The sequence below is a fragment of the Gavia stellata genome, unplaced genomic scaffold, assembly GCF_030936135.1.
Source record: "Gavia stellata isolate bGavSte3 unplaced genomic scaffold, bGavSte3.hap2 HAP2_SCAFFOLD_34, whole genome shotgun sequence".
In the NCBI taxonomy this organism is placed as follows: domain Eukaryota; kingdom Metazoa; phylum Chordata; class Aves; order Gaviiformes; family Gaviidae; genus Gavia; species Gavia stellata.
This window is the reverse complement of record NW_026776320.1, coordinates 4,923,744-4,995,832: the sequence shown is the minus strand read 5'-3', so window position 1 is coordinate 4,995,832 and position 72,089 is coordinate 4,923,744. Positions and strand designations below refer to the sequence as shown.

Here is a 72,089-nt window from a genome sequence, read left to right as displayed (position 1 = left end):
ACTGATTTCTACAGGACTGTTTCAGTTCAAAAGCAAAAACCACAACAAGAGACTAAATTAAGGCAGAAAAATCTTCCTCTACCATTCTGCTACCTAGCACAATCTGGCATCACTCCGAATATCCCTGCTGCAGTGGCATATGAAGCGATACCAATCAGCTCTCAGAAAAGCTCAGGTTGCGTCCCGTTCCGTTAAGATGAAGCAATAGTGACATTTGCTGAAGTGCTGACAAAAGGGGCATTCAAATGTTTTACACTAATGTTTCTTTTGCATAGTCATCTAGAAACTATATCCGTAAGTGAAACAGCGTAAGTTTTTCTTTTCCTGAATATCACTAAAACTGTTTCTATATACGTCAGCTATGCAGAATACGAGTTGAAATAAGTGAATATCAATGATTATTTTAAGAATAGTTAATGTTGTCATAGTACACATGCTTACAGTTTATTTCAGAGCGTGTCTTTTCTCCTCTCCCATTTCTACTTGTCAAATGAATCCTCTGAGGCACTAGCAGAGGCTAGAAGTGAACAATAAAATACTTCAATTCCAAAATATATTCACTTTAAAGCCAGTATTGTGTACCTGGGTTTTAGCAGGTTTCTTTAGCATAATAGCAACAAAGACAGACAGAAATCAAGCGGAAGCTAAAAATAAAGATTGCATGTACTTTTTAGTACATGAAAGTTAGAATTATTTGGAGACATTTTATCTGTAGAGTGTCTTTAACTTCAAGACAAGGGTTTTTAAAACACTGGATTTGAGCAAGTAAAGACAATGCTGGCCGGCATTTGTCTTTGCTCAGATAACATTTCCTTTTTGGCCTCTCAGTTTAACGGTATTGATAGTTGGAAAGTCTTCACTAACATACAGTTAAGTATGAAGACAGGATGCAGTAACAGAATATCTGTTTTCTCTTGTTTATGAAACACTTCAGTCCTGCACCGCTTATCACCTTCCATAAGCGTGCTGTTTCTTCCCAGCTGTTAAAGCAGAAAGTCAGAAACTTTGTCTCTGACAAAACCGTAGGTGAAATGGAGTTTCAGAGTATTCCAAGATAGAAAATAGAATCTGCAAGAAACACATACCAAACTGCTTGACAAAAACAACTACAGGATCGTTCTCTCCTTCTCATAAGAAAGCAAATGAGGAACAAAAGAACAAGTTCTGCAGAGGTAGAACACGATTTTTATGAATGCTTGCTTTGCAGATGAATGGAAACATAATTCCACAAAGAAACAGAAAGCAGAATGCACGCCAGAACTCGGGACTGGAGAAGCAGTCCACACATACTGCTGCAAAATTGTTGAAGGACAACCGCAAACAAAATTTTGAAGTGTTTTCATCTCTTTCTCTTTGAGTGTCTCTCCCCCAAATATAATAAGTTTTGCTAAGGGCCTGTACGTGTGACAGAGCAGCACAACCAAAAGTAAAAGCAACCCTTGAGCCTGTTCCCAGATCACAAAACATTCTGTGGCTCAAGAAATCATAAGCATTTAGTTTTGTCGGCAAACGAAAACTTAATCTGAGTCTGTGATTAAAATGTATTCCCACCTCAGGATCATCGTCATCAAAATCACGGTAAGTGGAATGCTCAGAATTATTCATTTTATCCAAAAGTTCAATAGCAAGACTTGGATTTAATGGCTGGGTAACAAAAAGGATGCTGAAAGACAGAAGGAAAAACACAGATTAAAATTCCAACCACTCATATTAAGCATATTTTAATTTTAGAACTTAAAAAAAATCCCATACATAAATTTATACCTGTAGTAACTTTTCAGCTGTCGGTCCTTTTTTAGGATTTTTTCCTAAGTACCATTTTCACAGAATGATGGAAACTATTGGACCTGCAAAAGGAAGTGGTAAACATGAGAATCAATTGCCCAGTGAACTACATGATCATTATCTACTGAAACAGAAAAGTACTTGCCATTTCATTTTGTCCTTTAATTCAGGAGGCTGGAAGTTGCTTTCCATCATTAGCAGAAGCGCTCTAAAAAATCCAACAGTATTTCTGTGGGTTACATGGCAGTACATATCTGACATGAATTTTGAATACATTGTTTAGTTGGCAGGAAGAAGTCCATCCGTTTAAGAGATGCTACCAGGACAACATGATGCATTTATGCAGCAAAAGGAGTTGTCACAATTTCTATCACGTACATCCAGAACACTTACAACCCACTACCCTTGCAGTACCCCCAAACACCACAAGCACCCATGTAGCCACTACTCCAGGTGGATGATTTGGGGAGCTGTACTTACACACCGCGCTTTAACCCCTTGCTAACCTCACTGGATGTAGGTCAAACATTGGATGGAGACTGAAGCTCAGCAAGCTCTATAGCAGTTATTCCAGATGCCCACAGATCACAGAGGTGGTTATAGCCACCTTTTCTTCCTACTGCAGCAACTTCTGGCACCATCCTAAAGGGTAAAAGACATTTTTAGATAAAATTCTCGCCCCAAATCAAACATTCTTCTGTACGCAGCAGTTTACTACTCTTTTTCCTAAAGCTCTCAACCTGTAACCTCACAGCATATACACTTACAGATGTGGATATAGACACATGCGTGCACGTGTGCGCGTGTGTGTGTAAAAAGTTACGTAATGTATCCATGAAGTTCTCCTCAATCACATTCTAGTAACTAACAGGCAGTTTCCAAAACAGCTATTTAGGCTGTGGGACAACAGGAGGAAAATGTGTGCTCTAGGTTTGTCCACGCTAGCAACACCCACCTCTGCTGGCATCTACACCTCTGGCATGAAGGGCAGAATGGTTTGCCTTGCTGTGCCACCAAAGACCAATTTCTTCACACTGTTTCAAAGGTGGCAGCAGAGCCAAAGGGGCTTTGTTCTGGTCTGCGGCTGATAGTTTATTTTGGTCCCAAATAAACCACATCCGATGTCAGCGATGGGTAGTGTGCCAATGTAGACAAGGGCTTAGGAAGAGCTACATCCTTTAAAGCCTGCCTGTAACATCGGGAAGTTTGGGGATGGCGGAGGTGGTTAAGGGGTAATAGAGTTATTCACAAGCTTGCAAATTATTACTCAAAACATAGTTGGAAGGCTGACAACTCACGTCCTTACCAGTCCATTCTCCCCCCACCTTGGTTAAGTAACATGTTTCAGTTTGAATATACAGACTGTGCATTACTGGCATTATCAGAATCATTTCAAGCACAGTGTTTTGTATTTTTATGAAGGTGGTTTCTAAAGTAGATGTGAAATAACATCTTTACATGTGTTCTCTAGTTCTTTGTAACACCAGGCGTGCAGAAACATCACGGGCGTGGCCGCTGCCGCTGCGGGCCTGGCCGCCCCGGCGCCGCGCCCCTGGTGCCCGGGGGGAGCCTGGGGACGCGGCCGCCGGGTCGGGGTTTGTCGTCCCCTCCGCTGTTGCGCCCTGTGCTGCGGGGGGGCGGGGGGGGCGGTGGATTGGGGGGTGTTTGCCCCGCGCGGTGTGCGCCGGCAGCCTCGTCCCTGCCCGGCTGGGAGCGGCACCGGCGGCAGCCCGAGGTGCTGGGGCGGCGGGCAGGGCTGGCCCCTAGATCTTCAGACGGGGCTCGGTGCTGGCGGGGGAACCGCATAAATAAAGTCGGTCTGGTCTGGCGGCGGGCTGGACGGTGAAAACCCACCCGAGAGGGGACGAGCGGGCGCTGGGCATCCGGTGTCCGCGCCCGCCACTTGATGCTTCGCTGGGTTTCGGTTGCCGTTGGCTCTCCCGGCAGATACTCCGGCCTCGGAGCGCAGTGCCAGATGGCTGTGGGGTCATTAAATTACTGAAGAGCTGCACAGATCCACGGGCGGCTCTTTGTGCAGGAAATAAATAAACAAACAGATAATGTTCCGGACTGGAACTATTAGCCTAACGAAGTCAAGGCAGTTCCAGTGCCTAAATGTGGATTACACGGCGGGAAAGCCTGTTGTTTAACCAGTCTGACACTTAATTTCTTTTTTCTCCCTCCCCCACCCCCCCTTCTTGAAAAGCGAGCGAGCGAGCTGAGTTAAACATATGGATTCCTATTGTTAAGAAGTATGGTTGCTTTTGTTTCACTAGGTCCTTGAGTGGAATTAAGACTACTCCCCTCCTCTCCTTTCCTCCCCTGCAAGGCAGACATGACCTAAAGATGAACCGAGTTTGCCTAGTGGCGGTGTTCATTTCAGTTGAAAGGAATGTTGTCAGTGCTTTCATAAATGTTAATTGAGATTTGTTTGCAGCGTTAACCAGCGGAATGCCTCAAACCAGCTAGAATGTGCGATTCTAGAATAGAACGATTATTCTAGAGAGCTGGGCTTTTGTGACATACAGACATACAGCTGTGCAGTAAGTCTTGCTGGCTCACGTTTTCTGCACTTACACTTGGTTTTCCCTCTTTCTGTCATGAAGGTTACCATTAAGGGTATCGAAAGAGAGCTCATCTGCCCAGCATGCAAGGAATTATTTACCCATCCACTGATCCTTCCTTGCCAGCACAATGTCTGTCACAAATGTGTGAAAGAAATACTCTCTGCATTTGAAGACTCTTTTGCTGATGGAGGCTCTGAATCCTCTAATCAGAGTAGCCCTCAAATTCAAAGCTCTTCTTCCAGCATGGACAGGATTAGTAGATCAGGTACGTATCGGAATTTTTGCGTGTTTTCCTTATTTTATGTGTTCGACTGACTTGAGCCGAATTGCGTCTGCATTGGTAAAATGTCTTCCCGGTACTCCTGATGCAGTTAAAGAGATGACTTAGGGATAGTGCGAGTCTTGTTCATTCTGTGGCGAGAACAATGGGAATATTTTTAAGGACAGTGCACTCTATTTCATATATAATAGATCAGTCTTTGTGGCGTCCTGTAAATCTTTGTAACCATTGTATTTGTTTATTCCTGTATTTCAGTTACATTGAGATGCAGTAGCATCACGTTCAATAGCGTCGCTGTTGAGGTGTAGATTTCAGCAGTTTTATTGCCTGTCAGTGGTACTGTTGAGGTGGTTCTCTCAGGTTTCGGCCAGCCTAAATTGAGTAGTTCGACTTCCTTCTGAGCCTCTGCAGACTTTGCAAATGATGGTTTTGTCCTACCCAATTCATTACGCTTACAATAAATCATTTTCCATAGATGATGGTTATTGCACGGTTGCAGAATTGGGAGACAGATGACTGTAAGAAGACTGCGCTAACCGCCTCTTCCAGTGTGGTCTGCTCTGGAAGCTTTAAGGAGCACTCCTCATGCTCTTTGTGATGTCACACTAGAAAGATTCTTACAGCTGTTGTGTAATCCACAGATGAGTTGTTCTTTTACACAGATACATCGAAAGTACTTCTTGAAAGAAACCTCATCTTGGCTTTTAGGCTTCCTTCTGACGTAACTGTCCACTTTAAAACCGCAGTCCGCAGTGATCTGGAAGAGTCGCCCACAAGACAAACCCTAAAGCTGTGTCTTGTATTTCGTATGTTACTAACGTTCATCATCCCCTTCCCAGTTTTCAAAGCTCAAATATTTTATTTCACCCACTTCTTTTAAACAACTCTTGAGTTGTTAGTACTGGTACTCTTTCAGGATCAGTTTGATAAGCAAATGCTGTGTTTGCTGTAGCTTGGCAGGTTGAGGCTTGCATCATTTGAGGGAATCCCCAAACGAAATAGCTAGTTGTCTTCATTACAGTCCTGTTTTCTGGATATGGGGTGCACAGCCCCACAATCACTGTTTAGCTCTGCATACATTTCAGCTGCTTTCTCAGCTCTCTCTACCTGCAGCGTTATGTGAAGTTTGAATGAAGAGAGCCCACTGGTGACTGCCATCTCCCAAATCCAAGTCTAGTCCCTTTTTTCCTCAGTAAGCATGATGTTCTGTCACGGCATTGTATGCATGGACTGAAGCGGTCACCGGTTTCCGCTGCAGCTGTCCACTACGTGGTTTTACAACGTGGACATCAGGGCACCAGGTTGGGTGCCTAAGGAGTGGTGGGCGCACCGTGGGTGACCTGACCTCCTTGTGAGAACTGTGGCTTGCCAAGTGTGGCAGTATCAGACAGGCTGTGCGTGGGGACCAGGCCCCCCATGCTGCTTTCAGCAGTGTAAGTAAGGAGGTAATCCTTAATCTTCCGTGGAAAGCTGCCCTCCAGCTTGCTCTCTGTCGGGCAGTAGAAATAGTGATCTAGCATGATGGGGTGCGCAGGCAGTGCTGTGGCACCGTCCACGCTGTGCACAGAGGAGGCAGAGCTCCCTTGGGAACCTGACATTTAGATGCTACTAGATGTCACCCATACTGTTCTGTTAATGCAGTCTAGCTGTTCTGCTCAGAACCTACAGAAAAGCATGAGACCAGCTGAGTTTGAGACTGACATTTATTCATGCTCTGGTTGTGGCTTCTTAGCTGATAGTGATGCATAACTACCATGGGGTACATTTTGAAGATTTTTAAAGGAACTAGTTTCTTACAGGAGTGTTGGTTTGTTTTTTTAAAGAGACTGGAAAGGGCGTGAGAGGTAGGGAGGTTTTGGATTGTTGGGTGAAGCACCCACAGAAGAGTGACACAAGGCAAGTGTCTTTTGGATAGCATCAAAGGACACTTCAAAAAGAAATGAAGCATCAACATTTCTGATGGGAAGATCCTCACTAAATACAGATGGGACCAAATTTCACTTTCTGAAGAAGAACCAATTTCAACACTAAGAATTCAGCTTGAAGTCATACCTCTATTTACAAATTAGTTATACCAACATGCAGTCATCTCAAGGGGATCTTAAAACCATGCTCCAGCTCGAGAGAATGGTTTTTTATTTCTTTGTAAGGGGAGGCTGAGAGGATACATGTTAAGCCTAAACACTGGCTTAACCTGCTTCAGTAATACATAAAGGACTAATTTTGACAGTTGTGCCCTGTGGGTTCATGAGTGAGACATGGGGATGCACTCTCTGTTTGATAGCCTCAAGAATGTTACCCTGTAAATAGTTTTTGGGTCTGTGTGAGCCATCCCCTGGAACAGGCTCCAAAGAATCCCTAGGCTTGCGACTTGACTTGAGCCTTGGATCACTTTATTTTGGAGAAGAGGGGAAATTTGTGCATAGCTGTTTCGTAGGAGGGCAGCTTCTCTACTGTCCCCTTTTGAAATGAAAAGAGATAAGCTGTACCCTTGTGTAACCATGCAGATCTGTGGTTCCCCAGTTCAAGGTAGAGGAATCTCTCAGACATAACCGTCTCAGCATCCCCTTTGGTGTGCGGGGCTTACTTAGCAGCCCTCCTTTATCAAGGCCGTTCAGCAAGGGCCAAGTCAGCCTCTACGTATTTTGACTGAATGATTTGGCTGAGATTTCGTACTGGTGATATCTAGTTCTCTTGTTTTCCTCTTTAGATTTGTATGATGCCTCTTGGGGTAAGCCAGATAAGTTTGACTCGGCCAAAGCAAACTTCAGGGAGCTCCAAGTTGGCTATATTTGTCTGGGAATAACCAGTCTCACTCTGGGAATAGACATCTTACACTTCAGCGTGTTATGAAGCTGTTGCTCTCTATGTGGGCAGCCAGTTAGCCTAAAACCAACTGGTTTCCGGAAGGTTTTGTGTTTAGTCTTTTGAAAGGCTGCGGCTTGAGTGCATGCAAAACTAGACGAAGAAGATAGGATTGGAATAGCTAAATTAACCTTACCGTAGAATTAAGTTTGAGAGTAGTAGTTTGTAATGCCCCCTGAACTCAGACATTACACTACCTTGTCATGGCAAATGTATTCTCTTTGGCTTGGCAGAGTGCATATGAATTGGTATTGTACTGGTTTGGATGATGTGCTACGATAGTTTGAAATTGGTTCATAAATTCCTGTGCTTCTCCCTTTAAAATCTAAACCTCTTCTGTTTACACTCCTCCTAAATCAGGATTTGGTGTCTACACAGGCAGAAAACGTAATTCACTGACTCCTAGATCGAGTCTGTTTCCTTGTCCGGGTTGCCAGCGGGATACTGATCTCGGAGAACGTGGCATCAATGGCTTATTTCGCAACTTTACTTTGGAAACCATTGTGGAAAGATACAGACAGGCAGCCAGGGCAGCCGTTGCTATTATGTGCGATTTCTGCAAACCTCCACCTCAAGAGGCCACAAAGAGCTGCATGGACTGCAGGGCAAGCTATTGCAACGAATGTTTCAAAATACACCATCCTTGGGGAACTGTGAAAGCCCAACATAAACATGTAGGACCAACCACCAACTTCGGACCCAAGGTAAGTATCCCGTATCTTACAGAATTTGGGTTGCAGCATTTGCATATAGCTTCAGACATATCTGTGCAATGGTAATTGCTTTTTGGGACCGTTGTTCCTTTTTTGACTATTGCTGTTATTCATTGAGTGAACCATAAGCTTTTGTTCTTGCTGACAGCATGACTGCAGTTTTGAACATGTCTGCCTGCACAGATGATTCTCCTGAAAGTTTCCTTCCCTCCTCGCACCTCCCCCCGAATCCAGCAGTCAATGACAATGGGATAGCTTATTGCATATTCTGCTGAATGACAGTCTTATGTACCAAGGTGCTAGCGAGACTGGTGCCTTTGGGCTTTTCACCATAGACTAAGATAACATTTGGGGCTTGAGAGTTGGTTTCAGAGATGGTTTGCAATTTTAGCTTAGTGTGTCCATATTTATGCTACTCACTTCTATTTTTGAGCCCTTTCCTGTCCTTTCTTGTATGTGTGTGCGTGTGTTAAAAGATGATGCTTTTAAAGCTTGACTGTTGGCACTGATGTCGTGTTCTCCTCCTTGACATGACACTGAAAAGCTTTCTCAAGAGCTTCTCTTTGGTAACATGGAGTAGATGGACCCAAATGTCTTTCAGTGCTCTGGAACGAGGCAAAGCATTTCTTTTTTTTTAAAACACACATGCACACATGTGCACAAGCACACCCACCCACACCCACCCACCCCCTTTTAGACGGTTTTATCTGTTGCTTGAGCTTGGAGTTGAGCAGCACTTTTTTTGCCTCTTCGAGCAGTTACTTCAACGTGTTCAATTTTTGAAAGATTACTTTTAGCAAACACCAGCTTTTTCGCAATGCTGTTTAAGCTGGTACTGGAATTAACGCTCAGCATGAACAACTTGTAATTGGAGTCAGACAGAAAAAATGAAACACTGGAGCCTTTTCTCTTTAAAATGACTGTGACTGGTGGTGTGGCTGCATTTCATCTGTTGCTCCAAGAGCAATGGCTATGTGGCTGATCAGAGTCTAGCTTAAATTTAAATCATTACAGTATTATGTCAACTCCTGCCTTAAGACAGTTCGTAGTTGTTTCAAGAGATGCTGGCATGGACACAGTTAAATTTGACAGCGTGGCTGTGTTATATATTGCATTCACAGCTCTGAACAGGAGTGTAGGGAGCTTGAGGCACGCAAACAACTTCAGGGATTAGCAAAATGGTTGATTGCAGTATGGAGGCTACATGATGTGTACACAGACATCGCTACAGGTTTACTCACTGTGAACCTCGTGAAACTGTGTGTGTTCATCTGCTGGCTTTCACTGGCATAGACAAATATAAAAGGTGGAAGATAAACTGAATATAAAAAATCCACTGATGAAATCAGATGCTGCTGTGGGGTGATTTAGTGTTTTGATGGTTTGTTGGCCACCTCAGTTTTTGGAAGTACACCTGCATTCTCTCTGCTCTCTTTTTTTTTCAGATTGTGATGTGTCCAGAACATGAAATGGAGAGGGTAAACATGTACTGTGAAATCTGCAGAAGGCCTGTTTGTCATCTTTGTAAACTGGGTGGATGTCATGCAAACCATAGAGTAACAACCATGAGAACTGCCTACAAAACCCTTAAGGTAAAAGTAAATATTGTTGGACCTGGCCTTAAGAAGGGGAAAAGTACTGAGCTTCTGGTGTAAGGGCAAACTCCCTGTGGCAGGAAGCCAGGATGTGTGTTTAGAGGACACTGAACCAGTCATGAGGCATGCTGTTGTGCAACATCTGTTAATATAGATATTAGTGTGACATAGCGCACTTCTGAGAAACTGTATTTTCTATGAGGCGTGAAACATAACCTCTTAAAAGTCCTTCCACCTTGTTTTAGCCAACTAAAGTATAGCAGTACTGACCAATGCAAAAGGTTTAAGCAGTTTATACTTTACAATCTAGCTTTTTTCAGGTAAGTGTCCTTGTGGCTTGGATTAGCTGATACTTCAGAAGCACTCCTGAAAAATTTGCATTGGAAGTATCTGTTGGGACCTTGTATGTTTCTGAAGTTGCATAGCTGTTAATTCGCAGTACAACAGGGAAGACTTGCAAACATTGCTTTGTTGTTAAAGAATGATTGCTTCTACCTCCTCTTCTTCCTTCTCTTCCTCTCTTGCTCACAAGAAAAAAAAAAAGGGGGGGGCGGGGGGTGGGGGAAGACCAGACCAGCCTGCCTTGTGCTCTTTGGCCTCCTTGCCTGTTTGCAAGGCTTTTCCTGTACAGCTGTTAACTCTTGCAAGTCAGGAAATGCAGAGACACTCATAAGTTCATGCTTTGAACCACTCATTCTTCTAGCAAATCTTACTACAAATGAGTTAATAACTAACGTGGCTTTTCTGTAAGTTTTAATAACGTCCTGAAGCCTCATGTTCCTAGCCTAAGAGAAGGTGGCACTTGTGGCTGGGGAAGACTGAGCCAGCTGAGGCTGTTACCTCTTGTCCTTAGAGGCTGTTACCTCTTGTCCTTAGAGGCTGTGCCCCCAGTCCTGCCCACATCAGTGGCCTGATGTCCCTGTGCAGTCATTGCGGGTCACTGAGCAATTCTCCGCAGGGTTGCTGCTCATAACTGGTGGCAGGCTGTTGTCCTCGCAACTAGATAAAGCGAGTGCTAGCTGGATGACCTGCCTGTGCTGGTTGTCGGTTTGGGTGGGATACCCTTCTTCTGCTAGCTCGCTGTTTTGTTTTAACAGGAGAAGCTTTCAAAAGATATTGAGTACCTCATCAGTAAGGAGAGCCAGGTGAAAGCTCACATCACACAGCTGGATCTGCTGCTGAAAGAAACAGAGGTAAGAGTGTCTTCCGTGTTGGCTGGGGATAGCCCTTGCAGGGACACAGCAGAGACTCAAACTGTTTTCACTGAAGTGTTTCAAATCCTTTGGCTTTTTTCAGTTAGCCAGTAAAACAATTTCTGAACAGTTTGTGTTAGTCCTGAATCACAAATGGTAAGACCTAATCCTGACAGTGTTGGAAATATGGGCAACATACAGAGGGAAGTTAAGTTTTGGGTGCTGCTGTAAATTTAATTGAAAGAAAGCTTGTTTGATACCTTAATCAAAGAGAGGTGGGTTAGACTTACAGCTCTTGTGTATTAACGGTGCTTCACAATTTACACTGGCTGTTTGCCGCCTTGAGGATGTTGCAATAAAGTCAGAATGAAGAGTCAAATCTCCCTGCAGAAGAGTCAGAGCTGGGAGCTCACGTACAAGCTGAAAAACACAATGGCAGAAATTGCAGGAGCTCCTGGCCCTGCCTGTATCTTGATAAAGATTGTCTCTGTGCTTTGTAGTTCCTTTTATCCAGGGCACTAGTTAGAGGTGACCCTACCGTTCTGAGGGCATATGTGAGAAGCTGGGCTGGACCCCCATCTCAGTGTGGTTGGGGAAGGTGGAGGAGCACCTAGCTCTTGGGCATGAAGACTTCAGAAACTGACCTGTTTCTACAGTGCTTTTCCATGAGCTGTTTAGACACATGCTATGCGTAACTCAAGACATAATCAGAGGAATACTTTCCTGCTCTTCGTTCTCTGTGTTGATCCAGTAAACGCTCACTAGCTTGGGTGCAGTGCTGATCACATTTTCAGTGCTGATGGGCATAACAAAGCTCATTAGTCTTGTCTGTCAAATGGATGACTAGATTGCTGTGATACCTTGAACAACTTGAGGTATGTTTCTGTACACAGCCACAGTGCTGTGGAATCTGTCTAAAATGTCTTTTGTTCCCTCCTAGTGCAACAGTGAACGAGCTAAAGAAGAAGCATCTCAGAGCTTTGAGAAATTATCTCATGTCCTAGAAGAGAAGAAGTCCGCAGCTCTTAGGGCAATTGAAACTTCTAAGAATTTAAGGCTGGAAAAATTGCAAACGCAAGCAGAGGAATATCAAGGGCTCCTGGAAAATAATGGGCTTGTAGGATATGCTCAAGAGGTGCTTAAAGAAACTGATCCATCTTGTTTTGTTCAAACAGCAAAACAGCTTCATGACAGGTATCTTCATTATCTTCTGTTTGAAGTACAGATACTGTTCCAGGATGTCTGGTCAGTCATATTCTTTTGACACCTGCTAGCAAAGTACTGAATGCAGTACCTTGTATTGCAAAGGCTCAGAGATGGTCCCAGTACCGTTCAGTAGAAATTGCTACATTACAGTGTGCGTTAAGAAACAGCAGTCAGGAGGGGCTCTGTCCTGTGACAACACGTGGCCTTGTTCAGTAGGACTGCACTGGAAGGGTAGCCCATTCAGCTCACTGACACATTCCTTTGCTCAGAGATTGTATCGGGTATTTGCAAGTTAATCTAACAGGTCTCTTCTGGCTTTAAAGTCTTTGATCTTAATAGCTGTTCTCCATTAGCGCTTCACATCTGTTTTGTTCTTTGAACATAATGCCCCAAATTGTTAAAATGCTCTACCAGCTGAACGATTACCTCTTCATTATCTTTACACTGATACCTTTACACTGCTGTACAAAAGCCCTTAAATTTTGCATTTGAATTCTGTCTAGAGAGACAGAAATTTCTGGGAGACATCAGTAAGTACATGAAAACAGCACTTTTTATAAAGCAAAACCTAGCATTTTTAGTTTAAGGAATGCACACATGTGAATTCCCTTTTCTCTGTTCTGCCATCCCTTTGCTTCTGTGCTTTCAGAATCCAAAAAGCTACTGAATCTCTGAAGAGCTTCAGGCCAGCAGCTGAAACTACTTTTGAAGACTTTGTGGTGGACATAGCTAAGCAAGAAGAGATCCTTGGTGACTTGTCCTTCCATTCCAATGGTAAATTGCGAGAGCATCAGGTCTTTCTCAAGTTACGACTTGAAGGGCTTCTCTGGAAAGAGGCAAAACTTATGCAGGGCTGCAGCTGCAGAACTCAGTCTTGTGACTTGCATTGTCCCTTCTGTCTCTGTGATCCACAAGGCATTACCTGGCAGCAATGCTAGCTTCAGCTTTGAAAAAGAAGCTAAGATGCCGTTGCATTCAGTACCAGTTTACATTGGCTTCCAAAACATTGTAGTTAAGGAATACTAGGTCTTCCTAGAAGCTTTTTGTTAACATGACAGAAAAGAATAGGCTTTTAGATGCTTTTTTAGCTGCCAGCAAAAATAAACAATACAACTTTCGAAGTAAAAACAGAAAGTAAGGGATTTATGTAAGTGCATGAATGGAACCATCCTCATCTGTACTCTTTAACTGATTGAGTCAGATTTCTGCCCCCACCCCCACCCCCCCCAAGTGCTATAGCCACTCAACAAAGGGCTTGTATGGTTAATTCTAAAACAACATATATCTGAATTTGAGGGTTTTTTTCTCCTGAATCTCTGGCATTCCAGGTCTAGAAATACCAGAAATCAATGAAGAGCAGAGCAGAATGTACAACAAAGCTCTGATCAGCTGGGAATGCCCTGGGAAGACAGACTCAGCTGATATCTATGTTCTTGAGTATCGTAAGCTTAATAGAGAAGAGGAGAGTGCGACGTGGCAGGAGATCAAAGTTTGCAGCAAGAGCAAAGTAATATCTGATCTTGATGATGACAGCTCCTATGCCTTTAGAGTTCGAGGATATAAAGGGTCCATCTGTAGCCCTTGGAGCCGAGAAGTTATTTTGCGTACGCCTCCAGCTCCAGGTATTGGGTTTTCTTCTGTCCACAAGGTGTTGAATCTGTGTCTGTCGGTGTTAAGAGCTGTAGGTGGTTTCCAGTAGTTCCCAGACTTCTACTCTACTGTTACCGGTTGCGTAAATGTTTAGAAGCACTGTTAACAAACAGGTTAAGAAGGTGGCATGGTGAGACCGTTTTAGCTTGCATGACGTTCCCGGTAGCCTTTAAAAGTGAGAAATTCTGATGCCAGCATGACTTAAAATGTAGTTTATAAGCACAGAAGGCCAAATACTTAACTAAGAGGAAATTTTTTTGGATACTGTTTTTCAGTTTTCAGTTTTCTTTTTGATGACAAATGTGGGTACAACAGTGAACATCTCCTGCTGAACCCAGGAAGAACCTCTGTGGAAAGCAGGGCTGGATTTCCTCTACTGCTGGGATCTGAGCGCATGCAGGTCGGATGCTACACAACCCTGGATTACATCATTGGCGACACCGGGATTGCCAAAGGGAAGCACGTCTGGGCTTTTCGTGTGGAAGCCTATTCATACCTGGTGAAAGTGGGAGTTGTTTCTAGCAACCAGATACAGAAATTGTTCCATAATACCCATGATGTGACCAGCCCAAGGTAAATTGCAGACTCTTGCTCAATACATGTTTTATATAAGGAGATGGCTTTTTAAAAAATAAGTTAAGAGTGAGTCTGGTCGCAATTAGTACACAAGGTGAACCTAACTAGTGGAAAGTATCTTGAAGGATATGCTGTAAGCAGGTTGTCCTGTTCATCCCCTGCTATTAGCAGAAAGGTGTTGTAATTATCCAGAGTCCTATTTTCATTCTTTTTGGGAAAGAAATGAGGTTCCTATAGATGTCAAGATGTGCCAGTTAAAGCAAGAAGGTAAAAAAAAAGCATCACTTGCAAGATTGAAGCAATGTTTAATTGTCAATAGTAAGACTCTGCCTTAATTTCCTTAGCATACTAGGTTTGGCAGCCATTCAGAGGTACAATGTTCACTGTGTGTATCTGTGTATCTTTGCTGTAGCTTGCGTCACGGTGGATTCCAAGTCACTGGCTTATCCCAGGCTATACACTTGCATATGGTACTGGAGTGCTACTGTTCCCAAGCCAAAGTACAGTGGACAAACCAATAAAAAGATTTCAGCTCTGAAGTATGGTTGTAGTAAGCCTGGATGTGTCTAGGAACTGCAGGCTGGGAAGCTATCTCCTGAGGACTCTTAACTTTTTCAGGAATGTAAAAAATGTATCAGCTTCCTCCTGTGTAACATACTGAAAGTGTAAGAACGCCTGTGTCTTGAGCTGCTTAAAGCCAGACGGAGGCTTTTTGCAAAGTGAGAAATTAGATCCTGATTTCCTGATTTCTTTTTCCTTATCCACACAAATACCTGGAAAACTTTGGCTGACACAAATCCAATCTCCCCCCAGACATCCCAAAAATGCAAACCTAGCTAGGGATTGTCGGCACAGAAGAATGTGTGCTTCTCCAGTGTGTCTTCATCTGGTGACAGAAGTAGGGGGCAAAAGCATGTAGACTGAACAAATCTGGCCACAAACTTTCCCCAGTAACCAGCTGGGAAACAGGGGCTCATGGAAACCTCCAGACAGAGCACTTTAAAAAAAACCAAACCACCAAACCAAAAACTTAAACCACTACTTTTTGTGTTGTGAATTTTAAAGACAACGTAATACAGCAGTGGTGAGGAAAACTCATAGGACAACAGTCATGTTAAATGTATTTACTCGTGTCATTTAACATTATGTAAATGAAGTTAAACATACCTTGTCTGTAATCATTAGTCATAGTCGCTAAATTACTTTTCAAGTTAACTAATTTGCTATACCTGTAGGTTCATTAATGATTACCTAGCATGAGTACATTTAGATACATCCGCTCCTTAGTAAAGCCTTCTGTGGTCTTGTCCTCGTTAGTGTTTAGCTGTTATTTATTGTCTGAAGTGGCCCAAGTGAGTGTTCTCCACCTACTAAATGCGTCTTCCCTCCTGGCTTAGGTATATTTTTACCCCACAAGGTTTTGCAGGTGACCATGTGGTGTTTCTTGTCTTACAAAAATGTTTTCTCCAGTTCACATCACTGATCCCCCTTCAGAATTTGACAAAAGCAAATGGTTGTTTTTCTGTTCTAGGTACGAGCAAGACAGTGGTCATGACAGTGGGAGTGAAGATGCCTTCTTTGACTCACCACAGCCTTTCACACTGGTCACTTTAGGCATGAAGAAGTTCTTTATCCCCACAACACCTGCTGCCCCCAAGGATCCAGCGAGCAGAATCCTTCCCCTGCCATCGTGCTTGGGCATCTGCCTCGACTGTGACAAAGGCAAGGTGGGGTTCTACGACGCAGGCCGTATGAAATGCCTTTATGAGTGCGAGGTGGACTGCTCTGGCATAATGTACCCAGCATTTGCCTTAATGGGTGGTGCAGCAGTTCATCTTGAGGAACCTGTCACAGCAAAGTACGGGGAGTACCACGACGACATCTAGTGCAGTGATCTCTTCCCATTGCTGTTCTGAGGTGGAAGACGAGAGAGAGCAGAAGAATTCTACCTTAGTTTTCACTCCTGATTAATTACATTCTGTCCACATGTTGCTTACAAGCCTCTGGGTCATGCTTTTTTTAAACAAACGGTTCAGACACGTCCCACACTAGTGGGAAATGTTCTTCCAGGAACTCTCCTGCCTTTCTTGTGATCTGTGCAATGCTTTTCTCCACAGACTTTCTTCCCAGGGGGAAGCAGGGAAGAAGTTTGACTAGCAACCAAAATTACTCTTCGGGGGTAGAAATCTACCTTTTGTGTAACGTAAATCCTTACATAGTCAGTTTTGCATTTAATGAAATCAAAGCTGACAGCGTGTGATTGCCATTCTCCTTTCAAGAAATCTGCCTGAATGCCTCTGAGGGGTCAAATGCTTTCCAATTAACCCCTGAGCACCAGGGGTTGGGCCCTTCAGCACGAAATAACATTTGCAAAAATACAGTATAAAGCAGGGAGAAATCAGAACTGCAGCTGAACGTTTAGGTTTTATTTGGAAAGAGGAGGGTGAACTAGAATCTGATTGCATGTCATATACCTTTAATGTGACTGTAAGCTAAAACTCTGACACCTGGTGTCGTGTAGTTGGTGGCATAATGGTAAGTTTCTTGACTCTTCCAGGCTTTTACTATAGGCTATATAAAAATATATAAAGTGCAATTCTACCTTAAACATCAGACTTACTTTAGAGTCCAAAATCAGAAGTGTTTGCATGTGTGAGTAATTGTACCTGGTATTTAGGCAAAAGCATGAGAGTTACTGACATGAGTAATAATATGTGAACTTTTAAAAAAAAATCAGGTATTTCTTTTAATACTTGTTTCTATAAGTTAATTTTTGGATCTAGTAGCAGCTTGGTTTTTTAGTAAGAATGTTAAAAATGCACTGATTAAGTTCTGAGACCCGATTTCTGCCTTAAAGGATGTCTCACCTCAAATTTCTGTTCCTCTCCTTTTAAAAACTGTATCACATAGTAGTTTTGCGTAGAATCATAGAACCACAGAATGGTTTGGTTTGGAAGGGACCTGTAAAGATCATCTAGTCCAATCCCCCTGCCATGGGCAGGGACATCTTTCGCTAGATCAGGTTGCTCAAAGCCCTGTCCAACATAACCTTGAACACTTCCAGGGATGGGACAGCCACAGCTTCTCTGGGCAACCTGTTCCAGGGTCTCACCACCCTCACCATTAGAAATTTCTTCCTTCTATCTAATCTAAATCTCCCTCTTTCTGTTTAAGCCCTCTTTATATATTGAAAGGCTGCAATGAAGTCTTCCCTGGAGCCTTCTCCAGGCTGAGCAACCCCAACTCTCTCAGCCTTTCTTCACAGGGAAGGTGTTCCAGCACTCTGACCATTTTTGTGGCCCATTTTACATCCCCCAGTCTGTACTGATACTGGGGATTGCCTGGACCCGAGTGCAGGACCTTGCACTTGGTCTTGGCGAATCTCACAGAATCACAGAATCACTAAGGTTGGAAAAGACCTGTAAGATCATCAAGTCCAACCATCAACCAACACCACCGTGCCCACTCATGAGGTTCACATGGGCCTGCTCCTCAGGCCTGTCAAGGTCCCTCTGAATGGCATCCCTTCCCTCTAGCGAATGAACTGCTCAGCTTGGTGTCATCTGCAAACTTGCTGAGGGTGCACTCAATCCCACTGTCTGTGTTGTTAATGAAGATACTAAATAATACTGGTGCCAGCACAGACCCTTGAGGGACTCCACTCGTTACTGGTTTCCACTTGGACATTGAGCTATTGACTATAACTCTTTGGACGTGGCCATCCAGCCAATTCCTTATCCATTGAACAGTCCATACATCAAGCCCATCTCTCTCAAATTTAGAGATAAGAATGTTGTGGAGGATCGTATCAAAGGCCTTACACAAGTCCAGGTATATGACATCTGTAGCTCTTCCCTTGTCCACTCGTGCAGTCACTCCATCACAGAAGGTCACTAGATGAGTCAGGCATGATTTGCCTTTGGTGAACCCATGTTGGCTGTTTCTAATCACCTGCCTGTCTTCCATATGTCTTGACGTATCTTCCAGGAGCATCTGTTAGGTGATCTTACTGGGCATGGAGGTGGACTGCATCTGTTTATAGAAATCTACGTAAAAAAACATGTGGGTACTTGCACTGTTCACTTGTGTTGTGGAAAAATAAGGCTATAAAGTGAAGGATGTTTCTTATACATACTAGGTGCTTTCTAATTTGGGGATATGCTTTCTAATTTGGGGATAGTGTTGCATCTTGAGGTGTGTATGTGAAGTATGCTTACTAAGTACGTGTATACAGCTGTAGAGCTATGAAATGGGACCTGAAAATCACAATACACTTAAATGAATGTAGGTCATAATGCAAAACCTTTGTGTGCTTTGCTGTCTGAACTATTGTACTGATCTGACCTGGAGTACACCCCTCCAGTGTCCTCTCTCTTAAGCCCCTGTCCAGTGGCCACTGTCAGAAGAAATTGGCAGAAATGGTAATTGGCAGAAGTTCCATCTGCGACAGAGTGCGCCTGACAGCCCTTTTGGGGCTAGAAAGGCCCGGCAAGAGCAACTTCTTGTCTGGGTCTCACCCGCAAATGTTTCTGCCTTAGTAAGGCTGCGTGGAAGTACATTCCACAGCTTCATTATGCACTTGTGTCAGAAACACTTTGATGACCCAGGCAGCAGCTGTGAAGCAGTGGATATCTTCTGGAACTTCCTGTTGCAGGAGAAATGGCAAATTGTCCCTCGCTAGTTACCATTTAGGTAATTTCTTTTTGTAATAGATGGTTGTCATAGCCTTTCTTTCCTATTATGCCCTCCCCTTCATGTTTCCTCTTGCTGGATGGAAGCCATTCTGTACTGGTGAGCATCCTGCTGCCCCTCTCTCTCCTCTTGCCTTCTGAAACTGACTGAAGGAGCCCTCCATACAGACACTCTGTTGTTGTGAAGGATGACAAAATGCTGGGTTTTCCTTCTTTCCATAGTCCTGAAACCGTATTTGCCTTTTTGGTCAATACCGAGTATTAAGCTGACATTTACCAAGTTTCTTCTGCAGTGTTTTCCACACAATCCTGATGGTGAGTTGTAAACAAGCTGTGCACATACAGGGTTTCCCCACCTGGTGTGTTATTTTGCATTTGTTAATACTGAGTTTCATCTGCTCGTTTACCTGGTCACTTAGTATTGGCTTAAAGCTATAGATGATAGGGTTGAACTTTCTCATTTGTTGTTCCCAGCCCAAATCTCTTTCCACAGACAAATATATAATTTTTGATTCCTCAGCTTCAGAAACCGGTCTAAATTAAGGGTTTATGTCATGGTTAGCATGCCACAGTTCCACATTTGGATTCTTTATAAGCATCTGGACCAATACCACCAGGCTTTGGCCTTTCATTCTTTCATGGAAATACTCATAAACTGAACACTATCTTAGCTATGACGACAGTCTCTCAGACTCATTTATTTTAAAAAGATTAAATTTTACTGGTTTGACAATATAGAAGTAAAAAATTAAAGATTGAGGGTTTTTTTTCTGCTATAGCTTTATCTTACATTACTTTAAGATGTGCTCTGCTATGCAATTACTTATTCTCCTGGACAGAGACTGACGCCACTTTAAACATTTACCTACCTTTTGATATGTCTGTTTGTATCTATCTCATTCTGAGTTTAAAAATTGATTTGGCTTTTGGTGTCACCTGAATACTTAGGATGCATTCATTACAGTACTCTATGGTGCTTAGTCCAGCTTATTAAATAAAAACACACACTGTCAGAGGCACTGACAACACACTGTCAGATTTTTTCCGCTACGATGGAAGTGTCACCTTTCAGAAATACAGTTCAACAGTACTTGCCTATCCAGATACTTATTTTTCCAGAACAAGTTTCTTCCTACGAAACAGCACTTTACAATGTAGACTAAGCTAAGAATGGTGTGGTATTGTGTGGATCTTTGTGCAATATAGCTGTTTGGTGACTACTGTGTGATTTGCAAAGCTTCATGCAGGTGTGAATCATGTAGACACTTTTTAGATGTCTAAAGCTTGAACAAAAAGGCCTTGTTTAAAAACATTCTGACATTAAAAAGGCAAATTAGGAAAATATGTCAGGAGACAAATTGGCTACTCCATCTAGTGAATTGGCTAAATTACAACGGCCTTTGCAATCTTCCCTATTGGCTTTAGAAACTAACCAGTGGCTGTTGTCAAACATATTACCAACATGGGAAAAGGTCAATGTGGAAGACCATGAATTTCGTTGTAGATGCACTCGGTGTGGCCCAAGATAACCTGTCTTTGGTTCTCAGTTGTATCCAGGCTCAACTGTGGGCGCAATCAGTGGCCGCTTCAATCATAAGAGAGGGTGAAGAAGGCAATCTCCCCACCGAGATTCGGAAAATAATTTGAGATAGTGCCACTGATTTAGAGAAAAAACTCCAGTCCTGGTGGAATTTGGTAAACTTTACCCACGATCCCATCACAAGTACAGCCACAACTTTTGTATTAACTAGACATAATGCTTCAATATATTCCATCTACCCTGTTATTGCATTAGGATTGAATCACAATGGAACCATACTCTATCCATTTGAGCATAGAGTATGGGCCCAAGAAGTGGGACAGAAATGGCAAACTGTGGATTTGGATTCTTGTATTGTACGAGAACAACAAGGGTTCATCTGTGAAGGTAATGCAATCAGAGGTCAGGATATCTGTTTAGATACTGAACAAAATCATTTTGAGTCATTTTGAAACTCGCCCTGACGAAAACCCTGAAACACTGCTTATATAGATGTATTGGTAAGGGCTGTGTATGTTTGAGAACAGCTTGTGATTTTATATCCGTAGATGATGTAGTTATACATACTAGGAATCACTCCAATTTTTGTGTTTGCAATTTCACTGAAATCACGGGATGTGATTTTTCTTACTTGGCTCCAGTCACATCTCACCAGCTCTTGCAATCGAATTATACATGAACTCAGGAACTGTTGCCTGCACCCATTGGAATGAATCTCACTTTAGTGAAACAATTGCTACAACAACCAGGATTTAATCAAAATTTTGAAAAAGGTCAAGGGAAACAGACACAGAACTTTAATAACTGTCCATCACAATGTGGAAGAAATACACTGTGTTTTAGAGAGGGTGGAAAAGGTGCAGAACATAAATGGTGGGACACTCTTTTCGGATGGTCACCTACTGCTACAGGCATCCTAAATAAGTTATGCCACCCCATCGTTATTCTCCTGATACTGATTTTGATCAGTCTTGTTTTCTCAGTAATACTACATATCATAAATTGGAGGATGATGAATCGATTAACTCGTTTGGCATCTATACTTGATGCACATAATCAGCTTAACTGATTAAAATGAAAGTATTGAAATAATTTTCAGAACTTTCACAGGGGGGAACTTTTGTAAATACTCTGATTTTTTAAAAAAATAATCAAGAATTAATCATATAGAAAGGTTAAATTTGATTAATCAATAAAATAATAAAATACAAATGCATATGTTAGGATTGTTCCGTTAGAAAAAATAACCATAGGAACCTCACCAGGGAGTCGCTGTTCCATACTAAGGAACTAACAGTAATGAGATGGAACGATGAAGAACTGAATAGAAAAGTCTGGTTTGAGTCCCGTGACAATGTGACCTGATATGCACCAATGATGCTGCTTGGAAAATTCCTTACCTTTCCCATCTTGATTCAAATATCAAGAATGCCAATCAATAGATATTAATAGAAGTAACCATTGATTATTTTAAGGATGGATATTGATAGAATAGTATAATCCAGAGAGTGATTAATAAAAATTAAATTTTATATATTCTGTATGAAGGTAACGAGGTATGACTTATCTGTGATTTCATCATAAACTAACTGCTGAACAATGTAGCACTGTGAATAGGCAGGATTTGCTTGTCAAGAGAATGATAAGTTGTAGACCTGGTCAGGAAACCGAGGAAAACTTAAGAAGATTCCAAGAATGGAATTTTGCAACCAACCTGAGCAAAGATGGCGTTCAACTAAAGGACACCATGAGGAAGACTATGGACGACCACCAGAGCACCTTAGACGACCACCTGTGTACCTGAAGGCACATGCCTCATGAGCTTTTACATATATTAACGAGTTCTCGGAAATCGTATGAATATGTTAATATTCATGGAAATATGGAAATATGATGAATATGTATACTTTGATTGTGTATAACTTTTGTAGCAGAGAAACTAGGCACGCACACGTGGTGGAGTGATCCCCTGTGCGTCCAGCGCTGCAATAAAGAAGTGCCTGCTCACCCACATGCAGTGTATACATGAGTTTTTATATTGCAGATTTGTAACAAACTGGTATTATTTTTCAGCTCACTATGAAAGGGAGGAAAGATTTTTTGCCACAATACTTCCTTGCAGATAAGGATAACCTGAATGAAAATATTTTTATTTGCTCAACATGACCTTTTGTTTTGAATCAGAACAACAATAAGCTCTGTTGCTCAGAAATGGGGCTTCTGGGGCTAGAAGCCAAATTCTCGTACAGATTCCCCTGGGCTGACCCCACCACTGCTGAGTACAACACGTCACCTCTGGGAGGTGGATGCACTTACACATACAGCAACAGCTCTGCAGAAGCTGGGTTTAAGAGCCCTTACTCCCGCCTTCTCTCTACCCCACGCACCTCCCTCCACCACACTGACACAGCCATTGCAACGCCACACAGGGAACCCGAACGGGGAACCGACCTGGTGGAAACAAGAACCTGAAAGAAGCTGCACGTTCTTCCTCAGCATGTCACGTACTTGAGACTGCTTCTGAACATAGGCTTAATTACAGCAAAAACCTTTCAACTGACAGAAATTGGGTCCTACCACACCAGCTCAGGTAGGTTCCCGAGACTGTCATCGTGGTGGCTGCCGCAATACAAGATGAACACTCATACATGTCGTTAGCCATTGGATTTTCAGGTGCTTCTCCCAGGATCAATAGCATAAAACTCAAAAATTGTTCCAGAGCAAAGGTGCACACATTTTTGCAGAAGATTACTTTGATCTAAACCATTTACTGAGCTCACTGCAAATGCAATGCTCAGCTCTCCCACTTATTTGAGTCTGTATCCAAACAAATGCTTTTAAAGTACACAGAAAGATAGGGAAAAATATGGGAGAAGCATTTGTTTGAGGTCTACCCTATGTGAAGTCTAATGTGCAAGGAAGGTAAGACTGTTTTTGTTTTTTTTTTTTAAAGACCGGCATACCTCTGCTGCTCCTGAGGCAAAGGAGATTGTCAGAAAACAGCTGCCAAAACACAGTGCAATGACCGGAATAGGAACAGGAGGAACTCAAAATGACAGGAAGCAGAATGTGCAAGACAATCTGAAACGGCGGAAGGTGCCCAAGTTAGTAAGTTCCTCAGAAACTTGTTGTCTAGGTGCAGAAAAACTAAAAAAGACCTATCCTGAAAAAGAGAAGAGCCCTGTACCTAGAGCACAATATTCTATTATTCTGTCTTTAGATATGAATCAAAGGGGTACATTTGTAGAAGATCAAAGAGGAGTACTATCTTGTTCTTGTCTGTTTGCCATTTGCATGAAGGGATACTGGGGTTTGGACACGGAATTTTCCCTGCAAACAAGACCTTGACTGAATTTCTCCATCCTTCTGGCAGATCCAGGTAGCTGTTTCAGGAGCACAGTGGCAGAGGGAGGGAGAAGAGGAAAAGGAGAGGAATGCTTTTTAAGGGTAACCACATCGTAGCTGTCAAGTTTTTAAAAGGTAATGTGCATGGTGACTGCATCAGCTGCCATATGACCCATCCAGCTGTGCCAAATGCGAGGTAATAGGTAAAAAAACTCTCACGCACTCCCCAGATTTGCTCCCAACCTTGACTGTATACCTTTTATGACTCATGATGCCCCCAATATGTCTCAATTTCTGATGATTTTTTGGGGCAGGATCTTACAGACACGTTGCTGCGCAAAAGAGTTGCTGCTCATAAGGTATTTTATAAACCCAGTAGAACAGCATGGGAAAGACCCCAGCAGTAGTAGGTGATATATTATGCTTCTGAAAAAGTAGTTTTTTCCTCTTGATGATGTTTGAAAAATCCACATATCACTTTTCTCACTGAACGTAGCCGAAGCCAATACTGTCAGAGCAGGAGCGGGGAGTGGGGGAAGGACAGAGACAGAGAGAGAAAGTCTGATCAGTGTGTGCTGGTCCACAACAGAAGAAGGAACCAACTACTAAATAGTTCTCCTAGTTTCAAGAAGGATTAGGTCTTACTGGAAAAACCTCACAAATGGGTGAAGCATTGCCACCAAACCAGAATTCTCCTCTTTGATTCACAATGAGCACAGGAGGTTGTGAAGAAAGCAGTGAAACACAGAAAGTGCTGTCGATTGACTTTAAAAACCCTCCCACGAATGGGACAACAGTACTTTATAAGCTTGGTCATAGTAATAATTTTTGAAGAGGGTACTGAACGGCATGGGGCAAAAGAAGGATGGGAAAGGACAGTCCAGTTAGGAGACATGTTCTCAGCTGTCTCTCAGACCCCCAGATACGAGGCTAGCAAGACATGCGACAAACACTGAAAGTATCCTGAAAAAGGCAGGTTTTAAAAAGTGTTAAACTGAAAAGATGAAACCAAAAGAAAACCAAACCGAAAAACCAAAACCACGCTCCCCAAACCAGAGCAATTGCACACGATGGAGGTGCTCCAACCGCGTACAGAGAAATCTAAGCTACTCATCTCAAAACAATTTATGAAACATTTTCATAATCAAGCAATACAGGAAATTCCTTCCACGAACGGGGAAGACAGTCTAAGCTCTCAGTAACTATGGTATTGGCAGATTCACGTCACACCAAGCCAACTCATGCCAAAACAACCAAACAAATCCAAAACAAAAAACACCACATGAAAAACAAACCAAGACATTCCCAAGCACCCCAGTCTTCCATGTTCCCCTCACTGCACTTCTATGAAACATCTCACAAATCAAAGAAAGTTAGCAGAATAATGCTCTTCATCTAGTACAGAATATTTCTTTAACTTCTTTAACAGTATATGAAGATGTCCAAGACTTAAAAGCATTACATTTTGAACTACACAGTGCCTAAAGAGCACAGAAATAAGAAAACTCTCTTTCTAGAGTAATTTCTACGCTGCAAAGCTAGGAACCAATTTTTTTAGCAGTGCAGTAAATGTCGAGAATGTATCAGACTGTAAACGTTGCCAAATGCCACTGAAAACACTTAGGACACCACTTTCTGTTATTGCTATTCAGTGTATATTCATTCTGTCACATAATTACCATCTGGAGAATTCAGAGACTTACATTTATATAATTTCATAGTCTTTCATGCGACTATTTAAAGGAACCACCAGACAAAAATACAAAGAGACTGTCTCTTCTATTTTTAATCACTTTCAAAAAAATTAACAAGTTATGCTTTGCAAGGCAGTTAAATAAAGAAATTAGAATGAGTGCCTAATACTGAGCCCCTTCTATACAAATGATTCAACTAAACATGAATACGGGTGAAATGCTTTCAGTACTGCACATAGTAAGAATTCCTTCCTACATTACAGAAACACACATCTAGACTCATCCTTACACTGAATGGCTTTTACACAGATGAAAACACCAGTACAACAACAGGGCACAACATGAGCTTTGAAAAAGGAAAACAAAGACAAAACTAACACTGACAAAGAAAGGTATAAGATGAAAAATACCAGGTTAGATCTTGCAGTGTAGTATTTTTCTTCTGAATTGTCCAAAAATCACTCCTGCCAGGCTGTTTGTTAGACAGAGATCAAGACACTCAAGTTATTTACATTGTGACTGAAAGCCAGGTAGACACAAAGGGAAAGTTTCTTGCTAAAAAAAAAGTTGTTAGTTGAAACTCAAACCATGTTAAGCCAGTTCTGGGGATGGAGGTAAAACACAGCGAAGGGTACGGTCACATTACCAGACACTACCGAGTCACACCAAAAGAATGGATTATTGTTCACCACCTGAGCTGTGGCAATGAGCGACAAACTGCCTCGGTTAGAGGCAAGTATGTGCCAGTTCCACATCTCCAGGCACCACCACCAGTAACTCCTCATGCTGCAGCGGTCCACTCCTTTGGCTTATAAACATCAAATTTAAGCATGCTTTAGTGAGACAGAAGCAAAAGGGTCAGAAGAACTGCTGTAAGGAAAAGGGATCCACACTGTTAGTGCTGGAGGAACAGACAGGCACCTCTTGCTCCCGCTTGCATTTAAAAGAGCGTGTAGGTTGTTACAAACTTCTCCCTCAGCCTGCTTTGTGCTAAGGCTCTTTGCTGGAGCAGCCATTCTGTGAACAGAGCTCTAGTTCGCATTTGACATGCCACTTTAAATTGTCCATCGGTTCTATATCTAATGACAAAATACAGTTTTTCTTTGGTCTCTAGACCCAACATCATCATTTTCAAAATCATTGCTCTGTTTTATCTGGAAAGGACAGATCAGGACTGCATGCTTCATTCTGATAGGAGCAGTGGACCAGTTAATTGCCCTCTTCAGAAAGATCCAAACAAGCAATCAGGGATCTTCCCTACAGGCAGGGAGATGAGGCAAGTTCTTTGGACAGGTTTCAAATACCCAAACTCCAACAGGAGCAGACCATACTAAGAGATTTCCTTATCAGCAGAATTAATCTGGATCCTTCAAGTCCCTTCTTGGAGCAGCAAGGGCTTCTGCCATTCCAAAGTGCAAAGGCCCTGATTGCTAACCCACAAGGTAGGAAAAGGCTCTGCTCCTCCCTCCCAACAACACCGGACAAAGAAGTGCTCTCCAAAGTGGTGCTTTAGTCCCTGCAGAAAATCCCTCTCCCCGGTTTAGCAACTCAGGTTCCTAAGGTGCAAGGAAAACACGTCTCTGCCCCATGAAGCTGTCCGCTAACTGGTTTGGTTTGGTCAGTAACTGATAAAGCAAGAAAGAAACAGAAAAAGTATTTTTAAAACTTCAGCTTCTCCCTTAACATCTCTTTGCAATTATGATTCTGTGTCTGTAGAAATAAATGACATTCTTAAGGAGCCAAGCATTATAATTTGAACTATACGATGCTACCAATTGTATTTTCTTTATAATCCAGACAATGCAACAGGGGAGCAAAGCCAGGATAACTTGGAATCAGTTCAAAAATCTTTTGGAGTTTACGGTGATGAGTTTATGGTGAAACACTGACTTCATTACCATGTTTAAGAAACACTTGTATAACCAGGGCTCTGAAATGATGTTGGTATGCAGTCATGTCAAGGTCTAAATAACGTATCTGAAACAACTGCCTAAGTCCTACGTGAGATGTGGTAAGCTATTCTCCCCTGTCTCCAACGGGCACTAGAACCTGCAGACTACCTGTCCAGCCATTGCTGAGGAAGAGCAAGGTCACGTACAAACTCATACACCCAGAGCCAGCTGACCCACTACCAAAGGACAAGGCACCAGGAAGGAGATTTTAGTACAACGACAGAGCAGTACAAGGAAACCTACGCCAGAAATCCCACTCACGTGTAGTTTGTAGCCTTCAGAAGAGGAATTACATTCCCAGCTACACACCCTTCCCAAAACCAACTCAGAGCAAAGCCAATGTCCCTCCCACCTATGCACTAAGCCAACTTTTTCACCTCAACACCTGCCTTAGAAAAACAAAGAGAACACAGAAGTCTGCAGTAAGGAAGCAAAGGAGTGTCTTTTTTATCCAGGAATGTGAAGAAACTGCCCAAGTGCACAAGTGTGGAAAGCAACAGTCTCCACAGAAGAGAGGAAGCTGCTGCAATCGTGTGCGTGAGGCAGCACAGACACCTTTTCCCTCACTGCTTGAGTTCTCACACCCCTTGTACTGACAGGTCCGTAGGATGAAAACATTGGCAACACACCTTCACAGAATACATCAACTGCCAGACTCGGCGTGGCTCAAGTGTCAATACAAGCACAAGGGAGAGAAACATTTGAATATGCACATGCATTCTACAATTAAAAAAATAACTCTATAATTAAAGGGAATGATATACTTGGCAATGAGGTATAAAGCATAGGGGAAACCCACAAGACCAAGGGCTGCTGCTTAGCACATACATCACACCTGGCAGAGCCCACAAATAAGGGGTCTTGCTGCATATAGTGCAATGGCACCAAAAGATCCAGGACCAATATGTTACTTGTCAGAAAAATCACTACCAACTTCAGTAGCACTAAGGAGGTATGCTACACATCTTGGATTTCTCCTCCTCCACAGACATTTGCAGGGAATAATGTGCAGAGCATAGCCCACGCTGCTTGTAACTCACAAACTCACGATGTGGCTCCGTCTCTTCCCTCAACGGTGGACCAAATTTTACTTGACCAACTACAGAGGAGAAAAGGAAAACAAGAATCGAAGTTGGACTGTAATTAGACCCAATTCAGCTCCAAAGGCTAACCAAAAAGGCAAATCCAGTTTAATGAGTGCATCACAGCCCCACTGATGGAAACTTCTGACACAGGCACACCCCCAACTTGTGCCTGCTGGAAACTAAGGGGCACAGAAAGTACTCTTCTGTCACAAAGGCAGCACAATCGCCACTTGCCCCACCCGCTCATTAGGAAGGATGAGGAAAACCATTCAGCCAACAAGGCCGTCAAGTGCCCTCTTTAGAGCACCAATACAGATGTAATTTAGAGAAAACACGTTCTTTGGGGCGATTCAATAGCACTAAAGAGCCATGAATGAAGTTTGGAGAGAGCTTATCGCATCTTCTAGGAAAGCTCTTTGGCAGACGCTCTTTAACACTCCTTCCCACAATTTTAGCTTCAGAAAAGACAACTAAAGCTCCAAGTACTGCTCTGATTTAATTCAAGCAAAAGAATGACCACAGTTTGGGGGATGGAGTCTGCTTTTAATGGCCAGCGATCAACCACCTCCTTTCCTGATTTCTAAAGGACTGTTTCAGTTCAAAAGCAAAAACCACAACAAGAGACTAAATTAAGGCAGAAAAACCTTCCTCTGCCATTCTGCTACCTAGCACAATCTGGCATCACTCCGAATATCCCTGCTGCAGTGGCGTATGAAGCGATACCAACCAGCTCTCAGAAAAGCTCAGGTTGCGTCCTGTTCTGTTAAGATGAAGCAATAGTGAGATTTGCTGAAGTGCTGACAAAAGGGGCATTCAAATGTTTTACACTAATGTTTCTTTTGCATAGTCATCTAGAAACTATATCCGTAAGTGAAACAGCGTAAGTTTTTCTTTTCCTGAATATCACTAAAACTGTTTCTATATACGTCAGCTATGCAGAATACGAGTTGAAATAAGTGAATATCAATGATTATTTTAAGAATAGTTAATGTTGTCATAGTACACATGCTTACAGTTTATTTCAGAGCGTGTCTTTTCTCCTCTCCCATTTCTACTTGTCAAATGAATCCTATGAGGCACTAGCAGAGGCTAGAAGTGAACAATAAAATACTTCAATTCCAAAATATATTCACTTTAAAGCCAGTATTGTGTACCTGGGTTTTAGCAGGTTTCTTTAGCATAATAGCAACAAAGACAGACAGAAATCAAGCGGAAGCTAAAAATAAAGATTGCATGTACTTTTTAGTACATGAAAGTTAGAATTATTTGGAGACATTTTATCTGTAGAGTGTCTTTAACTTCAAGACAAGGGTTTTTCAAACACTGGATTTGAGCAAGTAAAGACAATGCTGGCCGGCATTTGTCTTTGCTCAGATAACATTTCCTTTTTGGCCTCTCAGTTTAACGGTATTGATAGTTGGAAAGTCTTCACTAACATACAGTTAAGTATGAAGACAGGATGCAGTAACAGAATATCTGTTTTCTCTTGTTTATGAAACACTTCAGTCCTGCACCGCTTATCACCTTCCATAAGCGTGCTGTTTCTTCCCAGCTGTTAAAGCAGAAAGTCAGAAACTTTGTCTTTGACAAAACCTGTAGGTGAAATGGAGTTTCAGAGTATTCCAAGATAGAAAATAGAATCTGCAAGAAACACATAGCAAACTGCTTGACAAAAACAACTACAGGATCGTTCTCTCCTTCTCATAAGAAAGCAAATCAGGAACAAAAGAACAAGTTCTGCAGAGGTAGAACATGATTTTTATGAATGCTTGCTTTGCAGATGAATGGAAACAATTCCACAAAGAAACAGAAAGCAGAATGCACGCCAGAACTCGGGACTGGAGAAGCAGTCCACACATACTGCTGCAAAATTGTTGAAGGACAACCGCAAACAAAACTTTAAAGTGTTTTCATCTCTTTCTCTTTGAGTGTCTCTCCCCCAAATATAATGAGTTTTGCTAAGGGCCTGGACGTGTGACAGAGCAGCACAACCAAAAGTAAAAGCAACCCTTGAGCCTGTTCCCAGATCACAAAACATTCTGTGGCTCAAGAAATCATAAGCATTTAGTTTTGTCGGCAAACGAAAACTTAATCTGAGTCTGTGATTAAAATGTATTCCCACCTCAGGATCATCGCCATCAAAATCACGGTAAGTGGAATGCTCAGAATTATTCATTTTATCCAAAAGTTCAATAGCAAGACTTGGATTTAATGGCTGGGTAACAAAAAGGATGCTGAAAGACAGAAGGAAAAACACAGATTAAAATTCCAACCACTCATATTAAGCATATTTTAATTTTAGAACTTAAAAAAAATCCCATACATAAATTTATACCTGTAGTAACTTTTCAGCTGTCGGTCCTTTTTTAGGATTTTTTTCTAAGTACCATTTTCACAGAATGATGGAAACTATTGGACCTGTAAAAGGAAGTGGTAGTCGTGAGAATCAATTGCCCAGTGAACTACATGATCATTATCTACTGAAACAGAAAAGTACTTGCCATTTCATTTTGTCCTTTAATTCAGGAGGCTGGAAGTTGCTTTCCATCATTAGCAGAAGCGCTCTAAAAAATCCAACAGTATTTCTGTGGGTTACATGGCAGTACATATCTGCCATGAATTTTGAATGCATTGTTTAGTGTGCAGGAAGAAGTCCATCCGTTTAAGAGATGCTACCAGGACAACATGATGCATTTATGCAGCAAAAGGAGTTGTCACAATTTCTATCACGTACATCCAGAACACTTACAACCCACTACCCTTGCAGTACCCCCAAACACCACAAGCACACATGTAGCCACTACTCCAGATGGATGATTTGGGGAGCTGTACTTACACACCGCGCTTTAACCCCTTGCTAACCTCACTGGATGTAGGTCAAACATTGGATGGAGACTGAAGCTCAGCAAGCTCTATAGCAGTTATTCCAGCTGCCCACAGATCACAGAGGTGGTTATAGCCACCTTTTCTTCCTACTGCAGCAACTTCTGGCGCCATCCTAAAGGGTAAAAGACATTTTTAGAGAAAATTCTCGCCCCAAATCAAACATTCTTCTGTACGCAGCAGTTTACTACTCTTTTTCCTAAAGCTCTCAACCTGTAACCTCACAGCATATACACTTACAGATGTGGATATAGACACATGCGTGCACGTGTGCGCGCGTGTGTGTAAAAAGTTACGTGATGTATCCATGAAGTTCTCCTCAATCACCTTCTAGTAACTAACAGGCAGTTTCCAAAACAGCTATTTAGGCTGTGGGACAACAGGAGGAAAATGTGTGCTCTAGGTTTGTCCACGCTAGCAACACCCACCTCTGCTGGCATCTACACCTCTGGCATGAAGTGCAGAATGGTTTGCCTTGCTGTGCCACCAAAGACCAATTTCTTCACACTGTTTCAAAGGTGGCAGCAGAGCCAAAGGGGCTTTGTTCTGGTCTGCGGCTGCTAGTTTATTTGGCCCCAAATAAACCACATCCGATGTCAGCGATGGGTAGTGTGCCAATGTAGACAAGGGCTTAGGAAGAGCTCCATCCTTTAAAGCCTGCCTGTAACATCGGGAAGTTTGGGGATGGCGGAGGTGGTTAAGGGGTAATAGAGTTATTCAGAAGCTTGCAAATTATTACTCAAAACATAGTTGGAAGGCTGACAACTCACGTCCTTACCAGTCCGTTCTGCCCCCGCCTCGGTTAAGTAACATGTTTCAGTTTGAATATACAGACTGTGCATTACTGGCATTATCAGAATCATTTCAAGCACAGTGTTTTGTATTTTTATGAAGGTGGTTTCTAAAGTAGATGTGAAATAACATCTTTACATGTGTTCTCTAGTTCTTTGTAACACCAGGCGTGCAGAAACATCACGGGCGTGGCCGCTGCCGCTGCGGGCGTGGCCGCCCCGGCGCCGCGCCCCTGGTGCCCGGGGGGAGCCTGGGGACGCGGCCGCCGGGTCGGGGTTTGTCGTCCCCTCCGCTGTTGCGCCCTGTGCTGCGGGGGGGCGGGGGGGGCGGTGGATTGGGGGGTGTTTGCCCCGCGCGGTGTGCGCCGGCAGCCTCGTCCCTGCCCGGCTGGGAGCGGCACCGGCGGCAGCCCGAGGTGCTGGGGCGGCGGGCAGGGCTGGCCCCTAGATCTTCAGACGGGGCTCGGTGCTGGCGGGGGAACCGCATAAATAAAGTCGGTCTGGTCTGGCGGCGGGCTGGACAGTGAAAACCCACCCGAGAGGGGACGAGCGGGCGCTGGGCAGCCGGTGTCCGCGCCCGCCACTTGATGCTTCGCTGGGTTTCGGTTGCCGTTGGCTCTCCCGGCAGATACTCCGGCCTCGGAGCGCAGTGCCAGATGGCTGTGGGGTCATTAAATTACTGAAGAGCTGCACAGATCCACGGGCGGCTCTTTGTGCAGGAAATAAATAAACAAACAGATAATGTTCCGGACTGGAACTATTAGCCTAACGAAGTCAAGGCAGTTCCAGTGCCTAAATGTGGATTACACGGCGGGAAAGCCTGTTGTTTAACCAGTCTGACACTTAATTTCTTTTTTCTCCCTCCCCCACCCCCCCTTCTTGAAAAGCGAGCGAGCGAGCTGAGTTAAACATATGGATTCCTATTGTTAAGAAGTATGGTTGCTTTCGTTTCACTAGGTCCTTGAGTGGAATTAAGACTACTCCCCTCCTCTCCTTTCCTCCCCTGCAAGGCAGACATGACCTAAAGATGAACCGAGTTTGCCTAGTGGCGGTGTTCATTTCAGTTGAAAGGAATGTTGTCAGTGCTTTCATAAATGTTAATTGAGATTTGTTTGCAGCGTTAACCAGCGGAATGCCTCAAACCAGCTAGAATGTGCGATTCTAGAATAGAACGATTATTCTAGAGAGCTGGGCTTTTGTGACATACAGACATACAGCTGTGCAGTAAGTCTTGCTGGCTCACGTTTTCTGCACTTACACTTGGTTTTCCCTCTTTCTGTCATGAAGGTTACCATTAAGGGTATCGAAAGAGAGCTCATCTGCCCAGCATGCAAGGAATTATTTACCCATCCACTGATCCTTCCTTGCCAGCACAATGTCTGTCACAAATGTGTGAAAGAAATACTCTCTGCATTTGAAGACTCTTTCGCTGATGGAGGCTCTGAATCCTCTAATCAGAGTAGCCCTCGAATTCAAAGCTCTTCTTCCAGCATGGACAGGATTAGTAGATCAGGTACGTATCGGAATTTTTGCGTGTTTTCCTTATTTTATGTGTTCGACTGACTTGAGCCGAATTGCGTCTGCATTGGTAAAATGTCTTCCCGGTACTCCTAATGCAGTTAAAGAGATGACTTAGGGATAGTGCGAGTCTTGTTCATTCTGTGGCAAGAACAATGGGAATATTTTTAAGGACAATGCACTCTATTTCATATATAATAGATCAGTCTTTGTGGCGTCCTGTAAATCTTTGTAACCATTGTATTTGTTTATTCCTGTATTTCAGTTACATTGAGACGCAGTAGCATCATGTTCAATAGCGTCGATGTTGAGGTGTAGATTTCAGCAGTTTTATTGCCTGTCAGTGGTACTGTTGAGGTGGATCTCTCAGGTTTCGGCCAGCCTAAATTGAGTAGTTCGACTTCCTTCTGAGCCTCTGCAGACTTTGCAAATGATGGTTTTGTCCTACCCAATTCATTACGCTTACAATAAATCATTTTCCATAGATGATGGTTATTGCACGGTTGCAGAATTGGGAGACAGATGACTGTAAGAAGACTGCGCTAACCGCCTCTTCCAGTGTGGTCTGCTCTGGAAGCTTTAAGGAGCACTCCTCATGCTCTTTGTGATGTCACACTAGAAAGATTCTTGCAGCTGTTGTGTAATCCACAGATGAGTTGTTCTTTTACACAGATACATCGAAAGTACTTCTTGAAAGAAACCTCATCTTGGCTTTTAGGCTTCCTTCTGACGTAACTGTCCACTTTAAAACCGCAGTCCGCAGTGATCTGGAAGAGTCGCCCACAAGACAAACCCTAAAGCTGTGTCTTGTATTTCGTATGTTACTAACGTTCATCATCCCCTTCCCAGTTCTCAAAGCTCAAATATTTTATTTCACCCACTTCTTTTAAACAACTCTTGAGTTGTTAGTACTGGTACTCTTTCAGGATCAGTTTGATAAGCAAATGCTGTGTTTGCTGTAGCTTGGCAGGTTGAGGCTTGCATCATTTGAGGGAATCCCCAAACGAAATAACTAGTTGTCTTCATTACAGTCCTGTTTTCTGGATATGGGGTGCACAGCCCCACAATCACTGTTTAGCTCTGCATACATTTCAGCTGCTTTCTCAGCTCTCTCTACCTGCAGCGTTATGTGAAGTTTGAATGAAGAGAGCCCACTGGTGACTGCCATCTCCCAAATCCAAGTCTAGTCCCTTTTTTCCTCAGTAAGCATGATGTTCTGTCACGGCATTGTATGCATGGACTGAAGCGGTCACCGGTTTCCGCTGCAGCTGTCCACTACATGGTTTTACAACATGGACATCAGGGCACCTGGTTGGGTGCCTAAGAAGTGGTGGGCGCACCGTGGGTGACCTGACCTCCTTGTGAGAACTGTGGCTTGCCAAGTGTGGGAGTATCAGACAGGCTGTGCGTGGGGACCAGGCCCCCCATGCTGCTTTCAGCAGTGTAAGTAAGGAGGTAATCCTTAATCTTCCGTGGAAAGCTGCCCTCCAGCTTGCTCTCTGTCGGGCAGTAGAAATAGTGATCTAGCATGATGGGGTGCGCAGGCAGTGCTGTGGCACCGTCCACGCTGTGCACAGAGGAGGCAGAGCTCCCTTGGGAACCTGACATTTAGATGCTACTAGATGTCACCCATACTGTTCTGTTAATGCAGTCTAGCTGTTCTGCTCAGAACCTACAGAAAAGCATGAGACCAGCCGAGTTTGAGACTGACATTTATTCATGCTCTGGTTGTGGCTTCTTAGCTGATAGTGATGCATAACTACCATGGGGTACATTTTGAAGATTTTTAAAGGAACTAGTTTCTTACAGGAGTGTTGGTTTGTTTTTTTAAAGAGACTGGAAAGGGCGTGAGAGGTAGGGAGGTTTTGGATTGTTGGGTGAAGCACCCACAGAAGAGTGACACAAGGCAAGTGTCTTTTGGATAGCATCAAAGGACACTTCAAAAAGAAATGAAGCATCAACATTTCTGATGGGAAGATCCTCACTAAATACAGATGGGACCAAATTTCACTTTCTGAAGAAGAACCAATTTCAACACTAAGAATTCAGCTTGAAGTCATACCTCTATTTACAAATTAGTTATACCAACATGCAGTCATCTCAAGGGGATCTTAAAACCATGCTCCAGCTCGAGAGAATGGTTTTTTATTTCTTTGTAAGGGGAGGCTGAGAGGATACATGTTAAGCCTAAACACTGGCTTAACCTGCTTCAGTAATACATGAAGGACTAATTTTGACAGTTGTGCCCTGTGGGTTCATGAGTGAGACATGGGGATGCACTCTCTGTTTGATAGCCTCAAGAATGTTACCCTGTAAATAGTTTTTGGGTCTGTGTGAGCCATCCCCTGGAACAGGCTCCAAAGAATCCCTAGGCTTGCGACTTGACTTGAGCCTTGGATCACTTTATTTTGGAGAAGAGGGGAAATTTGTGCATAGCTGTTTCGTAGGAGGGCAGCTTCTCTACTGTCCCCTTTTGAAATGAAAAGAGATAAGCTGTACCCTTGTGTAACCATGCAGATCTGTGGTTCCCCAGTTCAAGGTAGAGGAATCTCTCAGACATAACCGTCTCAGCATCCCCTTTGGTGTGCGGGGCTTACTTAGCAGCCCTCCTTTATCAAGGCCGTTCAGCAAGGGCCAAGTCAGCCTCTACGTATTTGGACTGAATGATTTGGCTGAGATTTCGTACTGGTGATATCTAGTTCTCTTGTTTTCCTCTTTATATTTTTATGATGCCTCTTGGGGTAAGCCAGATAAGTTTGACTCGGCCAAAGCAAACTTCAGGGAGCTCCAAGTTGGCTATATTTGTCTGGGAATAACCAGTCTCACTCTGGGAATAGACATCTTACACTTCAGCGTGTTACGAAGCTGTTGCTCTCTATGTGCGCAGCCAGTTAGCCTAAAACCAACTGGTTTCCGGAAGGTTTTGTGTTTAGTCTTTTGAAAGGCTGCGGCTTGAGTGCATGCAAAACTAGACGAAGAAGATAGGATTGGAATAGCTAATTAACCTTACCGTAGAATTAAGTTTTAGAGTAGTAGTTTGTAATGCCCCCTGAACTCAGACATTACACTACCTTGTCATGGCAAATGTATTCTCTTTGGCTTGGCAGAGTGCATATGAATTGGTATTGTACTGGTTTGGATGATGTGCTACGATAGTTTGAAATTGGTTCATAAATTCCTGTGCTTCTCCCTTTAAAATCTAAACCTCTTCTGTTTACACTCCTCCTAAATCAGGATTTGGTGTCTACACAGGCAGAAAACGTAACTCACTGACTCCTAGATCGAGTCTGTTTCCTTGTCCGGGTTGCCAGCGGGATACTGATCTCGGAGAACGTGGCATCAATGGCTTATTTCGCAACTTTACTTTGGAAACCATTGTGGAAAGATACAGACAGGCAGCCAGGGCAGCCGTTGCTATTATGTGCGATTTCTGCAAACCTCCACCTCAAGAGTCCACAAAGAGCTGCATGGACTGCAGGGCAAGCTATTGCAACGAATGTTTCAAAATACACCATCCTTGGGGAACTGTGAAAGCCCAACATAAACATGTAGGACCAACCACCAACTTCAGACCCAAGGTAAGTATCCCGTATCTTACAGAATTTGGGTTGCAGCATTTGCATATAGCTTCAGACATATCTGTGCAATGGTAGTTGCTTTTTGGGACCGTTGTTCCTTTTTTGACTATTGCTGTTATTCATTGAGTGAACCATAAGCTTTTGTTCTTGCTGACAGCATGACTGCAGTTTTGAACATGTCTGCCTGCACAGATGATTCTCCTGAAAGTTTCCTTCCCTCCTCGCACCTCCCCCCGAATCCAGCAGTCAATGACAATGGGATAGCTTATTGCATATTCTGCTGAATGACAGTCTTATGTACCAAGGTGCTAGCGAGACTGGTGTCTTTGGGCTTTTCACCATAGACTAAGATAACATTTGGGGCTTGAGAGTTGGTTTCAGAGATGGTTTGCAATTTTAGCTTAGTGTGTCCATATTTATGCTACTCACTTCTATTTTTGAGCCCTTTCCTGTCATTTCTTGTATGTGTGTGCGTGTGTTAAAAGACGATGCTTTTAAAGCTTGACTGTTGGCACTGATGTCGTGTTCTCCTCCTTGACATGACACTGAAAAGCTTTCTCAAAAGCTTCTCTTTGGTAACATGGAGTAGATGGACCCAAATGTCTTTCAGTGCTCTGGAACGAGGCAAAGCATTTCTTTTTTTTTAAAACACACACGCACACATGTGCACAAGCACACCCACCCACACCCACCCACCCCCTTTTAGACGGTTTTATCTGTTGCTTGAGCTTGGAGTTGAGCAGCACTTTTTTTGCCTCTTCGAGCAGTTACTTCAACGTGTTCAATTTTTGAAAGATTACTTTTAGCAAACACCAGCTTTTTCGCAATGCTGTTTAAGCTGCTACTGGAATTAACGCTCAGCATGAACAACTTGTAATTGGAGTCAGACAGAAAAAATGAAACACTGGAGCCTTTTCTCTTTAAAATGACTGTGACTGGTGGTGTGGCTGCATTTCATCTGTTGCTCCAAGAGCAATGGCTATGTGGCTGATCAGAGTCTAGCTTAAATTTAAATCATTACAGTATTATGTCAACTCCTGCCTTAAGACAGTTCGTAGTTGTTTCAAGAGATGCTGGCATGGACACAGTTAAATTTGGCAGCGTGGCTGTGTTATATATTGCATTTACAGCTCTGAACAGGAGTGTAGGGAGCTTGAGGCACGCAAACAACTTCAGGGATTAGCAAAATGGTTGATTGCAGTATGGAGGCTACATGATGTGTACACAGACATCGCTACAGGTTTACTCACTGTGAACCTCGTGAAACTGTGTGTGTTCATCTGCTGGCTTTCACTGGCATAGACAAATATAAAAGGTGGAAGATAAACTGAATATAAAGAATCCACTGATGAAATCAGATGCTGCTGTGGGGTGATTTAGTGTTTTGATGGTTTGTTGGCCACCTCAGTTTTTGGAAGTACACCTGCATTCTCTCTGCTCTCTTTTTTTTTCAGATTGTGATGTGTCCAGAACATGAAATGGAGAGGGTAAACATGTACTGTGAAATCTGCAGAAGGCCTGTTTGTCATCTTTGTAAACTGGGTGGATGTCATGCAAACCATAGAGTAACAACCATGAGAACTGCCTACAAAACCCTTAAGGTAAAAGTAAATATTGTTGGACCTGGCCTTAAGAAGGGGAAAAGTACTGAGCTTCTGGTGTAAGGGCAAACTCCCTGTGGCAGGAAGCCAGGATGTGTGTTTAGAGGACACTGAACCAGTCATGAGGCATGCTGTTGTGCAACATCTGTTAATATCTATATTAGTGTGACATAGCGCACTTCTGAGAAACTGTATTTTCTATGAGGCTTGAAACATAACCTCTTAAAAGTCCTTCCACCTTGTTTTAGCCAACTGTATAGCAGTACTGACCAATGCAAAAGGTTTAAGCAGTTTATACTTTACAATCTAGCTTTTTTAAGGTAAGTGTCCTTGTGGCTTGGATTAGCTGATACTTCAGAAGCACTCCTGAAAAATTTGCATTGGAAGTATCTGTTGGGACCTTGTATGTTTCTGAAGTTGCATAGCTGTTAATTCGCAGTACAACAGGGAAGACTTGCAAACATTGCTTTGTTGTTAAAGAATGATTGCTTCTACCTCCTCTTCTTCCTTCTCTTCCTCTCTTGCTCACAAGAAAAAAAAAAAGGGGGGGCGGGGGGGGGGGGGGAAGACCAGACCAGCCTGCCTTGTGCTCTTTGGCCTCCTTGCCTGTTTGCAAGGCTTTTCCTGTACAGCTGTTAACTCTTGCAAGTCAGGAAATGCAGAGACACTCATAAGTTCATGCTTTGAACCACTCATTCTTCTAGCAAATCTTACTACAAACGAGTTAATAACTAACGTGGCTTTTCTGTAAGTTTTAGTAACGTCCTGAAGCCTCATGTTCCTAGCCTAAGAGAAGGTGGCACTTGTGGCTGGGGAAGACTGAGCCAGCTGAGGCTGTTACCTCTTGTCCTTAGAGGCTGTTACCTCTTGTCCTTAGAGGCTGTGCCCCCAGTCCTGCCCACATCAGTGGCCTGATGTCCCTGTGCAGTCATTGCGGGTCACTGAGCAATTCTCCGCAGGGTTGCTGCTCATAACTGGTGGCAGGCTGTTGTCCTTGTAACTAGATAAAGCGAGTGCTAGCTGGATGACCTGCCTGTGCTGGTTGTCGGTTTGGGTGGGATACCCTTCTTCTGCTAGCTCGCTGTTTTGTTTTCACAGGAGAAGCTTTCAAAAGATATTGAGTACCTCATCAGTAAGGAGAGCCAGGTGAAAGCTCACATCACACAGCTGGATCTGCTGCTGAAAGAAACAGAGGTAAGAGTGTCTTCCGTGTTGTCTGGGGATAGCCCTTGCAGGGACACAGCAGAGACTCAAACTGTTTTCACTGAAGTGTTTCAAATCCTTTGGCTTTTTTCAGTTAGCCAGTAAAACAATTTCTGAACAGTTTGTGTTAGTCCTGAATCACAAATGGTAAGACCTAATCCTGACAGTGTTGGAAATATGGGCAACATACAGAGGGAAGTTAAGTTTTGGGTGCTGCTGTAAATTTAATTGAAAGAAAGCTTGTTTGATACCTTAATCAAAGAGAGGTGGGTTAGACTTACAGCTCTTGTGTATTAACGGTGCTTCACAATTTACACTGGCTGTTTGCCGCCTTGAGGATGTTGCAATAAAGTCAGAATGAAGAGTAAAATCTCCCTGCAGAAGAGTCAGAGCTGGGAGCTCACGTACAAGCTGAAAAACACAATGGCAGAAATTGCAGGAGCTCCTGGCCCTGCCTGTATCTTGATAAAGATTGTCTCTGTGCTTTGTAGTTCCTTTTATCCAGGGCACTAGTTAGAGGTGACCCTACAGTTCTGAGGGCATATGTGAGAAGCTGGGCTGGACCCCCGTCGCAGTGTGGTTGGGGAAGGTGGAGGAGCACCTAGCTCTTGGGCATGAAGACTTCAGAAACTGACCTGTTTTCACAGTGCTTTTCCATGAGCTGTTTAGACACATGCTATGCGTAACTCAAGACATAATCAGAGGAATACTTTCCTGCTCTTCGTTCTCTGTGTTGATCCAGTAAACGCTCACTAGCTTGGGTGCAGTGCTGATCACATTTTCAGTGCTGATGGGCATAACAAAGCTCATTAGTCTTGTCTGTCAAATGGATGACTAGATTGCTGTGATACCTTGAACAACTTGAGGTATGTTTCTGTAGACAGCCACAGTGCTGTGGAATCTGTCTAAAATGTCTTTCGTTCCCTCCTAGTGCAACAGTGAACGAGCTAAAGAAGAAGCATCTCAGAGCTTTGAGAAATTATCTCATGTCCTAGAAGAGAAGAAGTCCGCAGCTCTTAGGGCAATTGAAACTTCTAAGAATTTAAGGCTGGAAAAATTGCAAACGCAAGCAGAGGAATATCAAGGGCTCCTGGAAAATAATGGCCTTGTAGGATATGCTCAAGAGGTGCTTAAAGAAACTGATCCATCTTGTTTTGTTCAAACAGCAAAACAGCTTCATGACAGGTATCTTCATTATCTTCTGTTTGAAGTACAGATACTGTTCCAGGATGTCTGGTCAGTCATATTCTTTTGACACCTGCTAGCAAAGTACTGAATGCAGTACCTTGTATTGCAAAGGCTCAGAGATGGTCCCAGTACCGTTCAGTAGAAATTGCTACATTACAGTGTGCGTTAAGAAACAGCAGTCAGGAGGGGCTCTGTCCTGTGACAACACGTGGCCTTGTTCAGTAGGACTGCACTGGAAGGGTAGCCCATTCAGCTCACTGACACATTCCTTTGCTCAGAGATTGTATCGGGTATTTGCAAGTTAATCTAACAGGTCTCTTCTGGCTTTAAAGTCTTTGATCTTAATAGCTGTTCTCCATTAGCGCTTCACATCTATTTTGTTCTTTGAACATAATGCCCCAAATTGTTAAAATGCTCTACCAGCTGAACGATTACCTCTTCATTATCTTTACACTGATACCTTTACACTGCTGTACAAAAGACCTTAAATTTTGCATTTGAATTCTGTCTAGAGAGACAGAAATTTCTGGGAGACATCAGTAAGTACATGAAAACAGCACTTTTTATAAAGCAAAACCTAGCATTTTTAGTTTAAGGAATGCACACATGTGAATTCCCTTTTCTCTGTTCTGCCATCCCTTTGCTTCTGTGCTTTCAGAATCCAAAAAGCTACTGAATCTCTGAAGAGCTTCAGGCCAGCAGCTGAAACTACTTTTGAAGACTTTGTGGTGGACATAGCTAAGCAAGAAGAGATCCTTGGTGACTTGTCCTTCCATTCCAATGGTAAATTGCGAGAGCATCAGGTCTTTCTCAAGTTACGACTTGAAGGGCTTCTCTGGAAAGAGGCAAAACTTATGCAGGGCTGCAGCTGCAGAACTCAGTCTTGTGACTTGCATTGTCCCTTCTGTCTCTGTGATCCACAAGGCATTACCTGGCAGCAATGCTAGCTTCAGCTTTGAAAAAGAAGCTAAGATGCCGTTGCATTCAGTACCAGTTTACATTGGCTTCCAAAACATTGTAGTTAAGTAATACTAGGTCTTCCTAGAAGCTTTTTGTTAACATGACAGAAAAGAATAGGCTTTTAGATGCTTTTTTAGCTGCCAGCAAAAATAAATAATACAACTTTCGAAGTAAAAACAGAAAGTAAGGGATTTATGTAAGTGCATGAATGGAACCATCCTCATCTGTACTCTTTAACGGATTGAGTCAGATTTCTGCCCCCACCCCCACCCCCCCCAAGTGCTATAGCCACTCAACAAAGGGCTTGTATGGTTAATTCTAAAACAACATATATCTAAATTTGAGGGTTTTTTTCTCCTGAATCTCTGGCATTCCAGGTCTAGAAATACCAGAAATCAATGAAGAGCAGAGCAGAATGTACAACAAAGCTCTGATCAGCTGGGAATGCCCTGGGAAGACAGACTCAGCTGATATCTATGTTCTTGAGTATCATAAGCTTAATGGAGAAGAGGAGAGTGCGACGTGGCAGGAGATCAAAGTTTGCAGCAAGAGCAAAGTAATATCTGATCTTGATGATGACAGCTCCTATGCCTTTAGAGTTCGAGGATATAAAGGGTCCATCTGTAGCCCTTGGAGCCGAGAAGTTATTTTGCGTACGCCTCCAGCTCCAGGTATTGGGTTTTCTTATGTCCACAAGGTGTTGAATCTGTGTCTGTCGGTGTTAAGAGCTGTAGGTGGTTTCCAGTAGTTCCCAGACTTCTACTCTACTGTTACCGGTTGCGTAAATGTTTAGAAGCACTGTTAACAAACAGGTTAAGTAGGTGGCATGCTGAGACCGTTTTAGCTTGCATGACGTTCCCTTAGCCTTTAAAAGTGAGAAATCCTGATGCCAGCATGACTTAAAATGTAGTTTATAAGCACAGAAGGCCAAATACTTAACTAAGAGGAAATTTTTTTGGATACTGTTTTTCAGTTTTCAGTTTTCTTTTTGATGACAAATGTGGGTACAACAGTGAACATCTCCTGCTGAACCCAGGAAGAACCTCTGTGGAAAGCAGGGCTGGATTTCCTCTACTGCTGGGATCTGAGCGCATGCAGGTCGGATGCTACACAACCCTGGATTACATCATTGGCGACACCGGGATTGCCAAAGGGAAGCACGTCTGGGCTTTTCGTGTGGAAGCCTATTCATACCTGGTGAAAGTGGGAGTTGTTTCTAGCAACCAGATACAGAAATTGTTCCATAATACCCATGATGTGACCAGCCCAAGGTAAATTGCAGACTCTTGCTCAATACATGTTTTATATAAGGAGATGGCTTTTTAAAAAATAAGTTAAGAGTGAGTCTGGTCGCAATTAGTACACAAGGTGAACCTAACTAGTGGAAAGTAGCTTGAAGGATATGCTGTAAGCAGGTTGCCCTGTTCATCCCCTGCTATTAGCAGAAAGGTGTTGTAATTATCCAGAGTCCTATTTTCATTCTTTTTGGGAAAGAAATGAGGTTCCTATAGATGTCAAGATGTGCCAGTTAAAGCAAGAAGGTAAAAAAAAAGCATCACTTGCAAGATTGAAGCAATGTTTAATTGTCAATAGTAAGACTCTGCCTTAATTTCCTTAGCATACTAGGTTTGGCAGCCATTGAGAGGTACAATGTTCACTGTGTGTATCTGTGTATCTTTGCTGTAGCTTGCGTCACGGTGGATTCCAAGTCACTGGCTTATCCCAGGCTATACACTTGCATATGGTACTGGAGTGCTACTGATCCCAAGCCAAAGTACAGTGGACAAACCAATAAAAAGATTTCAGCTCTGAAGTATGGTTGTAGTAAGCCTGGATGTGTCTAGGAACTGCAGGCTGGGAAGCTATCTCCTGAGGACTCTTAACTTTTTCAGGAATGTAAAAAATGTATCAGCTTCCTCCTGTGTAACATACTGAAAGTGTAAGAACGCCTGTGTCTTGAGCTGCTTAAAGCCAGACGGAGGCTTTTTGCAAAGTGAGAAATTAGATCCTGATTTCCTGATTTCTTTTTCCTTATCCACACAAATACCTGGAAAACTTTGGCTGACACAAATCCAATCTCCCCCCAGACATCCCAAAAATGCAAACCTAGCTAGGGATTGTCGGCACAGAAGAATGTGTGCTTCTCCAGTGTGTCTTCATCTGGTGACAGAAGTAGGGGGCAAAAGCATGTAGACTGAACAAATCTGGCCACAAACTTTCCCCAGTAACCAGCTGGGAAACAGGGGTTCATGGAAACCTCCAGGCAGAGCACTTTAAAAAAAACCAAACCACCAAACCAAAAACTTAAACCACTACTTTTTGTGTTGTGAATTTTAAAGACAACGTAATACAGCAGTGGTGAGGAAAACTCATAGGACAACAGTCATGTTAAATGTATTTACTCGTGTCATTTAACATTATGTAAATGAAGTTAAACATACCTTGTCTGTAATCATTAGTCATAGTCGCTAAATTACTTTTCAAGTTAACTAATTTGCTCTACCTGTAGGTTCATTAATGATTACCTAGCATGAGTACATTTAGATACATCCGCTCCTTAGTAAAGCCTTCTGTGGTCTTGTCCTCGTTAGCGTTTAGCTGTTATTTATTGTCTGAAGTGGCCCAAGTGAGTGTTCTCCACCTACTAAATGCGTCTTCCCTCCTGGCTTAGGTATATTTTTACCCCACAAGGTTTTGCAGGTGACCATGTGGTGTTTCTTGTCTTACAAAAATGTTTTCTCCAGTTCACATCACTGATCCCCCTTCAGAATTTGACAAAAGCAAATGGTTGTTTTTCTGTTCTAGGTACGAGCAAGACAGTGGTCATGACAGTGGGAGTGAAGATGCCTTCTTTGACTCACCACAGCCTTTCACACTGGTCACTTTAGGCATGAAGAAGTTCTTTATCCCCACAACACCTGCTGCCCCCAAGGATCCAGCGAGCAGAATCCTTCCCCTGCCATCGTGCTTGGGCATCTGCCTCGACTGTGACAAAGGCAAGGTGGGGTTCTACGACGCAGGCCGTATGAAATGCCTTTATGAGTGCGAGGTGGACTGCTCTGGCATAATGTACCCAGCATTTGCCTTAATGGGTGGTGCAGCAGTTCATCTTGAGGAACCTGTCACAGCAAAGTACGGGGAGTACCACGACGACATCTAGTGCAGTGATCTCTTCCCATTGCTGTTCTGAGGTGGAAGACGAGAGAGAGCAGAAGAATTCTACCTTAGTTTTCACTCCTGATTAATTACATTCTGTCCACATGTTGCTTACAAGCCTCTGGGTCATGCTTTTTTTAAACAAACGGTTCAGACACGTCCCACACTAGTGGGAAATGTTCTTCCAGGAACTCTCCTGCCTTTCTTGTGATCTGTGCAATGCTTTTCTCCACAGACTTTCTTCCCAGGGGGAAGCAGGGAAGAAGTTTGACTAGCAACCAAAATTACTCTTCGGGGGTAGAAATCTACCTTTTGTGTAACGTAAATCCTTACATAGTCAGTTTTGGATTTAATGAAATCAAAGCTGACAGCGTGTGATTGCCATTCTTCTTTCAAGAAATCTGCCTGAATGCCTCTGAGGGGTCAAATGCTTTCCAATTAACCCCTGAGCACCAGGGGTTGGGCCCTTCAGCACGAAAGAACATTTGCAAAAATACAGTATAAAGCAGGGAGAAATCAGAACTGCAGCTGAACGTTTAGGTTTTATTTGGAAAGAGGAGGGTAAACTAGAATCTGATTGCATGTCATATACCTTTAATGTGACTGTAAGCTAAAACTCTAATTCTGACACCTGGTGTCGTGTAGTTGGTGGCATAATGGTAAGTTTCTTGACTCTTCCAGGCTTTTACTATAGGCTATATAAAAATATATAAAGTGCAATTCTACCTTAAACATCAGACTCACTTTAGAGTCCAAAATCAGAAGTGTTTGCATGTGTGAGTAATTGTACCTGGTATTTAGGCAAAAGCATATGAGTTACTGACATGAGTAATAATATGTGAACTTTTAAAAAAAAATCAGGTATTTCTTTTAATACTTGTTTCTATAAGTTAATTTTTTGATCTAGTAGCAGCTTGGTTTTTTAGTAAGAATGTTAAAAATGCACTGATTAAGTTTTGAGACCCGATTTCTGCCTTAAAGGATGTCTCACCTCAAATTTCTGTTCCTCTCCTTTTAAAAACTGTATCACATAGTAGTTTTGCGTAGAATCATAGAACCACAGAATGGTTTGGTTTGGAAGGGACCTGTAAAGATCATCTAGTCCAATCCCCCTGCCATGGGCAGGGACATCTTTCGCTAGATCAGGTTGCTCAAAGCCCTGTCCAACATAACCTTGAACACTTCCAGGGTTGGGACAGCCACAGCTTCTCTGGGCAACCTGTTCCAGGGTCTCACCACCCTCACCATTAGAAATTTCTTCCTTCTATCTAATCTAAATCTCCCTCTTTCTGTTTAAGCCCTCTTTATATATTGAAAGGCTGCAATGAAGTCTTCCCTGGAGCCTTCTCCAGGCTGAGCAACCCCAACTCTCTCAGCCTTTCTTCACAGGGAAGGTGTTCCAGCACTCTGACCATTTTTGTGGCCCATTTTACATCCCCCAGTCTGTACTGATACTGGGGATTGCCTGGACCCGAGTGCAGGACCTTGCACTTGGTCTTGGCGAATCTCACAGAATCACAGAATCACAGAATAAGGTTGGAAAAGACCTGTAAGATCATCAAGTCCAACCATCAACCAACACCACCGTGCCCACTCATGAGGTTCACATGGGCCTGCTCCTCAGGCCTGTCAAGGTCCCTCTGAATGGCATCCCTTCCCTCTAGCGAATGAACTGCTCAGCTTGGTGTCATCTGCAAACTTGCTGAGGGTGCACTCAATCCCACTGTCTGTGTTGTTAATGAAGATACTAAATAATATTGGTGCCAGCACAGACCCTTGAGGGACCCCACTCGTTACTGGTTTCCACTTGGACATTGAGCTATTGACTATAACTCTTTGGACGTGGCCATCCAGCCAATTCCTTATCCATTGAACAGTCCATACATCAAGCCCATCTCTCTCAAATTTAGAGATAAGAACGTTGTGGAGGATCGTATCAAAGGCCTTACACAAGTCCAGGTATATGACATCTGTAGCTCTTCCCTTGTCCACTCGTGCAGTCACTCCATCACAGAAGGTCACTAGATGAGTCAGGCATGATTTGCCCTTGGTGAACCCATGTTGGCTGTTTCTAATCACCTGCCTGTCTTCCATATGTCTTGACGTATCTTCCAGGAGCATCTGTTAGGTGATCTTACTGAGCATGGAGGTGGACTGCATCTGTTTATAGAAATCTACGTAAAAAAACATTTGGGTACTTGCACTGTTAACTTGTGTTGTGGAAAAATAAGGCTATAAAGTGAAGGATGTTTCTTACACATACTTGGTGCTTTCTAATTTGGGGATATGCTTTCTAATTTGGGGATAGTGTAGCATCTTGATGAATGTGTGTGAAGTATGCTTACTAAGTACGTGTATACAGCTGTAGAGCTATGAAACGGGACCTGAAAATCACAATACACTTAAATGAATGTAGGTCATAATGCAAAACCTTTGTGTGCTTTGCTGTCTGAACTGTTGTACTGATCTGACCTGGAGTACACCCCTCCAGTGTCCTCTCTCTTAAGCCCCTGTCCAGTGGCCACTGTCAGAAGAAATTGGCAGAAATGGTAATTGGCAGAAGTTCCATCTGCGACAGAGTGTGCCTGACAGCCCTTTTGGGGCTAGAAAGGCCCGGCAAGAGCAACTTCTTGTCTGGGTCTCACCCGCAAATGTTTCTGCCTTAGTAAGGCTGCGTGGAAGTACATTCCACAGCTTCATTATGCACTTGTGTGAGAAACACTTTGATGACCCAGGCAGCAGCTGTGAAGCAGTGGATATCTTCTGGAACTTCCTGTTGCAGGAGAAATGGCAAATTGTCCCTCGCTAGTTACCATTTAGGTAATTTCTTTTTGTAATAGATGGTTGTCATAGCCTTTCTTTCCTATTATGCCCTCCCCTTCATGTTTCCTCTTGCTGGATGGAAGCCATTCTGTACTGGTGAGCATCCTGCTGCCCCTCTCTCTCCTCTTGCCTTCTGAGACTGACTGAAGGAGCCCTCCATACAGACACTCTGTTGTTGTGAAGGATGACAAAATGCTGGGTTTCCCTTCTTTCCATAGTCCTGAAACCGTATTTGCCTTTTTGGTCAATACCGAGTATTAAGCTGACATTTACCAAGTTTCTTCTGCAGTGTTTTCCACACAATCCTGATGGTGAGTTGTAAACAAGCTGTGCACATACAGGGTTTCCCCACCTGGTGTGTTCTTTTGCATTTGTTAATACTGAGTTTCATCTGCTCGTTTACCTGGTCACTTAGTCCTGAGGGCCTCCTGCAGCTCTTCAGTCACTTCTAGACTTGAATGTTCCTGAGTAGCTTCATAGGTAACACAAACGTGATCATTCTTTTGTTGGCTTGCTTTTCCAGATCTTGGAGCAACTTCAGTTGTAGTCAGATGCAGCAAATCTCTTTCTGCTGTTAAAATTTATCGTTTCTTCCACTTTTTTTCCCCTCAGTCATTTATTAAACCATGACTAGCAAGTCAAGCACTGAGAACTTCTACATGTTAGTACACTCTGTTGAGTAGATGAGTCATGTTCTTGTGTGTGTGAGCCCAGTAGTCAAATAGACCCGGGAGGCAGGATTCTCTCTGCAGTAGCTGTGACTTCTCCCATTGTATAATCACCATTTGTCTGTTCATCTACCAAACTTAGAATTGGCTTAAAGCTATAGATGATAGGGTTGAACTTTCTCATTTGTTGTTCCCAGACCAAATCTCTTTCCACAGACAAATATATAATTTTTGATTCCTCAGCTTCAGAAACCGGTCTAAATTAAGGGTTTATGTCATGGTTAGCATGCCACAGTTCCACATTTGGATTCTTTATAAGCATCTGGACCAATACCACCAGGCTTTGGCCTTTCATTCTTTCATGGAAATACTCATAAACTGAACACTATCTTAGCTATGACGACAGTCTCTCAGACTCATTTATTTTAAAAAGATTAAATTTTACTGGTTTGACAATATAGAAGTAAAAAATTAAAGATTGAGGGTTTTTTTTCTGCTATAGCTTTATCTTACATTACTTTAAGATGTGCTCTGCTATGCAATTACTTATTCTCCTGGACAGAGACTGACGCCACTTTAAACATTTACCTACCTTTTGATATGTCTGTTTGTATCTATCTCATTCTGAGTTTAAAAATTGATTTGGCTTTTGGTGTCACCTGAATACTTAGGATGCATTCATTACAGTACTCTATGGTGCTTAGTCTAGCTTATTAAATAAAAACACACACTGTCAGAGGCACTGACAACACACTGTCAGATTTTTTCCGCTACGATGGAAGTGTCACCTTTCAGAAATACAGTTCAACAGTACTTGCCTATCCAGATACTTATTTTTCCAGAACAAGTTTCTTCCTACGAAACAGCACTTTACAATGTAGACTAAGCTAAGAATGGTGTGGTATTGTGTGGATCTTTGTGCAATATAGCTGTTTGGTGACTACTGTGTGATTTGCAAAGCTTCATGCAGGTGTGAATCATGTAGACACTTTTTAGATGTCTAAAGCTTGAGCAAAAAGGCCTTGTTTAAAAACATTCTGACATTAAAAAGGCAAATTAGGAAAATATGTCAGGAGACAAATTGGCTACTCCATCTAGTGACTTGGCTAAATTACAACGGCCTTTGCAATCTTCCCTATTGGCTTTAGAAACTAACCAGTGGCTGTTGTCAAACATATTACCAAAATGGGAAAAGGTCAATGTGGAAGACCATGAATTTCGTTGTAGATGCACTCGGTGTGGCCCAAGATAACCTGTCTTTGGTTCTCAGTTGTATCCAGGCTCAACTGTGGGCGCAATCAGTGGCCGCTTCAATCATAAGAGAGGGTGAAGAAGGCAATCTCCCCACCGAGATTCGGAAAATAATTTGAGATAGTGCCACTGATTTAGAGAAAAAACTCCAGTCCTGGTGGAATTTGGTAAACTTTACCCACGATCCCATCACAAGTACAGCCACAACTTTTGTATTAACTAGACATAATGCTTCAATATATTCCATCTACCCTGTTACTGCATTAGGATTGAATCACAATGGAACCATACTCTATCCATTTGAGCATAGAGTATGGGCCCAAGAAGTGGGACAGAAATGGCAAACTGTGGATTTGGATTCTTGTATTGTACGAGAACAACAAGGGTTCATCTGTGAAGGTAATGCAATCAGAGGTCAGGATATCTGTTTAGATACTGAACAAAATCATTTTGAGTCATTTTGAAACTCGCCCTGACGAAAACCCGGGATGTGATTTTTCTTACTTGGCTCCAGTCACATCTCACCAGCTCTTGCAATCGAATTATACATTAACTCAGGAACTGTTGCCTGCACCCATTGGAATGAATCTCACTTTAGTGAAACAATTGCTACAACAACCAGGATTTAATCAAAATTTTGAAAAAGGTCAAGGGAAACAGACACAGAACTTTAATAACTGTTCATCACAATGTGGAAGAAATACACTGTGTTTTAGAGAGGGTGGAAAAGGTGCGGAACATAAATGGTGGGACACTCTTTTCGGATGGTCACCTACTGCTACAGGCATCCTAAATGAGTTATGCCACCCCATCGTTATTCTCCTGATACTGATTTTGATCAGTCTTGTTTTCTCAGTAATACTACATATCATAAATTGGAGGATGATGAATCGATTAACTCGTTTGGCATCTATACTTGATGCACATAATCAGCTTAACTGATTAAAATGAACGTATTGAAATAATTTTCAAAACTTTCACAGGGGGGAACTTTTGTAAATACTCTGATTTTTAAAAAAAATAATCAAGAATTAATCATATAGAAAGGTTAAATTTGATTAATAAATAAAATAATAAAATACAAATGCATATGTTAGGATTGTTCCGTTAGAAACAATAACCATAGGAACCTCACCAGGGAGTCGCTGTTCCATACTAAGGAACTAACAGTAATGAGATGGAACGATGAAGAACTGAATAGAAAAGTCTGGTTTGAGTCCCGTGACAATGTGACCTGATATGCACCAATGATGCTGCTTGGAAAATTCCTTACCTTTCCCATCTTGATTCAAATATCAAGAATGCCAATCAATAGATATTAATAGAAGTAACCATTGATTATTTTAAGGATGGATATTGATAGAATAGTATAATCCAGAGAGCGATTAATAAAAATTAAATTTTATATATTCTGTATGAAGGTAACGAGGTATGACTTATCTGTGATTTCATCATAAACTAACTGCTGAACAATGTAGCACTGTGAATAGGCAGGATTTGCTTGTCAAGAGAATGATAAGTTGTAGACCTGGTCAGGAAACCGAGGAAAACTTAAGAAGATTCCAAGAATGGAATTTTGCAACCAACCTGAGCAAAGATGGCGTTCAACTGAAGGACACCATGAGGAAGACTATGGACGACCACCAGAGGACCTTAGACGACCACCTGTGTACCTGAAGGCCCATGCCTCACGAGCTTTTACATATATTAACGAGTTCTCGGAAATCGTATGAATATGTTAATTGTTTCCTGGAAATATGATGAATATGTATACTTTGATTGTATATAACTTTTGTAGCAGAGAAACTAGGCACGCACACGTGGTGGAGTGATCCCCTGTGCGTCCAGCGCTGCAATAAAGAAGTGCCTGCTCACCCACATGCAGTGTATACATGAGTTTTTATATTGCAGATTTGTAACAAACTGGTATTATTTTTCAGCTCACTATGAAAGGGAGGAAAGATTTTTTGCCACAATACTTCCTTGCAGATAAGGATAACCTGAATGAAAATATTTTTATTTGCTCAACATGACCTTTTGTTTTGAATCAGAACAACAATAAGCTCTGTTGCTCAGAAATGGGGCTTCTGGGGCTAGAAGCCAAATTCTCGTACAGATTCCCCTGGGCTGACCCCACCACTGCTGAGTACAACACGTCACCTCTGGGAGGTGGATGCACTTACACATACAGCAACAGCTCTGCAGAAGCTGGGTTTAAGAGCCCTTACTCCCGCCTTCTCTCTACCCCACGCACCTCCCTCCACCACACTGACACAGCCATTGCAACGCCACACAGGGAACCCGAACGGGGAAGCGACCTGGTGGAAACAAGAACCTGAAAGAAGCTGCACGTTCTTCCTCAGCATGTCACGTACTTGAGACTGCTTCTGAACATAGGCTCAATTATAGCAAAAACATTTCAACTGACAGAAATTGGGTCCTACCACACCAGCTCAGGTAGGTTCTCGAGACTGTCATCGTGGTGGCTGCCGCAATACAAGATGAACACTCATACATGTCGTTAGCCATTGGATTTTCAGGTGCTTCTCCCAGGATCAATAGCATAAAACTCAAAAATTGTTCCAGAGCAAAGGTGCACATATTTTTTGAGAAGATTACTTTGATCTAAACCATTTACTGAGCTCACTGCAAATGCAATGCTCAGCGCTCCCACTTATTTGAGTCTGTATCCAAACAAATGCTTTTAAAGTACACAGAAAGATAGGGAAAAATATGGGAGAAGCATTTGTTTGAGGTCTACCCTACGTGAAGTCTAATGTGCAGGGAAGATTTTTTTATTTTTTTTTTAAGACCAGCATACCTCTGCTGCTCCTGAGGCAAAGGAGATTGTCAGAAAACAGCTGCCAAAACACAGTGCAATGACCGGAATAGGAACAGGAGGAACTCAAAATGACAGGAAGCAAAATGTGCAAGACAATCTGAAACGGCGGAAGGTGCCCAAGTTAGTAAGTTCCTCAGAAACTTGTTGTCTAGGTGCAGAAAAACTAAAAAAGACCTATCCTGAAAAAGAGAAGAGCCCTGTACCTAGAGCACAATATTCTGTTATTCTGTCTTTAGATACGAATCAAAGGGGTACATTTGTAGAAGATCAAAGAGGAGTACTATCTTGTTCTTGTCTGTTTGCCATTTGCATGAAGGGATACTGGGGTTTGGACACGGAATTTTCCCTGCAAACAAGACCTTTACTGAATTTCTCCGTCCTTCTGGCAGATCCAGGTAGCTGTTTCAGGAGCACAGCGGCAGAGGGAGGGGGAAGAGGAAAAGGAGAGGAATGCTTTTTAAGGGTAACCACATCGTAGCTGTCAAGTTTTTAAAAGGTAATGTGCATGGTGACTGCATAAGCTGCCATATGATCCATCCAGCTGTGCCAAATGCGAGGTAATAAGTAAAAATAGTCTCACTCACTCCCCAGATTTGCTCCCAACCTCGACTGTATACATTTTATGACTCATGATGCCCCAAATATGTCTCAATTTCTGATGATTTTTTGGGGCAGGATCTTACAGACACGTTGCTGCGCAAAAGAGTTGCTGCTCGTAAGGTATTTTATAAACCCAGTAGAACAGCATGGGAAAGACCCCAACAGTAGTAGGTGATATATTATGCTTCTGAAAAAGTAGTCTTTTCCTCTTGATGATGTTTGAAAAATCCATATAACACTTCCCTCAGTGAACATAGCCGAAACCAATACTGTCAGAGCAGGAGCGGAGCGCAGTGCCAGATGGCTGTGGGGTCATTAAATTACTGAAGAGCTGCACAGATCCACGGGCGGCTCTGTGTGCAGGAAATAAATAAACAAACAGATAATGTTCCGGACTGGAACTATTAGCCTAACGAAGTCAAGGCAGTTCCAGTGCTTAAATGTGGATTACACGGCGGGAAAGCCTGTTGTTTAACCAGTCTGACACTTAATTTCTTTTTTCTCCCTCCCCCACCCCCCCTTCTTGAAAAGCGAGCAAGCGAGCTGAGTTAAACATATGGATTCCTATTGTTAAGAAGTATGGTTGCTTTCGTTTCACTAGGTCCTTGAGTGGAATTAAGACTACTCCCCTCCTCTCCTTTCCTCCCCTGCAAGGCAGACATGACCTAAAGATGAACCGAGTTTGCCTAGTGGCGGTGTTCATTTCAGTTGAAAGGAATGTTGTCAGTGCTTTCATAAATGTTAATTGAGATTTGTTTGCAGCGTTAACCAGCGGAATGCCTCAAACCAGCTAGAATGTGCGATTCTAGAATAGAACGATTATTCTAGAGAGCTGGGCTTTTGTGACATACAGACATACAGCTGTGCAGTAAGTCTTGCTGGCTCACGTTTTCTGCACTTACACTTGGTTTTCCCTCTTTCTGTCATGAAGGTTACCATTAAGGGTATCGAAAGAGAGCTCATCTGCCCAGCATGCAAGGAATTATTTACCCATCCACTGATCCTTCCTTGCCAGCACAATGTCTGTCACAAATGTGTGAAAGAAATACTCTCTGCATTTGAAGACTCTTTCGCTGATGGAGGCTCTGAATCCTCTAATCAGAGTAGCCCTCAAATTCAAAGCTCTTCTTCTAGCGTGGACAGGATTAGTAGATCAGGTACGTATCGGAATTTTTGCGTGTTTTCCTTATTTTATGTGTTCGACTGACTTGAGCCGAATTGCGTCTGCATTGGTAAAATGTCTTCCCGGTACTCCTGATGCAGTTAAAGAGATGACTTAGGGATAGTGCGAGTCTTGTTCATTCTGTGGCAAGAACAATGGGAATATTTTTAAGGACAGTGCACTCTATTTCATATATAATAGATCAGTCTTTGTGGCGTCCTGTAAATCTTTGTAACCATTGTATTTGTTTATTCCTGTATTTCAGTTACATTGAGATGCAGTAGCATCATGTTCAATAGCGTCGATGTTGAGGTGTAGATTTCAGCAGTTTTATTGCCTGTCAGTGGTACTGTTGAGGTGGTTCTCTCAGGTTTCGGCCAGCCTAAATTGAGTAGTTCGACTTCCTTCTGAGCCTCTGCAGACTTTGCAAATGATGGTTTTGTCCTACCCAATTCATTACGCTTACAATAAATCATTTTCCATAGATGATGGTTATTGCACGGTTGCAGAATTGGGAGACAGATGACTGTAAGAAGACTGCGCTAACCGCCTCTTCCAGTGTGGTCTGCTCTGGAAGCTTTAAGGAGCACTCCTCATGCTCTTTGTGATGTCACACTAGAAAGATTCTTACAGCTGTTGTGTAATCCACAGATGAGTTGTTCTTTTACACAGATACATCGAAAGTACTTCTTGAAAGAAACCTCATCTTGGCTTTTAGGCTTCCTTCTGACGTAACTGTCCACTTTAAAACCGCAGTCCGCAGTGATCTGGAAGAGTCGCCCACAAGACAAACCCTAAAGCTGTGTCTTGTATTTCGTATGTTACTAACGTTCATCATCCCCTTCCCAGTTTTCAAAGCTCAAATATTTTATTTCACCCACTTCTTTTAAACAACTCTTGAGTTGTTAGTACTGGTACTCTTTCAGGATCAGTTTGATAAGCAAATGCTGTGTTTGCTGTAGCTTGGCAGGTTGAGGCTTGCATCATTTGAGGGAATCCCCAAACGAAATAACTAGTTGTCTTCATTACAGTCCTGTTTTCTGGATATGGGGTGCACAGCCCCACAATCACTGTTTAGCTCTGCATACATTTCAGCTGCTTTCTCAGCTCTCTCTACCTGCAGCGTTATGTGAAGTTTGAATGAAGAGAGCCCACTGGTGACTGCCATCTCCCAAATCCAAGTCTAGTCCCTTTTTTCCTCAGTAAGCATGATGTTCTGTCGCGGCATTGTATGCATGGACTGAAGCGGTCACCGGTTTCCGCTGCAGCTGTCCACTACGTGGTTTTACAACGTGGACATCAGGGCACCAGGTTGGGTGCCTAAGGAGTGGTGGGCGCACCGTGGGTGACCTGACCTCCTTGTGAGAACTGTGGCTTGCCAAGCGTGGCAGTATCAGACAGGCTGTGCGTGGGGACCAGGCCCCCCATGCTGCTTTCAGCAGTGTAAGTAAGGAGGTAATCCTTAATCTTCCGTGGAAAGCTGCCCTCCAGCTTGCTCTCTGTCGGGCAGTAGAAATAGTGATCTAGCATGATGGGGTGCGCAGGCAGTGCTGTGGCACCGTCCACGCTGTGCACAGAGGAGGCAGAGCTCCCCTGGGAACCTGACATTTAGATGCTACTAGATCTGCAGAGTTCAGTTCGCAGTGCTGCCACAGTTGTTGGCTGCCCTGCTTGCAAGGTTTAGCATTGCTGCTTCGTTATGTCCTTGACGACAGGGCAAGAAAGACCCGTTCTTGGTGCTCCTGCCCCCCTGAGATACATGCACACAAGTTGTTGCAGGGGTTGTAATCTTTAAATCCACAATAGTCTGCCAGCATCCCAGCAAACTGATGGGAAGTTATGTGTGTTATCTCCTCATCTGACCTGCTAGTAGAGGGAGATGAATGCTTTCCTACAGACTTCACACGTGTTTGATGAGTAGCAAGATAGTGTTGAGACTTGGAAATAATGGGCTTCCCCCCAGAGAGCACTGGGCAGATGCACATCACAGGCAAATCAGCATCTCAGGCAGTTCAAATTTGCAAAATGAAAAGCACATGGAAATGGGAGCTTTAAAGAATACATTTGGACATTCAGGTTATACTGTCTTTGCTTCTAATGTTACAGGTATTATAGCTCCACTGCTATGTGGGGTGTGAGATTTGCTCTCAGCCTTCTGGTACCGGTAATGTTCAACCGGCTTGCAAGCTACATTTGTACAATTCTCGTCTTGCATCTGAAGTACCCATACTGTGCATTGCCTTGCCTTAGTAGTTTGGTGATCCTTACAGGAATTTGTAAAAGAACAGCTCCATAGGAGAAACAAACATACAAGAAAACATCCAAAGTGGGGCCTCACATGTATAACAAAAAACCACTGGAATTTCTGGTAGCCTTGTGCAGGGCATGTCACTGTCAAGACATTACTGTTGTATTTGAGAGTATGTAAGACTCCTTCCTCCCACTGTGGGTTTTTTCTTTATCTTTCTTTCACTTAAGGAACCCCTGCTATCTTCATGAGGAGTATCATCTATTTAAAATGATTTTGGCATTTAAATTCTTGAGATGCTAGAAGGAACTGGTCCATGTTCTGTATTTGTTGTGCACATAGAGCTTACAAATACAATTTATCTTACTGTAAAAGGCCGGAACTCTTTATTTTTCAGTTGAAATGGAGTGCGTGTGCTTCTTAAGATCTAATGTGTTGGCTTAAAAAAGTCCCACTGTTCATGTTGTATATAAACTATTTTTTTATTAAAAAAATGTTGCATATAAAATTAAAATGAAGGATATTTATTATTGCTAATCCATTTTCTGTAATGTTAGTGAAATTACAGTGTTGGTGTAATTAGAGTAAAGCATGTAATGTGGTTATGTTGACACTTGCGCACCACTGACAGATGATGCAGAAACTGAATATTTGAAGTATTTCTCCCTGTGCCCCCTCCAAATCTCTTCTTTCTCCCTTTTTCTGTTCTGCTTAAATACTACAGTTGTTTCCTGTGCTAGGAAATTAAACATTCTTGCTTTTCAGCCCTTCAGCAGTTTAACAGCCACAGGAGAGAAAACAGTTGATGCTTTTCATTTGAACCATTGTAAACCAATGGTATATCTCATTTTTCGATTTCTAAACGGCTTTCTGTTCATTGTTCGCAGCCTCACAGAGGAGGTCTTTTGGGTGGAGAGGTAGAAATGCTTCACTTCTTGTATTGGCTAGAGATAGTCTAGCATTTAGATCTCGAGTTAAATATTGTTGGTTAGCATATAGCTTTTTGTCGGTGGTCAAGTCCACAAAATGGCTTTTGCAGTGAGCAAAGGTACAGCAAAGAACTTCTATAAGGAAAGCTTTTCATTCTGTTTAACACTGACTTAAAGGTCAACTGGACTGGAATTCAGTTAAGGGTTGGATTATATTTTTTTCTTGTGTGTATGCATGACTGAACATACATTGATGGGTGCAAAAACGCACATTCTCTCTTCCCTTTAAAGGGCAAACCCAACAGTCACCCTCCTGCCCCATGCTTTTTAATTTTCAAGAGTTTACATGCTCAAGTTTCAGTAAAACTGCTCTCTCACTCGTAGTGAAGTGTAATGACTAGATTGATCTTTGTAACATTGAGAGGTCATGGTTGGCCATCACTTTTAAATGGAGGTAATACCGGTTCTTCATTGTATCTGAGCTCACCTAATTTGATAACGAAGCAGATGATTGAAATTTACACCATGTTAATCTGAGTAGGTAGATCTGGATCTGGCAATTTAGCACAGCACATGAATATATGAGGAAAACTAAGTATTTTAAATTGATACACTTGTAATGTTTGGCGTGCTTAGTGACGCAGTCAGGTTGAAGGATAGCCAGTGTCTCTTTGTTTTAAGTACATCTAATTTCCAAAACTGAGCTAATCTGAGCATCTCAGCCACTGCGTGGGCTTGATAACATAAATATTTCTTTTTTTGATGAGATGTTCTGTCAAAAATGGGGAAAAAAACCCCCAAAGCTCCATGTTGCCATAATATTGGCAGGCACATGAGCAATCCGTAGGAATATTGTGTCCTTCAAGAAAGACATGAACTGAGCTAAACACAATTCTGAATTTCACACTCAGTGGAGGACAAAGCAGCTAATCAGAAGGGGAAGTTTAAATTGCCTCAGTTGCAGACTGAAAGTGTCGTAAAACAAAGATACGGTAGGACACCGTCAGAGCTCTTGGAAAGCTGTCCTTACCTGCCCTTCTTGCAGAAAGCACCCTTGATTTGGGGAAGATTAAAGTATCTGAAAATGACATTTTGCAGCTACTGACTCCTCTCACATTTTTTTTTCTTTCCTTTCTTCCTAAAAATCTGTCCAAAAGCATTAACTGAGTTTGGGGGGGTGGCAGTATACATTTATATTTTTTGAAAAACTTTTATGAGAATCCAGGTGACTTTTAATTTTTTTTTTTTTTTTAAACTCTCACACATTTAACTTCCATGTCTTCCATAACCATAGAATTCTGGTGATACTGTTTACTTGGAAAACACGATTTTATCTTTAAGATGCCTTATCCCTTTGTACACCATCAGCTGCAGGTTGGGTTTTTCAGCATTTTAAGTGTTGGTACCTCTCCTTGGGAAGAGGGCATTTAAACATTGTCTTTAAAAGTCATACTTAAGACTGCTCCTTGACTTGCTTCTTTGCAATCTGTATCGTAATATTTGTGAGTTTGGAGTGTGAGCATGAGCATATGTTGCACTAATTTTTTAGTTACTGATTGAGCTATTCATTGCAAGTGGAACAGTCTGTTTACAAACCACAGTGGAAAATGTCTTGTGATGATTCCTAATATTTCACAAAATACATACTTGTTTGTTGTAAACTGGATTGGCAAAGAGTAAAAGAGCATACGGGGAGGACCTAAGTTTCTCTGAGCTGCACATTTACTATGACTAGAAAATCTGTGGGTTTTGCTGCTGGTTTTTTGTGGACTTTGGTTTTTTTGGTTTTTTTGGGGTTTGGTTTTTTTTTTGTGTGTAAGCAGAATTCAGGTTTAGCAAACTGGACACAAGACAGATAGGAAAGATAGTGCTCGAAATAATTTACCACTTCATCAGTGCTTTCTATTTAAAATACGAGTGTAGAAATCCTATAAGCAGAAAGCAGGCTAATTCTTACTGCATGTTAGTGTTGTAACACTTGCTAGGCAAAAAGTGTTCCCATACTTGAAGTATTAAAGCGGCAGAGCATGCCAAGAAGCTTAGCAAGTAAACTTCCAGGGTTTAAAACAGGGGGAAAAAACCAATCCTGGGCTCTTAGCGTTCTGTCAGTGAAAAGGGATGAGACATCTGAAGGTGCGCAGGACTTCCTTGACGCTGGATTGCTTTCCGTAAGCAGAGTGTCACCAGTCTTTGCAGAGCATGGCTCATGATGACGGTCTTGTTTTGGTCCACCGTGGGCAGAATGAAAGGCCTCCATTGGGATGCAGCTGAACTCACCTTTGAGTTAAAGAAACACCCCTTTCACATTTGAGCCGCTTGGGCCAGACTTCAAAAGCATGCGACTGGATACGAATTTCAGATTGTATTTTTAAACTTGACCACTGCACTATGTTTTTCTTTCTTGTTATCTTGCTTTGTCATTGCTTGCTCTCTGCTATAGCGTACTGCTTGTAGGCAGTCCCTGTACATACGACACGGTATCATTATTTTCTTAGTTTTAGCAAATGTAAGTACTCCAGATCCCTTTCTGTTGACTGCATGGCACTGCATGCAAAATCATCTTTTTGTTTAGGCCATTGTAGAAGTCTGTGTAGAAGATCTCTTTGTGTTCCTGTGCGCAGTGCTAGCACGGAGCATACATTGGAAATACAGATTGCATTTCACTGCTGTTGCTGTGCATTGCATGTGTGTGTTGCTGTGTATGCCAAGTTACAGGTACTGCAGGATGTGCAGTTTGGGTAATTAATTCACTTCAAGTAAGTACTAAAAAAAAAAAAAAGAAAAAAAAAAATCTCTGCTTCCCTTAGCCAGAAAATTGCATACCGGTGCCTTATGTCACCCATACTGTTCTGTTAATGCAGTCTAGCTGTTCTGCTCAGAACCTACAGAAAAGCATGAGACCAGCCGAGTTTGAGACTGACATTTATTCATGCTCTGGTTGTGGCTTCTTAGCTGATAGTGATGCATAACTACCATGGGGTACATTTTGAAGATTTTTAAAGGAACTAGTTTCTTACAGGAGTGTTGGTTTGTTTTTTTAAAGAGACTGGAAAGGGCGTGAGAGGTAGGGAGGTTTTGGATTGTTGGGTGAAGCACCCACAGAAGAGTGACACAAGGCAAGTGTCTTTTGGATAGCATCAAAGGACACTTCAAAAAGAAATGAAGCATCAACATTTCTGATGGGAAGATCCTCACTAAATACAGATGGGACCAAATTTCACTTTCTGAAGAAGAACCAATTTCAACACTAAGAATTCAGCTTGAAGTCATACCTCTATTTACAAATTAGTTATACCAACATGCAGTCATCTCAAGGGGATCTTAAAACCATGCTCCAGCTCGAGAGAATGGTTTTTTATTTCTTTGTAAGGGGAGGCTGAGAGGATACATGTTAAGCCTAAACACTGGCTTAACCTGCTTCAGTAATACATAAAGGACTAATTTTGATAGTTGTGCCCTGTGGGTTCATGAGTGAGACATGGGGATGCACTCTCTGTTTGATAGCCTCAAGAATGTTACCCTGTAAATAGTTTTTGGGTCTGTGTGAGCCATCCCCTGGAACAGGCTCCAAAGAATCCCTAGGCTTGCGACTTGACTTGAGCCTTGGATCACTTTATTTTGGAGAAGAGGGGAAATTTGTGCATAGCTGTTTCGTAGGAGTGCAGCTTCTCTACTGTCCCCTTTTGAAATGAAAAGAGATAAGCTGTACCCTTGTGTAACCATGCAGATCTGGGGTTCCCCAGTTCAAGGTAGAGGAATCTCTCAGACATAACCGTCTCAGCATCCCCTTTGGTGTGCGGGGCTTACTTAGCAGCCCTCCTTTATCAAGGCCGTTCAGCAAGGGCCAAGTCAGCCTCTACGTATTTTGACTGAATGATTTGGCTGAGATTTCGTACTGGTGATATCTAGTTCTCTTGTTTTCCTCTTTAGATTTTTATGATGCCTCTTGGGGTAAGCCAGATAAGTTTGACTCGGCCAAAGCAAACTTCAGGGAGCTCCAAGTTGGCTATATTTGTCTGGGAATAACCAGTCTCACTCTGGGAATAGACATCTTACACTTCAGCGTGTTACGAAGCTGTTGCTCTCTATGTGGGCAGCCAGTTAGCCTAAAACCAACTGGTTTCCGGAAGGTTTTGTGTTTAGTCTTTTGAAAGGCTGCGGCTTGAGTGCATGCAAAACTAGACGAAGAAGATAGGATTGGAATAGCTAAATTAACCTTACCGTAGAATTAAGTTTTAGAGTAGTAGTTTGTAATGCCCCCTGAACTCAGACATTACACTACCTTGTCATGGCAAATGTATTCTCTTTGGCTTGGCAGAGTGCATATGAATTGGTATTGTACTGGTTTGGATGATGTGCTACGATAGTTTGAAATTGGTTCATAAATTCCTGTGCTTCTCCCTTTAAAATCTAAACCTCTTCTGTTTACACTCCTCCTAAATCAGGATTTGGTGTCTACACAGGCAGAAAACGTAATTCACTGACTCCTAGATCGAGTCTGTTTCCTTGTCCGGGTTGCCAGCGGGATACTGATCTCGGAGAACGTGGCATCAATGGCTTATTTCGCAACTTTACTTTGGAAACCATTGTGGAAAGATACAGACAGGCAGCCAGGGCAGCCGTTGCTATTATGTGCGATTTCTGCAAACCTCCACCTCAAGAGGCCACAAAGAGCTGCATGGACTGCAGGGCAAGCTATTGCAACGAATGTTTCAAAATACACCATCCTTGGGGAACTGTGAAAGCCCAACATAAACATGTAGGACCAACCACCAACTTCAGACCCAAGGTAAGTATCCCGTATCTTACAGAATTTGGGTTGCAGCATTTGCATATAGCTTCAGACATATCTGTGCAATGGTAGTTGCTTTTTGGGACCGTTGTTCCTTTTTTGACTATTGCTGTTATTCATTGAGTGAACCATAAGCTTTTGTTCTTGCTGACAGCATGACTGCAGTTTTGAACATGTCTGCCTGCACAGACGATTCTCCTGAAAGTTTCCTTCTCTCCTCGCACCTCCCCCCGAATCCAGCAGTCAATGACAATGGGATAGCTTATTGCATATTCTGCTGAATGACAGTCTTATGTACCAAGGTGCTAGCGAGACTGGTGTCTTTGGGCTTTTCACCATAGACTAAGATAACATTCGGGGCTTGAGAGTTGGTTTCAGAGATGGTTTGCAATTTTAGCTTAGTGTGTCCATATTTATGCTACTCACTTCTATTTTTGAGCCCTTTCCTGTCCTTTCTTGTATGTGTGTGCGTGTGTTAAAAGATGATGCTTTTAAAGCTTGACTGTTGGCACTGATGTCGTGTTCTCCTCCTTGACATGACACTGAAAAGCTTTCTCAAAAGCTTCTCTTTGGTAACATGGAGTAGATGGACCCAAATGTCTTTCAGTGCTCTGGAACGAGGCAAAGCATTTCTTTTTTTTTAAAACACACATGCACACATGTGCACAAGCACACCCACCCACACCCACCCACCCCCTTTTAGACGGTTTTATCTGTTGCTTGAGCTTGGAGTTGAGCAGCACTTTTTTTGCCTCTTCGAGCAGTTACTTCAACGTGTTCAATTTTTGAAAGATTACTTTTAGCAAACACCAGCTTTTTCGCAATGCTGTTTAAGCTGCTACTGGAATTAACGCTCAGCATGAACAACTTGTAATTGGAGTCAGACAGAAAAAATGAAACACTGGAGCCTTTTCTCTTTAAAATGACTGTGACTGGTGGTGTGGCTGCATTTCATCTGTTGCTCCAAGAGCAATGGCTATGTGGCTGATCAGAGTCTAGCTTAAATTTAAATCATTACAGTATTATGTCAACTCCTGCCTTAAGACAGTTCGTAGTTGTTTCAAGAGATGCTGGCATGGACACAGTTAAATTTGACAGCGTGGCTGTGTTATATATTGCATTCACAGCTCTGAACAGGAGTGTAGGGAGCTTGAGGCACGCAAACAACTTCAGGGATTAGCAAAATGGTTGATTGCAGTATGGAGGCTACATGATGTGTACACAGACATCGCTACAGGTTTACTCACTGTGAACCTCGTGAAACTGTGTGTGTTCATCTGCTGGCTTTCACTGGCATAGACAAATATAAAAGGTGGAAGATAAACTGAATATAAAAAATCCACTGATGAAATCAGATGCTGCTGTGGGGTGATTTAGTGTTTTGATGGTTTGTTGGCCACCTCAGTTTTTGGAAGTACACCTGCATTCTCTCTGCTCTCTTTTTTTTTCAGATTTTGATGTGTCCAGAACATGAAATGGAGAGGGTAAACATGTACTGTGAAATCTGCAGAAGGCCTGTTTGTCATCTTTGTAAACTGGGTGGATGTCATGCAAACCATAGAGTAACAACCATGAGAACTGCCTACAAAACCCTTAAGGTAAAAGTAAATATTGTTGGACCTGGCCTTAAGAAGGGGAAAAGTACTGAGCTTCTGGTGTAAGGGCAAACTCCCTGTGGCAGGAAGCCAGGATGTGTGTTTAGAGGACACTGAACCAGTCATGAGGCATGCTGTTGTGCAACATCTGTTAATATAGATATTAGTGTGACATAGCGCACTTCTGAGAAACTGTATTTTCTATGAGGCGTGAAACATAACCTCTTAAAAGTCCTTCCACCTTGTTTTAGCCAACTGTATAGCAGTACTGACCAATGCAAAAGGTTTAAGCAGTTTATACTTTACAATCTAGCTTTTTTCAGGTAAGTGTCCTTGTGGCTTGGATTAGCTGATACTTCAGAAGCACTCCTGAAAAATTTGCATTGGAAGTATCTGTTGGGACCTTGTATGTTTCTGAAGTTGCATAGCTGTTAATTCGCAGTACAACAGGGAAGACTTGCAAACATTGCTTTGTTGTTAAAGAATGATTGCTTCTACCTCCTCTTCTTCCTTTTCTTCCTCTCTTGCTCACAAGAAAAAAAAAAAGGGGGGGCGGGGTGGGGGGGAAGACCAGACCAGCCTGCCTTGTGCTCTTTGGCCTCCTTGCCTGTTTGCAAGGCTTTTCCTGTACAGCTGTTAACTCTTGCAAGTCAGGAAATGCAGAGACACTCCTAAGTTCATGCTTTGAACCACTCATTCTTCTAGCAAATCTTACTACAAACGAGTTAATAACTAACGTGGCTTTTCTGTAAGTTTTAGTAACGTCCTGAAGCCTCATGTTCCTAGCCTAAGAGAAGGTGGCACTTGTGGCTGGGGAAGACTGAGCCAGCTGAGGCTGTTACCTCTTGTCCTTAGAGGCTGTTACCTCTTGTCCTTAGAGGCTGTGCCCCCAGTCCTGCCCACATCAGTGGCCTGATGTCCCTGTGCAGTCATTGCGGGTCACTGAGCAATTCTCCGCAGGGGTGCTGCTCATAACTGGTGGCAGGCTGTTGTCCTCGCAACTAGATAAAGCGAGTGCTAGCTGGATGACCTGCCTGTGCTGGTTGTCGGTTTGGGTGGGATACCCTTCTTCTGCTAGCTCGCTGTTTTGTTTTAACAGGAGAAGCTTTCAAAAGATATTGAGTACCTCATCAGTAAGGAGAGCCAGGTGAAAGCTCACATCACACAGCTGGATCTGCTGCTGAAAGAAACAGAGGTAAGAGTGTCTTCCGTGTTGTCTGGGGATAGCCCTTGCAGGGACACAGCAGAGACTCAAACTGTTTTCACTGAAGTGTTTCAAATCCTTTGGCTTTTTTCAGTTAGCCAGTAAAACAATTTCTGAACAGTTTGTGTTAGTCCTGAATCACAAATGGTAAGACCTAATCCTGACAGCGTTGGAAATATGGGCAACATACAGAGGGAAGTTAAGTTTTGGGTGCTGCTGTAAATTTAATTGAAAGAAAGCTTGTTTGATACCTTAATCAAAGAGAGGTGGGTTAGACTTACAGCTCTTGTGTATTAACGGTGCTTCACAATTTACACTGGCTGTTTGCCGCCTTGAGGATGTTGCAATAAAGTCAGAATGAAGAGTAAAATCTCCCTGCAGAAGAGTCAGAGCTGGGAGCTCACGTACAAGCTGAAAAACACAATGGCAGAAATTGCAGGAGCTCCTGGCCCTGCCTGTATCTTGATAAAGATTGTCTCTGTGCTTTGTAGTTCCTTTTATCCAGGGCACTAGTTAGAGGTGACCCTACAGTTCTGAGGGCATATGTGAGAAGCTGGGCTGGACCCCCATCTCAGTGTGGTTGGGGAAGGTGGAGGAGCACCTAGCTCTTGGGCATGAAGACTTCAGAAACTGACCTGTTTCTACAGTGCTTTTCCATGAGCTGTTTAGACACGTGCTATGCGTAACTCAAGACATAATCAGAGGAATACTTTCCTGCTCTTCGTTCTCTGTGTTGATCCAGTAAACGCTCACTAGCTTGGGTGCAGTGCTGATCACATTTTCAGTGCTGATGGGCATAACAAAGCTCATTAGTCTTGTCTGTCAAATGGATGACTAGATTGCTGTGATACCTTGAACAACTTGAGGTATGTTTCTGTAGACAGCCACAGTGCTGTGGAATCTGTCTAAAATGTCTTTCGTTCCCTCCTAGTGCAACAGTGAACGAGCTAAAGAAGAAGCATCTCAGAGCTTTGAGAAATTATCTCATGTCCTAGAAGAGAAGAAGTCCGCAGCTCTTAGGGCAATTGAAACTTCTAAGAATTTAAGGCTGGAAAAATTGCAAACGCAAGCAGAGGAATATCAAGGGCTCCTGGAAAATAATGGCCTTGTAGGATATGCTCAAGAGGTGCTTAAAGAAACTGATCCATCTTGTTTTGTTCAAACAGCAAAACAGCTTCATGACAGGTATCTTCATTATCTTCTGTTTGAAGTACAGATACTGTTCCAGGATGTCTGGTCAGTCATATTCTTTTGACACCTGCTAGCAAAGTACTGAATGCAGTACCTTGTATTGCAAAGGCTCAGAGATGGTCCCAGTACCGTTCAGTAGAAATTGCTACATTACAGTGTGCGTTAAGAAACAGCAGTCAGGAGGGGCTCTGTCCTGTGACAACACGTGGCCTTGTTCAGTAGGACTGCACTGGAAGGGTAGCCCATTCAGCTCACTGACACATTCCTTTGCTCAGAGATTGTATCAGGTATTTGCAAGTTAATCTAACAGGTCTCTTCTGGCTTTAAAGTCTTTGATCTTAATAGCTGTTCTCCATTAGCGCTTCACATCTGTTTTGTTCTTTGAACATAATGCCCCAAATTGTTAAAATGCTCTACCAGCTGAACGATTACCTCTTCATTATCTTTACACTGATACCTTTACACTGATGTACAAAAGACCTTAAATTTTGCATTTGAATTCTGTCTAGAGAGACAGAAATTTCTGGGAGACATCAGTAAGTACACGAAAACAGCACTTTTTATAAAGCAAAACCTAGCATTTTTAGTTTAAGGAATGCACACATGTGAATTCCCTTTTCTCTGTTCTGCCATCCCTTTGCTTCTGTGCTTTCAGAATCCAAAAAGCTACTGAATCTCTGAAGAGCTTCAGGCCAGCAGCTGAAACTACTTTTGAAGACTTTGTGGTGGACATAGCTAAGCAAGAAGAGATCCTTGGTGACTTGTCCTTCCATTCCAATGGTAAATTGCGAGAGCATCAGGTCTTTCTCAAGTTACGACTTGAAGGGCTTCTCTGGAAAGAGGCAAAACTTATGCAGGGCTGCAGCTGCAGAACTCAGTCTTGTGACTTGCATTGTCCCTTCTGTCTCTGTGATCCACAAGGCATTACCTGGCAGCAATGCTAGCTTCAGCTTTGAAAAAGAAGCTAAGATGCCGTTGCATTCAGTACCAGTTTACATTGGCTTCCAAAACATTGTACTTAAGTAATACTAGGTCTTCCTAGAAGCTTTTTGTTAACATGACAGAAAAGAATAGGCTTTTAGATGCTTTTTTAGCTGCCAGCAAAAATAAATAATACAACTTTCGAAGTAAAAACAGAAAGTAAGGGATTTATGTAAGTGCATGAATGGAACCATCCTCATCTGTACTCTTTAACTGATTGAGTCAGATTTCTGCCCCCACCCCCACCCCCCCCAAGTGCTATAGCCACTCAACAAAGGGCTTGTATGGTTAATTCTAAAACAACAGATATCTAAATTTGAGGGTTTTTTTCTCCTGAATCTCTGGCATTCCAGGTCTAGAAATACCAGAAATCAATGAAGAGCAGAGCAGAATGTACAACAAAGCTCTGATCAGCTGGGAATGCCCTGGGAAGACAGACTCAGCTGATATCTATGTTCTTGAGTATCGTAAGCTTAATAGAGAAGAGGAGAGTGCGACGTGGCAGGAGATCAAAGTTTGCAGCAAGAGCAAAGTAATATCTGATCTTGATGATGACAGCTCCTATGCCTTCAGAGTTCGAGGATATAAAGGGTCCATCTGTAGCCCTTGGAGCCGAGAAGTTATTTTGCGTACGCCTCCAGCTCCAGGTATTGGGTTTTCTTATGTCCACAAGGTGTTGAATCTGTGTCTGTCGGTGTTAAGAGCTGTAGGTGGTTTCCAGTAGTTCCCAGACTTCTACTCTACTGTTACCGGTTGCGTAAATGTTTAGAAGCACTGTTAACAAACAGGTTAAGTAGGTGGCATGCTGAGACCGTTTTAGCTTGCATGACGTTCCCGGTAGCCTTTAAAAGTGAGAAATTCTGATGCCAGCATGACTTAAAATGTAGTTTATAAGCACAGAAGGCCAAATACTTAACTAAGAGGAAATTTTTTTGGATACTGTTTTTCAGTTTTCAGTTTTCTTTTTGATGACAAATGTGGGTACAACAGTGAACATCTCCTGCTGAACCCAGGAAGAACCTCTGTGGAAAGCAGGGCTGGATTTCCTCTACTGCTGGGATCTGAGCGCATGCAGGTCGGATGCTACACAACCCTGGATTACATCATTGGCGACACCGGGATTGCCAAAGGGAAGCACGTCTGGGCTTTTCGTGTGGAAGCCTATTCATACCTGGTGAAAGTGGGAGTTGTTTCTAGCAACCAGATACAGAAATTGTTCCATAATACCCATGATGTGACCAGCTCAAGGTAAATTGCAGACTCTTGCTCGATACATGTTTTATATAAGGAGATGGCTTTTTAAAAAATAAGTTAAGAGTGAGTCTGGTCGCAATTAGTACACAAGGTGAACCTAACTAGTGGAAAGTAGCTTGAAGGATATGCTGTAAGCAGGTTGTCCTGTTCATCCCCTGCTATTAGCAGAAAGGTGTTGTAATTATCCAGAGTCCTATTTTCATTCTTTTTGGGAAAGAAATGAGGTTCCTATAGATGTCAAGATGTGCCAGTTAAAGCAAGAAGGTAAAAAAAAAGCATCACTTGCAAGATTGAAGCAATGTTTAATTGTCAATAGTAAGACTCTGCCTTAATTTCCTTAGCATACTAGGTTTGGCAGCCATTCAGAGGTACAATGTTCACTGTGTGTATCTGTGTATCTTTGCTGTAGCTTGCGTCACGGTGGATTCCAAGTCACTGGCTTATCCCAGGCTATACACTTGCATATGGTACTGGAGTGCTACTGTTCCCAAGCCAAAGTACAGTGGACAAACCAATAAAAAGATTTCAGCTCTGAAGTATGGTTGTAGTAAGCCTGGATGTGTCTAGGAACTGCAGGCTGGGAAGCTATCTCCTGAGGACTCTTTAACTTTTTCAGGAATGTAAAAAATGTATCAGCTTCCTCCTGTGTAACATACTGAAAGTGTAAGAACGCCTGTGTCTTGAGCTGCTTAAAGCCAGACGGAGGCTTTTTGCAAAGTGAGAAATTAGATCCTGATTTCCTGATTTCTTTTTCCTTATCCACACAAATACCTGGAAAACTTTGGCTGACACAAATCCAATCTCCCCCCAGACATCCCAAAAATGCAAACCTAGCTAGGGATTGTCGGCACAGAAGAATGTGTGCTTCTCCAGTGTGTCTTCATCTGGTGACAGAAGTAGGGGGCAAAAGCATGTAGACTGAACAAATCTGGCCGCAAACTTTCCCCAGTAACCAGCTGGGAAACAGGGGTTCATGGAAACCTCCAGGCAGAGCACTTTAAAAAAAACCAAACCACCAAACCAAAAACTTAAACCACTACTTTTTGTGTTGTGAATTTTAAAGACAATGTAATACAGCAGTGGTGAGGAAAACTCATAGGACAACAGTCATGTTAAATGTATTTACTCGTGTCATTTAACATTATGTAAATGAAGTTAAACATACCTTGTCTGTAATCATTAGTCATAGTCGCTAAATTACTTTTCAAGTTAACTAATTTGCTATACCTGTAGGTTCATTAATGATTACCTAGCATGAGTACATTTAGATACATCCGCTCCTTAGTAAAGCCTTCTGTGGTCTTGTCCTCGTTAGTGTTTAGCTGTTATTTATTGTCTGAAGTGGCCCAAGTGAGTGTTCTCCACCTACTAAATGCGTCTTCCCTCCTGGCTTAGGTATATTTTTACCCCACAAGGTTTTGCAGGTGACCATGTGGTGTTTCTTGTCTTACAAAAATGTTTTCTCCAGTTCACATCACTGATCCCCCTTCAGAATTTGACAAAAGCAAATGGTTGTTTTTCTGTTCTAGGTACGAGCAAGACAGTGGTCATGACAGTGGGAGTGAAGATGCCTTCTTTGACTCACCACAGCCTTTCACACTGGTCACTTTAGGCATGAAGAAGTTCTTTATCCCCACAACACCTGCTGCCCCCAAGGATCCAGCGAGCAGAATCCTTCCCCTGCCATCGTGCTTGGGCATCTGCCTCGACTGTGACAAAGGCAAGGTGGGGTTCTACGACGCAGGCCGTATGAAATGCCTTTATGAGTGCGAGGTGGACTGCTCTGGCATAATGTACCCAGCATTTGCCTTAATGGGTGGTGCAGCAGTTCATCTTGAGGAACCTGTCACAGCAAAGTACGGGGAGTACCACGACGACATCTAGTGCAGTGATCTCTTCCCATTGCTGTTCTGAGGTGGAAGACGAGAGAGAGCAGAAGAATTCTACCTTAGTTTTCACTCCTGATTAATTACATTCTGTCCACATGTTGCTTACAAGCCTCTGGGTCATGCTTTTTTTAAACAAACGGTTCAGACACGTCCCACACTAGTGGGAAATGTTCTTCCAGGAACTCTCCTGCCTTTCTTGTGATCTGTGCAATGCTTTTCTCCACAGACTTTCTTCCCAGGGGGAAGCAGGGAAGAAGTTTGACTAGCAACCAAAATTACTCTTCGGGGGTAGAAATCTACCTTTTGTGTAACGTAAATCCTTACATAGTCAGTTTTGCATTTAATGAAATCAAAGCTGACAGCGTGTGATTGCCATTCTCCTTTCAAGAAATCTGCCTGAATGCCTCTGAGGGGTCAAATGCTTTCCAATTAACCCCTGAGCACCAGGGGTTGGGCCCTTCAGCACGAAAGAACATTTGCAAAAATACAGTATAAAGCAGGGAGAAATCAGAACTGCAGCTGAACGTTTAGGTTTTATTTGGAAAGAGGAGGGTAAACTAGAATCTGATTGCATGTCATATACCTTTAATGTGACGGTAAGCTAAAACTCTAATTCTGACACCTGGTGTCGTGTAGTTGGTGGCATAATGGTAAGTTTCTTGACTCTTCCAGGCTTTTACTATAGGCTATATAAAAATATATAAAGTGCAATTCTACCTTAAACATCAGACTTACTTTAGAGTCCAAAATCAGAAGTGTTTGCATGTGTGAGTAATTGTACCTGGTATTTAGGCAAAAGCATATGAGTTACTGACATGAGTAATAATATGTGAACTTTTAAAAAAAAATCAGGTATTTCTTTTAATACTTGTTTCTATAAGTTAATTTTTGGATCTAGTAGCAGCTTGGTTTTTTAGTAAGAATGTTAAAAATGCACTGATTAAGTCCTGAGACCCGATTTCTGCCTTAAAGGATGTCTCACCTCAAATTTCTGTTCCTCTCCTTTTAAAAACTGTATCACATAGTAGTTTTGCGTAGAATCATA

General features: G+C 42.6%; 2 protein-coding genes across 2 annotated transcripts; both read left to right on the top strand.

The window, feature by feature from the left end:
• Window positions 1-33,701: 33,701 nt before the first annotated feature.
• LOC132320888 (E3 ubiquitin-protein ligase TRIM36-like) lies at window positions 33,702-45,619 on the top strand (the record flags this gene model as incomplete). The annotated part of the gene is made up of 9 exons (XM_059834518.1): window positions 33,702-33,928; window positions 37,186-37,507; window positions 38,962-39,108; window positions 40,207-40,302; window positions 41,243-41,496; window positions 42,158-42,282; window positions 42,837-43,130; window positions 43,433-43,730; window positions 45,265-45,619. Coding segments are annotated over 9 exons (2,118 nt in total), but the record flags the coding sequence as incomplete, so codon positions are not given.
• Window positions 45,620-49,881: 4,262 nt separating this feature from the next.
• LOC132320873 (E3 ubiquitin-protein ligase TRIM36-like) lies at window positions 49,882-71,039 on the top strand. Its single transcript, XM_059834498.1, has 11 exons — window positions 49,882-49,983; window positions 54,743-54,956; window positions 58,097-58,126; window positions 62,602-62,927; window positions 64,382-64,528; window positions 65,625-65,720; window positions 66,661-66,914; window positions 67,576-67,700; window positions 68,255-68,548; window positions 68,852-69,149; window positions 70,685-71,039. Exons 1-11 carry the CDS (start codon window positions 49,882-49,884, stop codon window positions 71,037-71,039), a joined length of 2,241 nt encoding a protein of 746 aa, XP_059690481.1.
• The last annotated feature ends 1,050 nt before the right edge of the window (window positions 71,040-72,089 follow it).

Coding starts and splice junctions, on each gene's coding strand:
- LOC132320873 (XM_059834498.1), top strand. CDS start 49,882: ATGGAAGTGTCACCTTTCAGAAATACAGTTCAACAGTACTTGCCTATC. Junction 64,529..65,624: donor CTGCCTACAAAACCCTTAAG/GTAAAAGTAAAT, acceptor TTGTTTTAACAG/GAGAAGCTTTCAAAAGATAT. Junction 66,915..67,575: donor GCAAAACAGCTTCATGACAG/GTATCTTCATTA, acceptor CTGTGCTTTCAG/AATCCAAAAAGCTACTGAAT.